Here is a 72,089-nt window from a genome sequence, read left to right on the forward strand (position 1 = left end):
TATGGATATTGAAGTTAGGGATCACGAACAAAAGCAAATAATCTCAAACTACAACTCTGCTGTGACTCAGTAATTGTCGCCTTTAGATATTCCATTTTCAAAGAGCCATCATGGAAGTGATGAATGAGACACAGTGACTCCAAAAGCAAATGTTGACAGCAGTAATAGAAAGTACAGATTTTGGTTGGCTTGTAGTACTTGCCCAGAGTTAGAAAATGAAGAAAAGTCCGGGGTCAGATTCGAACCTATGACCTCTGGTCTTGAGGCCCAGCTCTCTGTCCACTGAGCCACTCAGCTGAGCTGCAACTTCCTTTTACTGAACTACTCAAGGGTTTGCAACTTTCCCAGGGTTGGTTGGTTTCGGTTTTTGGTAGCTAGGAGCCTGACTACATGGCTTCAAGGCTAAATGGCCACAGGTCCCCAGGCTATTTGGCTTGCTGGAGGCTTCATTCATTAGGACACTCAAAAAGCCTGCTGATCTGAACCATGGACTTCAGGAGAAGCCTGAGCTTCACGAAGCTTCCTTTGACAAAGGGCACTCCATCAACAAGTGCCTTCTTCTTCTGGGACAAGCACAATGGAGAAGCTGGGGAAATGGCTAATCGGTGCACGTCCCAGCTGATTCAACCCTTTCTGCTGAGCCTCTCTTCCTTCCCTCCGTGGCCACAAAAAGCTCAGCTGAAAACAAGCCATAACCCTTCATGAGGAAGCTCTTCAGTGGGTTGATTTCCAAAGGTGCTGCCTGAGGATAGAAGGAAGGACTTCCCCAAAAGGTCCCCAGGGAGGTACCTGAACTAAAGAAAGAGTCCATGCTGTATCCACACCTGCTCTTACCCAGCTCTCTTTGTGGTCCCAGGATGGCTCTGATCTGAATAGAGCTCAACAGGTGGAACTGCATAAGGAGGATACCAGCAGAGACCAGCTTGACAATAGGAAAGAACTTCCTTGGGGAGCAAAATTGGAACTGCCACCTATGGTCATAGAGCCAGACATGTAGTGGAGAGATTTCTATCATTTCCATTGCCTGAGAGGGATGTCCAATAATAATTCCTTTCTTGGCTTCTATTTTTAAAATTAAAGGGATTTCTCAACCCCAGGACGAATATTTTTTTCTTTTAGATGTTAATTATATTGTTTTAAAATGTTAATTCTATTCATCGATGCCAGTCAAGTTATTTCTTTTTTTAAAACCCTTATATATATACTGTATATTATATATATGTATATGTATATGTATATATATGTATATGTATATATATGTATATATATATACTGTGTATTGGCTCCAAGGCAGAAGAGTGGTAAGGACTAGGCAATGGGGGTCAAGTGACTTGCCCAGGTTCTCACAGCTGGGAAGTGGCTGAAGCCGGATTCGAACCTAGGACCTCCCACCTCTAGGCTTGGCTCTCAATCCACTGAGCTACCCAGCCGCTCAATCCACTGAGCAACCCAGCCGCCCACCCACCCCCTTAGGATTCTTTACAATATCTAATGATAAATGGTTCTCACGATCAATTTAAGTGTTCATTGAGGAACTTTGTATGGAAATTGAAGTTATGTATCACGAACAAAAGCAAATAATCTCAAACTACAACTCTGCTGTGACTCAGTAATAGTCGCCTTTAGATATTCCATTTTCAAAGAGCCATCATGGAAGTGATGAATGAGACACAGTGACTCCAAAAGCAAATGTTGACAGCAGTAATAGAAAGTACAGATTTTGGTTGGCTTGTAGTACTTGCCCAGAGTTAGAAAATGAAGAAAAGTCTGGGGTCAGATTCGACCTACGACCTCTGGTCTTGAGGCCCAGCTCTCTGTCGACTGAGCCACTCAGCTGCGCTCCAACTTCCTTTTCCTGAACTACTCAAGGGTTTTCAACTTTCCCAGGGTTGGTTGGTTTCGTTGTTTGGTAGCTAGGAGCCTGACTACATGGCTTCAAGGCTAAATGGCCACAGGTGCCCAGGCTATTTGGCTTGCTGGAGGCTTCATTCATTAGGACACTCAAAAAGCCTGCTGATCTGAACCATGGACTTCAGGAGAAGCCTGAGCTTCACGAAGCTTCCTTTGACAAAGGGCACTCCATCAACAAGTGCCTTCTTCTTCTGGGACAAGCACAATGGAGAAGCTGGGGAAATGGCTAATCGGTGCAAGTCCCAGCTGATTCAACCCTTTCTGCTGAGCCTCTCTTCCTTCCCTCCGTGGCCACAAAAAGCTCAACTGAAAACAAGCCATAACCCTTCATGAGGAAGCTCTTCAGTGGGTTGATTTCCAAAGGTGCTGCCTGAGGATAGAAGGAAGGACTTCCCCAAAAGGTCCCCAGGGAGGTACCTGAACTAAAGAAAGAGTCCATGCTGTATCCACACCTGCTCTTACCCAGCTCTCTTTGTGGTCCCAGGATGGCTCTGATCTGAATAGAGCTCAACAGGTGGAACTGCATAAGGAGGATACCAGCAGAGACCAGCTTGACAATAGGAAAGAACTTCCTTGGGGAGCAAAATTGGAACTGCCACCTATGGTCATAGAGCCAGACATGTAGTGGAGAGATTTCTATCATTTCCATTGCCTGAGAGGGATGTCCAATAATAATTCCTTTCTTGGCTCCTATTTTTAAAATTAAAGGGATTTCTCAACCCCAGGACGAATATATTTTTTCTTTTAGATGTTAATTATATTGTTTTAAAATGTTAATTCTATTCATCGATGCCAGTCAAGTTATTTCTTTTTTTAAAACCCTTATATATATACTGTATATTATATGTATATGTATATGTATATGTATATATATGTATATGTATATATATGTATATATATATACTGTGTATTGGCTCCAAGGCAGAAGAGTGGTAAGGGCTAGGCAATGGGGGTCAAGTGACTTGCCCAGGTTCACACAGCTGGGAAGTGGCTGAAGCCGGATTCGAACCTAGGACCTCCCACCTCTAGGCTTGGCTCTCAATCCACTGAGCTACCCAGCCGCTCAATCCACTGAGCTACCCAGACGCCCACCCACCCCCTTAGGATTCTTTACAATATCTCATGATAAATGGTTCTCACGATCAATTTAAGTGTTCATTGAGGAACTTTGTATGGATATTGAAGTTATGGATCACGAACAAAAGCAAATAATCTCAAACTACAACTCTGCTGTGACTCAGTAATAGTCGCCTTTAGATATTCCATTTTCAAAGAGCCATCATGGAAGTGATGAATGAGACACAGTGACTCCAAAAGCAAATGTTGACAGCAGTAATAGAAAGTACAGATTTTGGTTGGCTTGTAGTACTTGCCCAGAGTTAGAAAATGAAGAAAAGTCTGGGGTCAGATTCGAACCTACGACCTCTGGTCTTTAGGCCCAGCTCTCTGTCCACTGAGCCACTCAGCTGCGCTCCAACTTCCTTTTCCTGAACTACTCAAGGGTTTTCAACTTTCCCAGGGTTGGTTGGTTTCGTTGTTTGGTAGCTAGGAGCCTGACTACATGGCTTCAAGGCTAAATGGCCACAGGTGCCCAGGCTATTTGGCTTGCTGGAGGCTTCATTCATTAGGACACTCAAAAAGCCTGCTGATCTGAACCATGGACTTCAGGAGAAGCCTGAGCTTCACGAAGCTTCCTTTGACAAAGGGCACTCCATCAACAAGTGCCTTCTTCTTCTGGGACAAGCACAATGGAGAAGCTGGGGAAATGGCTAATCGGTGCACGTCCCAGCTGATTCAACCCTTTCTGCTGAGCCTCTCTTCCTTCCCTCCGTGGCCACAAAAAGCTCAGCTGAAAACAAGCCATAACCCTTCATGAGGAAGCTCTTCAGTGGGTTGATTTCCAAAGGTGCTGCCTGAGGATAGAAGGAAGGACTTCCCCAAAAGGTCCCCAGGGAGGTACCTGAACTAAAGAAAGAGTCCATGCTGTATCCACACCTGCTCTTACCCAGCTCTCTTTGTGGTCCCAGGATGGCTCTGATCTGAATAGAGCTCAACAGGTGGAACTGCATAAGGAGGATACCAGCAGAGACCAGCTTGACAATAGGAAAGAACTTCCTTGGGGAGCAAAATTGGAACTGCCACCTATGGTCATAGAGCCAGACATGTAGTGGAGAGATTTCTATCATTTCCATTGCCTGAGAGGGATGTCCAATAATAATTCCTTTCTTGGCTTCTATTTTTAAAATTAAAGGGATTTCTCAACCCCAGGACGAATATTTTTTACTTTTAGATGTTAATTATATTGTTTTAAAATGTTAATTCTATTCATCGATGCCAGTCAAGTTATTTCTTTTTTTAAAACCCTTATATATATACTGTATATTATATATATGTATATGTATATGTATATATATGTATATGTATATATATGTATATATATATACTGTGTATTGGCTCCAAGGCAGAAGAGTGGTAAGGACTAGGCAATGGGGGTCAAGTGACTTGCCCAGGTTCAAACAGCTGGGAAGTGGCTGAAGCCGGATTCGAACCTAGGACCTCCCACCTCTAGGCTTGGCTCTCAATCCACTGAGCTACCCAGCCGCTCAATCCACTGAGCAACCCAGCCGCCCACCCACCCCCTTAGGATTCTTTACAATATCTAATGATAAATGGTTCTCACGATCAATTTAAGTGTTCATTGAGGAACTTTGTATGGAAATTGAAGATATGTATCACGAACAAAAGCAAATAATCTCAAACTACAACTATGCTGTGACTCAGTAATAGTCGCCTTTAGATATTCCATTTTCATAGAGCCATCATGGAAGTGATGAATGAGACACAGTGACTCCAAAAGGAAATGTTGACAGCAGTAATAGAAAGTACAGATTTTGGTTGGCTTGTAGTACTTGCCCAGAGTTAGAAAATGAAGAAAAGTCCGGGGTCAGATTCGAACCTACGACCTCTGGTCTTGAGGCCCAGCTCTCTGTCGACTGAGCCACGCAGCTGCGCTCCAACTTCCTTTTCCTGAACTACTCAAGGGTTTTCAACTTTCCCAGGGTTGGTTGGTTTCGTTGTTTTGTAGCTAGGAGCCTGACTACATGGCTTCAAGGCTAAATGGCCACAGGTGCCCAGGCTATTTGGCTTGCTGGAGGCTTCATTCATTAGGACACTCAAAAAGCCTGCTGATCTGAACCATGGACTTCAGGAGAAGCCTGAGCTTCACGAAGCTTCCTTTGACAAAGGGCACTCCATCAACAAGTGCCTTCTTCTTCTGGGACAAGCACAATGGAGAAGCTGGGGAAATGGCTAATCGGTGCAAGTCCCAGCTGATTCAACCCTTTCTGCTGAGCCTCTCTTCCTTCCCTCCGTGGCCACAAAAAGCTCTGCTGAAAACAAGCCATAACCCTTCATGAGGCAGCTCTTCAGTGGGTTGATTTCCAAAGGTACTGCCTGAGGATAGAAGGAAGAACTTCCCCAAAAGGTCCCCAGGGAGGTACCTGAACTAAAGAAAGCGTCCATACTGTATCCATACCTGCTATTACCAAGCTCTCTTTGTGGTCCCAGGATGGCTCCGATCTGAATAGAGCTCAACAGGTGGAACTGCATAAGGAGGATACCAGCAGAGACCAGCTTGACAATAGGAAAGAACTTCCTTGGGGAGCAAAATTGGAACTGCCACCTATGGTCATAGAGCCAGACAGGTAGTGGAGAGATTTCTATCATTTCCATTGCCTGAGAGGGATGTCCAATAATAATTCCTTTCTTGGCTTCTATTTTTAATATTGAAGGGATTTCTCAACCCCAGGACGAATATTTTTTTCTTTTAGATGTTAATTATATTGTTTTAAAATGTTAATTCTATTCATCGATGCCAGTCAAGTTATTTCTTTTTTTTAAACCCTTATATATATACTGTATATTATATATATATGTATATGTATATGTATATATAAGTATATGTATATGTATATATATGTGTATATATATACTGTGTATTGGCTCCAAGGCAGAAGAGTGGTAAGGGCTAGGCAATGGGGGTCAAGTGACTTGCCCAGATTCACACAGCTGGGAAGTGGCTGAAGCCGGATTCGAACCTAGGACCTCCCACCTCTAGGCTTGGCTCTCAATCCACTGAGCTACCCAGCCGCTCAATCCACTGAGCAACCCAGCCGCCCACCCACCCCCTTAGGATTCTTTACAATATCTAATGATAAATGGTTCTCACGATCAATTTAAGTGTTCATTGAGGAACTTTGTATGGATATTGAAGTTAGGGATCACGAACAAAAGCAAATAATCTCAAACTACAACTCTGCTGTGACTCAGTAATTGTCGCCTTTAGATATTCCATTTTCAAAGAGCCATCATGGAAGTGATTAATGAGACACAGTGACTCCAAAAGCAAATGTTGACAGCAGTAATAGAAAGTACAGATTTTGGTTGGCTTGTAGTACTTGCCCAGAGTTAGAAAATGAAGAAAAGTCCGGGGTCAGATTCGAACCTACGACCTCTGGTCTTGAGGCCCAGCTCTCTGTCCACTGAGCCACTCAGCTGAGCTGCAACTTCCTTTTACTGAACTACTCAAGGGTTTGCAACTTTCCCAGGGTTGGTTGGTTTCGGTTTTTGGTAGCTAGGAGCCTGACTACATGGCTTCAAGGCTAAATGGCCACAGGTCCCCAGGCTATTTGGCTTGCTGGAGGCTTCATTCATTAGGACACTCAAAAAGCCTGCTGATCTGAACCATGGACTTCAGGAGAAGCCTGAGCTTCACGAAGCTTCCTTTGACAAAGGGCACTCCATCAACAAGTGCCTTCTTCTTCTGGGACAAGCACAATGGAGAAGCTGGGGAAATGGCTAATCGGTGCACGTCCCAGCTGATTCAACCCTTTCTGCTGAGCCTCTCTTCCTTCCCTCCGTGGCCACAAAAAGCTCAGCTGAAAACAAGCCATAACCCTTCATGAGGAAGCTCTTCAGTGGGTTGATTTCCAAAGGTGCTGCCTGAGGATAGAAGGAAGGACTTCCCCAAAAGGTCCCCAGGGAGGTACCTGAACTAAAGAAAGAGTCCATGCTGTATCCACACCTGCTCTTACCCAGCTCTCTTTGTGGTCCCAGGATGGCTCTGATCTGAATAGAGCTCAACAGGTCGAACTGCATAAGGAGGATACCAGCAGAGACCAGCTTGACAATAGGAAAGAACTTCCTTGGGGAGCAAAATTGGAACTGCCACCTATGGTCATAGAGCCAGACATGTAGTGGAGAGATTTCTATCATTTCCATTGCCTGAGAGGGATGTCCAATAATAATTCCTTTCTTGGCTTCTATTTTTAAAATTAAAGGGATTTCTCAACCCCAGGACGAATATTTTTTTCTTTTAGATGTTAATTATATTGTTTTAAAATGTTAATTCTATTCATCGATGCCAGTCAAGTTATTTCTTTTTTTAAAACCCTTATATATATACTGTATATTATATATATGTATATGTATATGTATATATATGTATATGTATATATATGTATATATATATACTGTGTATTGGCTCCAAGGCAGAAGAGTGGTAAGGACTAGGCAATGGGGGTCAAGTGACTTGCCCAGGTTCTCACAGCTGGGAAGTGGCTGAAGCCGGATTCGAACCTAGGACCTCCCACCTCTAGGCTTGGCTCTCAATCCTCTGAGCTACCCAGCCGCTCAATCCACTGAGCAACCCAGCCGCCCACCCACCCCCTTAGGATTCTTTACAATATCTAATGATAAATGGTTCTCACGATCAATTTAAGTGTTCATTGAGGAACTTTGTATGGAAATTGAAGTTATGTATCACGAACAAAAGCAAATAATCTCAAACTACAACTCTGCTGTGACTCAGTAATAGTCGCCTTTAGATATTCCATTTTCATAGAGCCATCATGGAAGTGATGAATGAGACACAGTGACTCCAAAAGCAAATGTTGACAGCAGTAATAGAAAGTACAGATTTTGGTTGGCTTGTAGTACTTGCCCAGAGTTAGAAAATGAAGAAAAGTCTGGGGTCAGATTCGACCTACGACCTCTGGTCTTGAGGCCCAGCTCTCTGTCCACTGAGCCACTCAGCTGCGCTCCAACTTCCTTTTCCTGAACTACTCAAGGGTTTTCAACTTTCCCAGGGTTGGTTGGTTTCGTTGTTTGGTAGCTAGGAGCCTGACTACATGGCTTCAAGGCTAAATGGCCACAGGTCCCCAGGCTATTTGGCTTGCTGGAGGCTTCATTCATTAGGACACTCAAAAAGCCTGCTGATCTGAACCATGGACTTCAGGAGAAGCCTGAGCTTCACGAAGCTTCCTTTGACAAAGGGCACTCCATCAACAAGTGCCTTCTTCTTCTGGGACAAGCACAATGGAGAAGCTGGGGAAATGGCTAATCGGTGCAAGTCCCAGCTGATTCAACCCTTTCTGCTGAGCCTCTCTTCCTTCCCTCCGTGGCCACAAAAAGCTCAACTGAAAACAAGCCATAACCCTTCATGAGGAAGCTCTTCAGTGGGTTGATTTCCAAAGGTGCTGCCTGAGGATAGAAGGAAGGACTTCCCCAAAAGGTCCCCAGGGAGGTACCTGAACTAAAGAAAGAGTCCATGCTGTATCCACACCTGCTCTTACCCAGCTCTCTTTGTGGTCCCAGGATGGCTCTGATCTGAATAGAGCTCAACAGGTGGAACTGCATAAGGAGGATACCAGCAGAGACCAGCTTGACAATAGGAAAGAACTTCCTTGGGGAGCAAAATTGGAACTGCCACCTATGGTCATAGAGCCAGACATGTAGTGGAGAGATTTCTATCATTTCCATTGCCTGAGAGGGATGTCCAATAATAATTCCTTTCTTGGCTCCTATTTTTAAAATTAAAGGGATTTCTCAACCCCAGGACGAATATTTTTTTCTTTTAGATGTTAATTATATTGTTTTAAAATGTTAATTCTATTCATCGATGCCAGTCAAGTTATTTCTTTTTTTAAAACCCTTATATATATACTGTATATTATATATATGTATATGTATATGTATATATATGTATATGTATATATATGTATATATATATACTGTGTATTGGCTCCAAGGCAGAAGAGTGGTAAGGGCTAGGCAATGGGGGTCAAGTGACTTGCCCAGGTTCACACAGCTGGGAAGTGGCTGAAGCCGGATTCGAACCTAGGACCTCCCACCTCTAGGCTTGGCTCTCAATCCACTGAGCTACCCAGCCGCTCAATCCACTGAGCTACCCAGCCGCCCACCCACCCCCTTAGGATTCTTTACAATATCTCATGATAAATGGTTCTCACGATCAATTTAAGTGTTCATTGAGGAACTTTGTATGGATATTGAAGTTATGGATCACGAACAAAAGCAAATAATCTCAAACTACAACTCTGCTGTGACTCAGTAATAGTCGCCTTTAGATATTCCATTTTCATAGAGCCATCATGGAAGTGATGAATGAGACACAGTGACTCCAAAAGCAAATGTTGACAGCAGTAATAGAAAGTACAGATTTTGGTTGGCTTGTAGTACTTGCCCAGAGTTAGAAAATGAAGAAAAGTCTGGGGTCAGATTCGAACCTACGACCTCTGGTCTTGAGGCCCAGCTCTCTGTCCACTGAGCCACTCAGCTGCGCTCCAACTTCCTTTTCCTGAACTACTCAAGGGTTTTCAACTTTCCCAGGGTTGGTTGGTTTCGTTGTTTGGTAGCTAGGAGCCTGACTACATGGCTTCAAGGCTAAATGGCCACAGGTGCCCAGGCTATTTGGCTTGCTGGAGGCTTCATTCATTAGGACACTCAAAAAGCCTGCTGATCTGAACCATGGACTTCAGGAGAAGCCTGAGCTTCACGAAGCTTCCTTTGACAAAGGGCACTCCATCAACAAGTGCCTTCTTCTTCTGGGACAAGCACAATGGAGAAGCTGGGGAAATGGCTAATCGGTGCAAGTCCCAGCTGATTCAACCCTTTCTGCTGAGCCTCTCTTCCTTCCCTCCGTGGCCACAAAAAGCTCTGCTGAAAACAAGCCATAACCCTTCATGAGGCAGCTCTTCAGTGGGTTGATTTCCAAAGGTACTGCCTGAGGATAGAAGGAAGGACTTCCCCAAAAGGTCCCCAGGGAGGTACCTGAACTAAAGAAAGCGTCCATACTGTATCCATACCTGCTATTACCAAGCTCTCTTTGTGGTCCCAGGATGGCTCCGATCTGAATAGAGCTCAACAGGTGGAACTGCATAAGGAGGATACCAGCAGAGACCAGCTTGACAATAGGAAAGAACTTCCTTGGGGAGCAAAATTGGAACTGCCACCTATGGTCATAGAGCCAGACAGGTAGTGGAGAGATTTCTATCATTTCCATTGCCTGAGAGGGATGTCCAATAATAATTCCTTTCTTGGCTTCTATTTTTAATATTAAAGGGATTTCTCAACCCCAGGACGAATATTTTTTTCTTTTAGATGTTAATTATATTGTTTTAAAATGTTAATTCTATTCATCGATGCCAGTCAAGTTATTTCTTTTTTTTAAACCCTTATATATATACTGTATATTATATATATATGTATATGTATATGTATATATAAGTATATGTATATGTATATATATGTGTATATATATACTGTGTATTGGCTCCAAGGCAGAAGAGTGGTAAGGGCTAGGCAATGGGGGTCAAGTGACTTGCCCAGGTTCACACAGCTGGGAAGTGGCTGAAGCCGGATTCGAACCTAGGACCTCCCACCTCTAGGCTTGGCTCTCAATCCACTGAGCTACCCAGCCGCTCAATCCACTGAGCTACCCAGCCGCTCACCCACCCCCTTAGGATTCTTTACAATATCTCATGATAAATGGTTCTCACGATCAATTTAAGTGTTCATTGAGGAACTTTGTATGGATATTGAAGTTATGGATCACGAACAAAAGCAAATAATCTCAAACTACAACTCTGCTGTGACTCAGTAATAGTCGCCTTTAGATATTCCATTTTCAAAGAGCCATCATGGAAGTGATGAATGAGACACAGTGACTCCAAAAGCAAATGTTGACAGCAGTAATAGAAAGTACAGATTTTGGTTGGCTTGTAGTACTTGCCCAGAGTTAGAAAATGAAGAAAAGTCTGGGGCCAGATTCGAACCTACGACCTCTGGTCTTGAGGCCCAGCTCTCTGTCCACTGAGCCACTCAGCTGCGCTGCAACTTCGTTTTCCTGAACTACTCAAGGGTTTTCAACTTTCCCAGGGTTGGTTGGTTTCGTTGTTTGGTAGCTAGGAGCCTGACTACATGGCTTCAAGGCTAAATGGCCACAGGTGCCCAGGCTATTTGGCTTGCTGGAGGCTTCATTCATTAGGACACTCAAAAAGCCTGCTGATCTGAACCATGGACTTCAGGAGAAGCCTGAGCTTCACGAAGCTTCCTTTGACAAAGGGCACTCCATCAACAAGTGCCTTCTTCTTCTGGGACAAGCACAATGGAGAAGCTGGGGAAATGGCTAATCGGTGCAAGTCCCAGCTGATTCAACCCTTTCTGCTGAGCCTCTCTTCCTTCCCTCCGTGGCCACAAAAAGCTCAGCTGAAAACAAGCCATAACCCTTCATGAGGCAGCTCTTCAGTGGGTTGATTTCCAAAGGTGCTGCCTGAGGATAGAAGGAAGGACTTCCCCAAAAGGTCCCCAGGGAGGTACCTGAACTAAAGAAAGAGTCCATGCTGTATCCACACCTGCTCTTACCCAGCTCTCTTTGTGGTCCCAGGATGGCTCCGATCTGAATAGAGCTCAACAGGTGGAACTGCATAAGGAGGATACCAGCAGAGACCAGCTTGACAATAGGAAAGAACTTCCTTGGGGAGCAAAATTGGAACTGCCACCTATGGTCATAGAGCCAGACAGGTAGTGGAGAGATTTCTATCATTTCCATTGCCTGAGAGGGATGTCCAATAATAATTCCTTTCTTGGCTTCTATTTTTAATATTAAAGGGATTTCTCAACCCCAGGACGAATATTTTTTTCTTTTAGATGTTAATTATATTGTTTTAAAATGTTAATTCTATTCATCGATGCCAGTCAAGTTATTTCTTTTTTTAAAACCCTTATATATATACTGTATATTATATATGTATATGTATATGTATATATATGTATATGTATATATATGTATATATATATACTGTGTATTGGCTCCAAGGCAGAAGAGTGGTAAGGGCTAGGCAATGGGGGTCAAGTGACTTGCCCAGGTTCACACAGCTGGGAAGTGGCTGAAGCCGGATTCGAACCTAGGACCTCCCACCTCTAGGCTTGGCTCTCAATCCACTGAGCTACCCAGCCGCTCAATCCACTGAGCTACCCAGACGCCCACCCACCCCCTTAGGATTCTTTACAATATCTCATGATAAATGGTTCTCACGATCAATTTAAGTGTTCATTGAGGAACTTTGTATGGAAATTGAAGTTATGGATCACGAACAAAAGCAAATAAACTCAAACTACAACTCTGCTGTGACTCAGTAATAGTCGCCTTTAGATATTCCATTTTCATAGAGCCATCATGGAAGTGATGAATGAGACACAGTGACTCCAAAAGCAAATGTTGACAGCAGTAATAGAAAGTACAGATTTTGGTTGGCTTGTAGTACTTGCCCAGAGTTAGAAAATGAAGAAAAGTCTGGGGTCAGATTCGAACCTACGACCTCTGGTCTTGAGGCCCAGCTCTCTGTCCACTGAGCCACTCAGCTGCGCTCCAACTTCCTTTTCCTGAACTACTCAAGGGTTTTCAACTTTCCCAGGGTTGGTTGGTTTCGTTGTTTGGTAGCTAGGAGCCTGACTACATGGCTTCAAGGCTAAATGGCCACAGGTGCCCAGGCTATTTGGCTTGCTGGAGGCTTCATTCATTAGGACACTCAAAAAGCCTGCTGATCTGAACCATGGACTTCAGGAGAAGCCTGAGCTTCACGAAGCTTCCTTTGACAAAGGGCACTCCATCAACAAGTGCCTTCTTCTTCTGGGACAAGCACAATGGAGAAGCTGGGGAAATGGCTAATCGGTGCAAGTCCCAGCTGATTCAACCCTTTCTGCTGAGCCTCTCTTCCTTCCCTCCGTGGCCACAAAAAGCTCAGCTGAAAACAAGCCATAACCCTTCATGAGGAAGCTCTTCAGTGGGTTGATTTCCAAAGGTGCTGCCTGAGGATAGAAGGAAGGACTTCCCCAAAAGGTCCCCAGGGAGGTACCTGAACTAAAGAAAGAGTCCATGCTGTATCCACACCTGCTCTTACCCAGCTCTCTTTGTGGTCCCAGGATGGCTCTGATCTGAATAGAGCTCAACAGGTGGAACTGCATAAGGAGGATACCAGCAGAGACCAGCTTGCCAATAGGAAAGAACTTCCTTGGGGAGCAAAATTGGAACTGCCACCTATGGTCATAGAGCCAGACATGTAGTGGAGAGATTTCTATCATTTCCATTGCCTGAGAGGGATGTCCAATAATAATTCCTTTCATGGCTTCTATTTTTAAAATTAAAGGGATTTCTCAACCCCAGGACGAATATTTTTTTCTTTTAGATGTTAATTATATTGTTTTAAAATGTTAATTCTATTCATCGATGCCAGTCAAGTTATTTCTTTTTTTAAAACCCTTATATATATACTGTATATTATATATATGTATATGTATATGTATATATATGTATATGTATATATATGTATATATATATACTGTGTATTGGCTCCAAGGCAGAAGAGTGGTAAGGACTAGGCAATGGGGGTCAAGTGACTTGCCCAGGTTCTCACAGCTGGGAAGTGGCTGAAGCCGGATTCGAACCTAGGACCTCCCACCTCTAGGCTTGGCTCTCAATCCACTGAGCTACCCAGCCGCTCAATCCACTGAGCAACCCAGCCGCCCACCCACCCCCTTAGGATTCTTTACAATATCTAATGATAAATGGTTCTCACGATCAATTTAAGTGTTCATTGAGGAACTTTGTATGGAAATTGAAGTTATGGATCACGAACAAAAGCAAATAATCTCAAACTACAACTCTGCTGTGACTCAGTAATAGTCGCCTTTAGATATTCCATTTTCATAGAGCCATCATGGAAGTGATGAATGAGACACAGTGACTCCAAAAGCAAATGTTGACAGCAGTAATAGAAAGTACAGATTTTGGTTGGCTTGTAGTACTTGCCCAGAGTTAGAAAATGAAGAAAAGTCTGGGGTCAGATTCGAACCTACGACCTCTGGTCTTGAGGCCCAGCTCTCTGTCCACTGAGCCACTCAGCTGCGCTCCAACTTCCTTTTCCTGAACTACTCAAGGGTTTTCAACTTTCCCAGGGTTGGTTGGTTTCGTTGTTTGGTAGCTAGGAGCCTGACTACATGGCTTCAAGGCTAAATGGCCACAGGTGCCCAGGCTATTTGGCTTGCTGGAGGCTTCATTCATTAGGACACTCAAAAAGCCTGCTGATCTGAACCATGGACTTCAGGAGAAGCCTGAGCTTCACGAAGCTTCCTTTGACAAAGGGCACTCCATCAACAAGTGCCTTCTTCTTCTGGGACAAGCACAATGGAGAAGCTGGGGAAATGGCTAATCGGTGCAAGTCCCAGCTGATTCAACCCTTTCTGCTGAGCCTCTCTTCCTTCCCTCCGTGGCCACAAAAAGCTCAACTGAAAACAAGCCATAACCCTTCATGAGGAAGCTCTTCAGTGGGTTGATTTCCAAAGGTGCTGCCTGAGGATAGAAGGAAGGACTTCCCCAAAAGGTCCCCAGGGAGGTACCTGAACTAAAGAAAGAGTCCATGCTGTATCCACACCTGCTCTTACCCAGCTCTCTTTGTGGTCCCAGGATGGCTCTGATCTGAATAGAGCTCAACAGGTGGAACTGCATAAGGAGGATACCAGCAGAGACCAGCTTGACAATAGGAAAGAACTTCCTTGGGGAGCAAAATTGGAACTGCCACCTATGGTCATAGAGCCAGACATGTAGTGGAGAGATTTCTATCATTTCCATTGCCTGAGAGGGATGTCCAATAATAATTCCTTTCTTGGCTCCAATTTTTAAAATTAAAGGGATTTCTCAACCCCAGGACGAATATATTTTTTCTTTTAGATGTTAATTATATTGTTTTAAAATGTTAATTCTATTCATCGATGCCAGTCAAGTTATTTCTTTTTTTAAAACCCTTATATATATACTGTATATTATATGTATATGTATATGTATATGTATATATATGTATATGTATATATATGTATATATATATACTGTGTATTGGCTCCAAGGCAGAAGAGTGGTAAGGGCTAGGCATTGGGGGTCAAGTGACTTGCCCAGGTTCACACAGCTGGGAAGTGGCTGAAGCCGGATTCGAACCTAGGACCTCCCACCTCTAGGCTTGGCTCTCAATCCACTGAGCTACCCAGCCGCTCAATCCACTGAGCTACCCAGACGCCCACCCACCCCCTTAGGATTCTTTACAATATCTCATGATAAATGGTTCTCACGATCAATTTAAGTGTTCATTGAGGAACTTTGTATGGATATTGAAGTTATGGATCACGAACAAAAGCAAATAATCTCAAACTACAACTCTGCTATGACTCAGTAATAGTCGCCTTTAGATATTCCATTTTCAAAGAGCCATCATGGAAGTGATGAATGAGACACAGTGACTCCAAAAGCAAATGTTGACAGCAGTAATAGAAAGTACAGATTTTGGTTGGCTTGTAGTACTTGCCCAGAGTTAGAAAATGAAGAAAAGTCTGGGGTCAGATTCGAACCTACGACCTCTGGTCTTGAGGCCCAGCTCTCTGTCCACTGAGCCACTCAGCTGCGCTCCAACTTCCTTTTCCTGAACTACTCAAGGGTTTTCAACTTTCCCAGGGTTGGTTGGTTTCGTTGTTTGGTAGCTAGGAGCCTGACTACATGGCTTCAAGGCTAAATGGCCACAGGTCCCCAGGCTATTTGGCTTGCTGGAGGCTTCATTCATTAGGCCACTCAAAAAGCCTGCTGATCTGAACCATGGACTTCAGGAGAAGCCTGAGCTTCACGAAGCTTCCTTTGACAAAGGGCACTCCATCAACAAGTGCCTTCTTCTTCTGGGACAAGCACAATGGAGAAGCTGGGGAAATGGCTAATCGGTGCAAGTCCCAGCTGATTCAACCCTTTCTGCTGAGCCTCTCTTCCTTCCCTCCGTGGCCACAAAAAGCTCAGCTGAAAACAAGACATAACCCTTCATGAGGAAGCTCTTCAGTGGGTTGATTTCCAAAGGTGCTGCCTGAGGATAGAAGGAAGGACTTCCCCAAAAGGTCCCCAGGGAGGTACCTGAACTAAAGAAAGAGTCCATGCTGTATCCACACCTGCTCTTACCCAGCTCTCTTTGTGGTCCCAGGATGGCTCTGATCTGAATAGAGCTCAACAGGTGGAACTGCATAAGGAGGATACCAGCAGAGACCAGCTTGACAATAGGAAAGAACTTCCTTGGGGAGCAAAATTGGAACTGCCACGTATGGTCATAGAGCCAGACATGTAGTGGAGAGATTTCTATCATTTCCATTGCCTGAGAGGGATGTCCAATAATAATTCCTTTCTTGGCTTCTATTTTTAAAATTAAAGGGATTTCTCAACCCCAGGACGAATATTTTTTTCTTTTAGATGTTAATTATATTGTTTTAAAATGTTAATTCTATTCATCGATGCCAGTCAAGTTATTTCTTTTTTTAAAACCCTTATATATATACTGTATATTATATATGTATATGTATATGTATATGTATATATATGTATATGTATATATATGTATATATATATACTGTGTATTGGCTCCAAGGCAGAAGAGTGGTAAGGACTAGGCAATGGGGGTCAAGTGACTTGCCCAGGTTCTCACAGCTGGGAAGTGGCTGAAGCCGGATTCGAACCTAGGACCTCCCACCTCTAGGCTTGGCTCTCAATCCACTGAGCTACCCAGCCGCTCAATCCATTGAGCAACCCAGCCGCCCACCCACCCCCTTAGGATTCTTTACAATATCTAATGATAAATGGTTCTCACGATCAATTTAAGTGTTCATTGAGGAACTTTGTATGGAAATTGAAGTTATGGATCACGAACAAAAGCAAATAATCTCAAACTACAACTCTGCTGTGACTCAGTTATAGTCGCCTTTAGATATTCCATTTTCATAGAGCCATCATGGAAGTGATGAATGAGACACAGTGACTCCAAAAGCAAATGTTGACAGCAGTAATAGAAAGTACAGATTTTGGTTGGCTTGTAGTACTTGCCCAGAGTTAGAAAATGAAGAAAAGTCCGGGGTCAGATTCGAACCTACGACCTCTGGTCTTGAGGCCCAGCTCTCTGTCGACTGAGCCACGCAGCTGCGCTCCAACTTCCTTTTCCTGAACTACTCAAGGGTTTTCAACTTTCCCAGGGTTGGTTGGTTTCGTTGTTTTGTAGCTAGGAGCCTGACTACATGGCTTCAAGGCTAAATGGCCACAGGTGCCCAGGCTATTTGGCTTGCTGGAGGCTTCATTCATTAGGACACTCAAAAAGCCTGCTGATCTGAACCATGGACTTCAGGAGAAGCCTGAGCTTCACAAAGCTTCCTTTGACAAAGGGCACTCCATCAACAAGTGCCTTCTTCTTCTGGGACAAGCACAATGGAGAAGCTGGGGAAATGGCTAATCGGTGCAAGTCCCAGCTGATTCAACCCTTTCTGCTGAGCCTCTCTTCCTTCCCTCCGTGGCCACAAAAAGCTCTGCTGAAAACAAGCCATAACCCTTCATGAGGCAGCTCTTCAGTGGGTTGATTTCCAAAGGTGCTGCCTGAGGATAGAAGGAAGGACTTCCCCAAAAGGTCCCCAGGGAGGTACCTGAACTAAAGAAAGAGTCCATGCTGTATCCACACCTGCTCTTACCCAGCTCTCTTTGTGGTCCCAGGATGGCTCTGATCTGAATAGAGCTCAACAGGTGGAACTGCATAAGGAGGATACCAGCAGAGACCAGCTTGACAATAGGAAAGAACTTCCTTGGGGAGCAAAATTGGAACTGCCACCTATGGTCATAGAGCCAGACATGTAGTGGAGAGATTTCTATCATTTCCATTGCCTGAGAGGGATGTCCAATAATAATTCCTTTCTTGGCTCCAATTTTTAAAATTAAAGGGATTTCTCAACCCCAGGACGAATATATTTTTTCTTTTAGATGTTAATTATATTGTTTTAAAATGTTAATTCTATTCATCGATGCCAGTCAAGTTATTTCTTTTTTTAAAACCCTTATATATATACTGTATATTATATGTATATGTATATGTATATGTATATATATGTATATGTATATATATGTATATATATATACTGTGTATTGGCTCCAAGGCAGAAGAGTGGTAAGGGCTAGGCATTGGGGGTCAAGTGACTTGCCCAGGTTCACACAGCTGGGAAGTGGCTGAAGCCGGATTCGAACCTAGGACCTCCCACCTCTAGGCTTGGCTCTCAATCCACTGAGCTACCCAGCCGCTCAATCCACTGAGCTACCCAGACGCCCACCCACCCCCTTAGGATTCTTTACAATATCTCATGATAAATGGTTCTCACGATCAATTTAAGTGTTCATTGAGGAACTTTGTATGGATATTGAAGTTATGGATCACGAACAAAAGCAAATAATCTCAAACTACAACTCTGCTATGACTCAGTAATAGTCGCCTTTAGATATTCCATTTTCAAAGAGCCATCATGGAAGTGATGAATGAGACACAGTGACTCCAAAAGCAAATGTTGACAGCAGTAATAGAAAGTACAGATTTTGGTTGGCTTGTAGTACTTGCCCAGAGTTAGAAAATGAAGAAAAGTCTGGGGTCAGATTCGAACCTACGACCTCTGGTCTTGAGGCCCAGCTCTCTGTCCACTGAGCCACTCAGCTGCGCTCCAACTTCCTTTTCCTGAACTACTCAAGGGTTTTCAACTTTCCCAGGGTTGGTTGGTTTCGTTGTTTGGTAGCTAGGAGCCTGACTACATGGCTTCAAGGCTAAATGGCCACAGGTCCCCAGGCTATTTGGCTTGCTGGAGGCTTCATTCATTAGGCCACTCAAAAAGCCTGCTGATCTGAACCATGGACTTCAGGAGAAGCCTGAGCTTCACGAAGCTTCCTTTGACAAAGGGCACTCCATCAACAAGTGCCTTCTTCTTCTGGGACAAGCACAATGGAGAAGCTGGGGAAATGGCTAATCGGTGCAAGTCCCAGCTGATTCAACCCTTTCTGCTGAGCCTCTCTTCCTTCCCTCCGTGGCCACAAAAAGCTCAGCTGAAAACAAGACATAACCCTTCATGAGGAAGCTCTTCAGTGGGTTGATTTCCAAAGGTGCTGCCTGAGGATAGAAGGAAGGACTTCCCCAAAAGGTCCCCAGGGAGGTACCTGAACTAAAGAAAGAGTCCATGCTGTATCCACACCTGCTCTTACCCAGCTCTCTTTGTGGTCCCAGGATGGCTCTGATCTGAATAGAGCTCAACAGGTGGAACTGCATAAGGAGGATACCAGCAGAGACCAGCTTGACAATAGGAAAGAACTTCCTTGGGGAGCAAAATTGGAACTGCCACGTATGGTCATAGAGCCAGACATGTAGTGGAGAGATTTCTATCATTTCCATTGCCTGAGAGGGATGTCCAATAATAATTCCTTTCTTGGCTTCTATTTTTAAAATTAAAGGGATTTCTCAACCCCAGGACGAATATTTTTTTCTTTTAGATGTTAATTATATTGTTTTAAAATGTTAATTCTATTCATCGATGCCAGTCAAGTTATTTCTTTTTTTAAAACCCTTATATATATACTGTATATTATATATGTATATGTATATGTATATGTATATATATGTATATGTATATATATGTATATATATATACTGTGTATTGGCTCCAAGGCAGAAGAGTGGTAAGGACTAGGCAATGGGGGTCAAGTGACTTGCCCAGGTTCTCACAGCTGGGAAGTGGCTGAAGCCGGATTCGAACCTAGGACCTCCCACCTCTAGGCTTGGCTCTCAATCCACTGAGCTACCCAGCCGCTCAATCCATTGAGCAACCCAGCCGCCCACCCACCCCCTTAGGATTCTTTACAATATCTAATGATAAATGGTTCTCACGATCAATTTAAGTGTTCATTGAGGAACTTTGTATGGAAATTGAAGTTATGGATCACGAACAAAAGCAAATAATCTCAAACTACAACTCTGCTGTGACTCAGTTATAGTCGCCTTTAGATATTCCATTTTCATAGAGCCATCATGGAAGTGATGAATGAGACACAGTGACTCCAAAAGCAAATGTTGACAGCAGTAATAGAAAGTACAGATTTTGGTTGGCTTGTAGTACTTGCCCAGAGTTAGAAAATGAAGAAAAGTCCGGGGTCAGATTCGAACCTACGACCTCTGGTCTTGAGGCCCAGCTCTCTGTCGACTGAGCCACGCAGCTGCGCTCCAACTTCCTTTTCCTGAACTACTCAAGGGTTTTCAACTTTCCCAGGGTTGGTTGGTTTCGTTGTTTTGTAGCTAGGAGCCTGACTACATGGCTTCAAGGCTAAATGGCCACAGGTGCCCAGGCTATTTGGCTTGCTGGAGGCTTCATTCATTAGGACACTCAAAAAGCCTGCTGATCTGAACCATGGACTTCAGGAGAAGCCTGAGCTTCACAAAGCTTCCTTTGACAAAGGGCACTCCATCAACAAGTGCCTTCTTCTTCTGGGACAAGCACAATGGAGAAGCTGGGGAAATGGCTAATCGGTGCAAGTCCCAGCTGATTCAACCCTTTCTGCTGAGCCTCTCTTCCTTCCCTCCGTGGCCACAAAAAGCTCTGCTGAAAACAAGCCATAACCCTTCATGAGGAAGCTCTTCAGTGGGTTGATTTCCAAAGGTACTGCCTGAGGATAGAAGGAAGAACTTCCCCAAAAGGTCCCCAGGGAGGTACCTGAACTAAAGAAAGCGTCCATACTGTATCCATACCTGCTATTACCAAGCTCTCTTTGTGGTCCCAGGATGGCTCCGATCTGAATAGAGCTCAACAGGTGGAACTGCATAAGGAGGATACCAGCAGAGACCAGCTTGACAATAGGAAAGAACTTCCTTGGGGAGCAAAATTGGAACTGCCACCTATGGTCATAGAGCCAGACAGGTAGTGGAGAGATTTCTATCATTTCCATTGCCTGAGAGGGATGTCCAATAATAATTCCTTTCTTGGCTTCTATTTTTAATATTAAAGGGATTTCTCAACCCCAGGACGAATATTTTTTTCTTTTAGATGTTAATTATATTGTTTTAAAATGTTAATTCTATTCATCGATGCCAGTCAAGTTATTTCTTTTTTTTAAACCCTTATATATATACTGTATATTATATATATGTATATGTATATGTATATATAAGTATATGTATATGTATATATATGTGTATATATATACTGTGTATTGGCTCCAAGGCAGAAGAGTGGTAAGGGCTAGGCAATGGGGGTCAAGTGACTTGCCCAGGTTCACACAGCTGGGAAGTGGCTGAAGCCGGATTCGAACCTAGGACCTCCCACCTCTAGGCTTGGCTCTCAATCCACTGAGCTACCCAGCCTCTCAATCCACTGAGCAACCCAGCCGCCCACCCACCCCCTTAGGATTCTTTACAATATCTAATGATAAATGGTTCTCACGATCAATTTAAGTGTTCATTGAGGAACTTTGTATGGATATTGAAGTTAGCGATCACGAACAAAAGCAAATAATCTCAAACTACAACTCTGCTGTGACTCAGTAATTGTCGCCTTTAGATATTCCATTTTCAAAGAGCCATCATGGAAGTGATGAATGAGACACAGTGACTCCAAAAGCAAATGTTGACAGCAGTAATAGAAAGTACAGATTTTGGTTGGCTTGTAGTACTTGCCCAGAGTTAGAAAATGAAGAAAAGTCCGGGGTCAGATTCGAACCTACGACCTCTGGTCTTGAGGCCCAGCTCTCTGTCCACTGAGCCACTCAGCTGAGCTGCAACTTCCTTTTACTGAACTACTCAAGGGTTTGCAACTTTCCCAGGGTTGGTTGGTTTCGTTGTTTGGTAGCTAGGAGCCTGACTACATGGCTTCAAGGCTAAATGGCCACAGGTGCCCAGGCTATTTGGCTTGCTGGAGGCTTCATTCATTAGGACACTCAAAAAGCCTGCTGATCTGAACCATGGACTTCAGGAGAAGCCTGAGCTTCACGAAGCTTCCTTTGACAAAGGGCACTCCATCAACAAGTGCCTTCTTCTTCTGGGACAAGCACAATGGAGAAGCTGGGGAAATGGCTAATCGGTGCACGTCCCAGCTGATTCAACCCTTTCTGCTGAGCCTCTCTTCCTTCCCTCCGTGGCCACAAAAAGCTCAGCTGAAAACAAGCCATAACCCTTCATGAGGAAGCTCTTCAGTGGGTTGATTTCCAAAGGTGCTGCCTGAGGATAGAAGGAAGGACTTCCCCAAAAGGTCCCCAGGGAGGTACCTGAACTAAAGAAAGAGTCCATGCTGTATCCACACCTGCTCTTACCCAGCTCTCTTTGTGGTCCCAGGATGGCTCTGATCTGAATAGAGCTCAACAGGTGGAACTGCATAAGGAGGATACCAGCAGAGACCAGCTTGACAATAGGAAAGAACTTCCTTGGGGAGCAAAATTGGAACTGCCACCTATGGTCATAGAGCCAGACATGTAGTGGAGAGATTTCTATCATTTCCATTGCCTGAGAGGGATGTCCAATAATAATTCCTTTCTTGGCTTCTATTTTTAAAATTAAAGGGATTTCTCAACCCCAGGACGAATATTTTTTTCTTTTAGATGTTAATTATATTGTTTTAAAATGTTAATTCTATTCATCGATGCCAGTCAAGTTATTTCTTTTTTTAAAACCCTTATATATATACTGTATATTATATATATGTATATGTATATGTATATATATGTATATGTATATATATGTATATATATATACTGTGTATTGGCTCCAAGGCAGAAGAGTGGTAAGGACTAGGCAATGGGGGTCAAGTGCCTTGCCCAGGTTCTCACAGCTGGGAAGTGGCTGAAGCCGGATTCGAACCTAGGACCTCCCACCTCTAGGCTTGGCTCTCAATCCACTGAGCTACCCAGCCGCTCAATCCACTGAGCAACCCAGCCGCCCACCCACCCCCTTAGGATTCTTTACAATATCTAATGATAAATGGTTCTCACGATCAATTTAAGTGTTCATTGAGGAACTTTGTATGGAAATTGAAGTTATGGATCACGAACAAAAGCAAATAATCTCAAACTACAACTCTGCTGTGACTCAGTTATAGTCGCCTTTAGATATTCCATTTTCATAGAGCCATCATGGAAGTGATGAATGAGACACAGTGACTCCAAAAGCAAATGTTGACAGCAGTAATAGAAAGTACAGATTTTGGTTGGCTTGTAGTACTTGCCCAGAGTTAGAAAATGAAGAAAAGTCCGGGGTCAGATTCGAACCTACGACCTCTGGTCTTTAGGCCCAGCTCTCTGTCGACTGAGCCACGCAGCTGCGCTCCAACTTCCTTTTCCTGAACTACTCAAGGGTTTTCAACTTTCCCAGGGTTGGTTGGTTTCGTTGTTTTGTAGCTAGGAGCCTGACTACATGGCTTCAAGGCTAAATGGCCACAGGTGCCCAGGCTATTTGGCTTGCTGGAGGCTTCATTCATTAGGACACTCAAAAAGCCTGCTGATCTGAACCATGGACTTCAGGAGAAGCCTGAGCTTCACAAAGCTTCCTTTGACAAAGGGCACTCCATCAACAAGTGCCTTCTTCTTCTGGGACAAGCACAATGGAGAAGCTGGGGAAATGGCTAATCGGTGCAAGTCCCAGCTGATTCAACCCTTTCTGCTGAGCCTCTCTTCCTTCCCTCCGTGGCCACAAAAAGCTCTGCTGAAAACAAGCCATAACCCTTCATGAGGCAGCTCTTCAGTGGGTTGATTTCCAAAGGTACTGCCTGAGGATAGAAGGAAGAACTTCCCCAAAAGGTCCCCAGGGAGGTACCTGAACTAAAGAAAGCGTCCATACTGTATCCATACCTGCTATTACCAAGCTCTCTTTGTGGTCCCAGGATGGCTCCGATCTGAATAGAGCTCAACAGGTGGAACTGCATAAGGAGGATACCAGCAGAGACCAGCTTGACAATAGGAAAGAACTTCCTTGGGGAGCAAAATTGGAACTGCCACCTATGGTCATAGAGCCAGACAGGTAGTGGAGAGATTTCTATCATTTCCATTGCCTGAGAGGGATGTCCAATAATAATTCCTTTCTTGGCTTCTATTTTTAATATTAAAGGGATTTCTCAACCCCAGGACGAATATTTTTTTCTTTTAGATGTTAATTATATTGTTTTAAAATGTTAATTCTATTCATCGATGCCAGTCAAGTTATTTCTTTTTTTTAAACCCTTATATATATACTGTATATTATATATATGTATATGTATATGTATATATAAGTATATGTATATATATATATATGTGTATATATATACTGTGTATTGGCTCCAAGGCAGAAGAGTGGTAAGGGCTAGGCAATGGGGGTCAAGTGACTTGCCCAGGTTCACACAGCTGGGAAGTGGCTGAAGCCGGATTCGAACCTAGGACCTCCCACCTCTAGGCTTGGCTCTCAATCCACTGAGCTACCCAGCCGCTCAATCCACTGAGCAACCCAGCCGCCCACCCACCCCCTTAGGATTCTTTACAATATCTAATGATAAATGGTTCTCACGATCAATTTAAGTGTTCATTGAGGAACTTTGTATGGATATTGAAGTTAGGGATCACGAACAAAAGCAAATAATCTCAAACTACAACTCTGCTGTGACTCAGTAATTGTCGCCTTTAGATATTCCATTTTCAAAGAGCCATCATGGAAGTGATGAATGAGACACAGTGACTCCAAAAGCAAATGTTGACAGCAGTAATAGAAAGTACAGATTTTGGTTGGCTTGTAGTACTTGCCCAGAGTTAGAAAATGAAGAAAAGTCCGGGGTCAGATTCGAACCTACGACCTCTGGTCTTGAGGCCCAGCTCTCTGTCCACTGAGCCACTCAGCTGAGCTGCAACTTCCTTTTACTGAACTACTCAAGGGTTTGCAACTTTCCCAGGGTTGGTTGGTTTCGGTTTTTGGTAGCTAGGAGCCTGACTACATGGCTTCAAGGCTAAATGGCCACAGGTGCCCAGGCTATTTGGCTTGCTGGAGGCTTCATTCATTAGGACACTCAAAAAGCCTGCTGATCTGAACCATGGACTTCAGGAGAAGCCTGAGCTTCACGAAGCTTCCTTTGACAAAGGGCACTCCATCAACAAGTGCCTTCTTCTTCTGGGACAAGCACAATGGAGAAGCTGGGGAAATGGCTAATCGGTGCACGTCCCAGCTGATTCAACCCTTTCTGCTGAGCCTCTCTTCCTTCCCTCCGTGGCCACAAAAAGCTCAGCTGATAACAAGCCATAACCCTTCATGAGGAAGCTCTTCAGTGGGTTGATTTCCAAAGGTGCTGCCTGAGGATAGAAGGAAGGACTTCCCCAAAAGGTCCCCAGGGAGGTACCTGAACTAAAGAAAGAGTCCATGCTGTATCCACACCTGCTCTTACCCAGCTCTCTTTGTGGTCCCAGGATGGCTCTGATCTGAATAGAGCTCAACAGGTGGAACTGCATAAGGAGGATACCAGCAGAGACCAGCTTGACAATAGGAAAGAACTTCCTTGGGGAGCAAAATTGGAACTGCCACCTATGGTCATAGAGCCAGACATGTAGTGGAGAGATTTCTATCATTTCCATTGCCTGAGAGGGATGTCCAATAATAATTCCTTTCTTGGCTTCTATTTTTAAAATTAAAGGGATTTCTCAACCCCAGGACGAATATTTTTTTCTTTTAGATGTTACTTATATTGTTTTAAAATGTTAATTCTATTCATCGATGCCAGTCAAGTTATTTCTTTTTTTAAAACCCTTATATATATACTGTATATTATATATATGTATATGTATATGTATATATATGTATATGTATATATATGTATATACATATACTGTGTATTGGCTCCAAGGCAGAAGAGTGGTAAGGACTAGGCAATGGGGGTCAAGTGACTTGCCCAGGTTCTCACAGCTGGGAAGTGGCTGAAGCCGGATTCGAACCTAGGACCTCCCACCTCTAGGCTTGGCTCTCAATCCACTGAGCTACCCAGCCGCTCAATCCACTGAGCAACCCAGCCGCCCACCCACCCCCTTAGGATTCTTTACAATATCTAATGATAAATGGTTCTCACGATCAATTTAAGTGTTCATTGAGGAACTTTGTATGGAAATTGAAGTTATGTATCACGAACAAAAGCAAATAATCTCAAACTACAACTCTGCTGTGACTCAGTAATAGTCGCCTTTAGATATTCCATTTTCATAGAGCCATCATGGAAGTGATGAATGAGACACAGTGACTCCAAAAGCAAATGTTGACAGCAGTAATAGAAAGTACAGATTTTGGTTGGCTTGTAGTACTTGCCCAGAGTTAGAAAATGAAGAAAAGTCTGGGGTCAGATTCGACCTACGACCTCTGGTCTTGAGGCCCAGCTCTCTGTCCACTGAGCCACTCAGCTGCGCTCCAACTTCCTTTTCCTGAACTACTCAAGGGTTTTCAACTTTCCCAGGGTTGGTTGGTTTCGTTGTTTGGTAGCTAGGAGCCTGACTACATGGCTTCAAGGCTAAATGGCCACAGGTGCCCAGGCTATTTGGCTTGCTGGAGGCTTCATTCATTAGGACACTCAAAAAGCCTGCTGATCTGAACCATGGACTTCAGGAGAAGCCTGAGCTTCACGAAGCTTCCTTTGACAAAGGGCACTCCATCAACAAGTGCCTTCTTCTTCTGGGACAAGCACAATGGAGAAGCTGGGGAAATGGCTAATCGGTGCAAGTCCCAGCTGATTCAACCCTTTCTGCTGAGCCTCTCTTCCTTCCCTCCGTGGCCACAAAAAGCTCAACTGAAAACAAGCCATAACCCTTCATGAGGAAGCTCTTCAGTGGGTTGATTTCCAAAGGTGCTGCCTGAGGATAGAAGGAAGGACTTCCCCAAAAGGTCCCCAGGGAGGTACCTGAACTAAAGAAAGAGTCCATGCTGTATCCACACCTGCTCTTACCCAGCTCTCTTTGTGGTCCCAGGATGGCTCCGATCTGAATAGAGCTCAACAGGTGGAACTGCATAAGGAGGATACCAGCAGAGACCAGCTTGACAATAGGAAAGAACTTCCTTGGGGAGCAAAATTGGAACTGCCACCTATGGTCATAGAGCCAGACATGTAGTGGAGAGATTTCTATCATTTCCATTGCCTGAGAGGGATGTCCAATAATAATTCCTTTCTTGGCTTCTATTTTTAAAATTAAAGGGATTTCTCAACCCCAGGACGAATATTTTTTTCTTTTAGATGTTAATTATATTGTTTTAAAATGTTAATTCTATTCATCGATGCCAGTCAAGTTATTTCTTTTTTTAAAACCCTTATATATATACTGTATATTATATATATGTATATGTATATATATGGATATGTATATATATGTATATATATATACTGTGTATTGGCTCCAAGGCAGAAGAGTGGTAAGGACTAGGCAATGGGGGTCAAGTGACTTGCCCAGGTTCTCACAGCTGGGAAGTGGCTGAAGCCGGATTCGAACCTAGGACCTCCCACCTCTAGGCTTGGCTCTCAATCCACTGAGCTACCCAGCCGCTCAATCCACTGAGCAACCCAGCCGCCCACCCACCCCCTTAGGATTCTTTACAATATCTAATGATAAATGGTTCTCACGATCAATTTAAGTGTTCATTGAGGAACTTTGTATGGAAATTGAAGTTATGTATCACGAACAAAAGCAAATAATCTCAAACTACAACTCTGCTGTGACTCAGTAATAGTCGCCTTTAGATATTCCATTTTCATAGAGCCATCATGGAAGTGATGAATGAGACACAGTGACTCCAAAAGCAAATGTTGACAGCAGTAATAGAAAGTACAGATTTTGGTTGGCTTGTAGTACTTGCCCAGAGTTAGAAAATGAAGAAAAGTCTGGGGTCAGATTCGACCTACGACCTCTGGTCTTGAGGCCCAGCTCTCTGTCCACTGAGCCACTCAGCTGCGCTCCAACTTCCTTTTCCTGAACTACTCAAGGGTTTTCAACTTTCCCAGGGTTGGTTGGTTTCGTTGTTTGGTAGCTAGGAGCCTGACTACATGGCTTCAAGGCTAAATGGCCACAGGTGCCCAGGCTATTTGGCTTGCTGGAGGCTTCATTCATTAGGACACTCAAAAAGCCTGCTGATCTGAACCATGGACTTCAGGAGAAGCCTGAGCTTCACGAAGCTTCCTTTGACAAAGGGCACTCCATCAACAAGTGCCTTCTTCTTCTGGGACAAGCACAATGGAGAAGCTGGGGAAATGGCTAATCGGTGCAAGTCCCAGCTGATTCAACCCTTTCTGCTGAGCCTCTCTTCCTTCCCTCCGTGGCCACAAAAAGCTCAACTGAAAACAAGCCATAACCCTTCATGAGGAAGCTCTTCAGTGGGTTGATTTCCAAAGGTGCTGCCTGAGGATAGAAGGAAGGACTTCCCCAAAAGGTCCCCAGGGAGGTACCTGAACTAAAGAAAGAGTCCATGCTGTATCCACACCTGCTCTTACCCAGCTCTCTTTGTGGTCCCAGGATGGCTCTGATCTGAATAGAGCTCAACAGGTGGAACTGCATAAGGAGGATACCAGCAGAGACCAGCTTGACAATAGGAAAGAACTTCCTTGGGGAGCAAAATTGGAACTGCCACCTATGGTCATAGAGCCAGACATGTAGTGGAGAGATTTCTATCATTTCCATTGCCTGAGAGGGATGTCCAATAATAATTCCTTTCTTGGCTCCTATTTTTAAAATTAAAGGGATTTCTCAACCCCAGGACGAATATATTTTTTCTTTTAGATGTTAATTATATTGTTTTAAAATGTTAATTCTATTCATCGATGCCAGTCAAGTTATTTCTTTTTTTAAAACCCTTATATATATACTGTATATTATATGTATATGTATATGTATATGTATATATATGTATATGTATATATATGTATATATATATACTGTGTATTGGCTCCAAGGCAGAAGAGTGGTAAGGGCTAGGCAATGGGGGTCAAGTGACTTGCCCAGGTTCACACAGCTGGGAAGTGGCTGAAGCCGGATTCGAACCTAGGACCTCCCACCTCTAGGCTTGGCTCTCAATCCACTGAGCTACCCAGCCGCTCAATCCACTGAGCTACCCAGACGCCCACCCACCCCCTTAGGATTCTTTACAATATCTCATGATAAATGGTTCTCACGATCAATTTAAGTGTTCATTGAGGAACTTTGTATGGATATTGAAGTTATGGATCACGAACAAAAGCAAATAATCTCAAACTACAACTCTGCTGTGACTCAGTAATAGTCGCCTTTAGATATTCCATTTTCAAAGAGCCATCATGGAAGTGATGAATGAGACACAGTGACTCCAAAAGCAAATGTTGACAGCAGTAATAGAAAGTACAGATTTTGGTTGGCTTGTAGTACTTGCCCAGAGTTAGAAAATGAAGAAAAGTCTGGGGTCAGATTCGAACCTACGACCTCTGGTCTTTAGGCCCAGCTCTCTGTCCACTGAGCCACTCAGCTGCGCTCCAACTTCCTTTTCCTGAACTACTCAAGGGTTTTCAACTTTCCCAGGGTTGGTTGGTTTCGTTGTTTGGTAGCTAGGAGCCTGACTACATGGCTTCAAGGCTAAATGGCCACAGGTGCCCAGGCTATTTGGCTTGCTGGAGGCTTCATTCATTAGGACACTCAAAAAGCCTGCTGATCTGAACCATGGACTTCAGGAGAAGCCTGAGCTTCACGAAGCTTCCTTTGACAAAGGGCACTCCATCAACAAGTGCCTTCTTCTTCTGGGACAAGCACAATGGAGAAGCTGGGGAAATGGCTAATCGGTGCACGTCCCAGCTGATTCAACCCTTTCTGCTGAGCCTCTCTTCCTTCCCTCCGTGGCCACAAAAAGCTCAGCTGAAAACAAGCCATAACCCTTCATGAGGAAGCTCTTCAGTGGGTTGATTTCCAAAGGTGCTGCCTGAGGATAGAAGGAAGGACTTCCCCAAAAGGTCCCCAGGGAGGTACCTGAACTAAAGAAAGAGTCCATGCTGTATCCACACCTGCTCTTACCCAGCTCTCTTTGTGGTCCCAGGATGGCTCTGATCTGAATAGAGCTCAACAGGTGGAACTGCATAAGGAGGATACCAGCAGAGACCAGCTTGACAATAGGAAAGAACTTCCTTGGGGAGCAAAATTGGAACTGCCACCTATGGTCATAGAGCCAGACATGTAGTGGAGAGATTTCTATCATTTCCATTGCCTGAGAGGGATGTCCAATAATAATTCCTTTCTTGGCTTCTATTTTTAAAATTAAAGGGATTTCTCAACCCCAGGACGAATATTTTTTTCTTTTAGATGTTAATTATATTGTTTTAAAATGTTAATTCTATTCATCGATGCCAGTCAAGTTATTTCTTTTTTTAAAACCCTTATATATATACTGTATATTATATATATGTATATGTATATGTATATATATGTATATGTATATATATGTATATATATATACTGTGTATTGGCTCCAAGGCAGAAGAGTGGTAAGGACTAGGCAATGGGGGTCAAGTGACTTGCCCAGGTTCTCACAGCTGGGAAGTGGCTGAAGCCGGATTCGAACCTAGGACCTCCCACCTCTAGGCTTGGCTCTCAATCCACTGAGCTACCCAGCCGCTCAATCCACTGAGCAACCCAGCCGCCCACCCACCCCCTTAGGATTCTTTACAATATCTAATGATAAATGGTTCTCACGATCAATTTAAGTGTTCATTGAGGAACTTTGTATGGAAATTGAAGTTATGTATCACGAACAAAAGCAAATAATCTCAAACTACAACTCTGCTGTGACTCAGTAATAGTCGCCTTTAGATATTCCATTTTCATAGAGCCATCATGGAAGTGATGAATGAGACACAGTGACTCCAAAAGCAAATGTTGACAGCAGTAATAGAAAGTACAGATTTTGGTTGGCTTGTAGTACTTGCCCAGAGTTAGAAAATGAAGAAAAGTCCGGGGTCAGATTCGAACCTACGACCTCTGGTCTTGAGGCCCAGCTCTCTGTCGACTGAGCCACGCAGCTGCGCTCCAACTTCCTTTTCCTGAACTACTCAAGGGTTTTCAACTTTCCCAGGGTTGGTTGGTTTCGTTGTTTTGTAGCTAGGAGCCTGACTACATGGCTTCAAGGCTAAATGGCCACAGGTGCCCAGGCTATTTGGCTTGCTGGAGGCTTCATTCATTAGGACACTCAAAAAGCCTGCTGATCTGAACCATGGACTTCAGGAGAAGCCTGAGCTTCACGAAGCTTCCTTTGACAAAGGGCACTCCATCAACAAGTGCCTTCTTCTTCTGGGACAAGCACAATGGAGAAGCTGGGGAAATGGCTAATCGGTGCAAGTCCCAGCTGATTCAACCCTTTCTGCTGAGCCTCTCTTCCTTCCCTCCGTGGCCACAAAAAGCTCTGCTGAAAACAAGCCATAACCCTTCATGAGGCAGCTCTTCAGTGGGTTGATTTCCAAAGGTACTGCCTGAGGATAGAAGGAAGAACTTCCCCAAAAGGTCCCCAGGGAGGTACCTGAACTAAAGAAAGCGTCCATACTGTATCCATACCTGCTATTACCAAGCTCTCTTTGTGGTCCCAGGATGGCTCCGATCTGAATAGAGCTCAACAGGTGGAACTGCATAAGGAGGATACCAGCAGAGACCAGCTTGACAATAGGAAAGAACTTCCTTGGGGAGCAAAATTGGAACTGCCACCTATGGTCATAGAGCCAGACAGGTAGTGGAGAGATTTCTATCATTTCCATTGCCTGAGAGGGATGTCCAATAATAATTCCTTTCTTGGCTTCTATTTTTAATATTGAAGGGATTTCTCAACCCCAGGACGAATATTTTTTTCTTTTAGATGTTAATTATATTGTTTTAAAATGTTAATTCTATTCATCGATGCCAGTCAAGTTATTTCTTTTTTTTAAACCCTTATATATATACTGTATATTATATATATATGTATATGTATATGTATATATAAGTATATGTATATGTATATATATGTGTATATATATACTGTGTATTGGCTCCAAGGCAGAAGAGTGGTAAGGGCTAGGCAATGGGGGTCAAGTGACTTGCCCAGATTCACACAGCTGGGAAGTGGCTGAAGCCGGATTCGAACCTAGGACCTCCCACCTCTAGGCTTGGCTCTCAATCCACTGAGCTACCCAGCCGCTCAATCCACTGAGCAACCCAGCCGCCCACCCACCCCCTTAGGATTCTTTACAATATCTAATGATAAATGGTTCTCACGATCAATTTAAGTGTTCATTGAGGAACTTTGTATGGATATTGAAGTTAGGGATCACGAACAAAAGCAAATAATCTCAAACTACAACTCTGCTGTGACTCAGTAATTGTCGCCTTTAGATATTCCATTTTCAAAGAGCCATCATGGAAGTGATTAATGAGACACAGTGACTCCAAAAGCAAATGTTGACAGCAGTAATAGAAAGTACAGATTTTGGTTGGCTTGTAGTACTTGCCCAGAGTTAGAAAATGAAGAAAAGTCCGGGGTCAGATTCGAACCTACGACCTCTGGTCTTGAGGCCCAGCTCTCTGTCCACTGAGCCACTCAGCTGAGCTGCAACTTCCTTTTACTGAACTACTCAAGGGTTTGCAACTTTCCCAGGGTTGGTTGGTTTCGGTTTTTGGTAGCTAGGAGCCTGACTACATGGCTTCAAGGCTAAATGGCCACAGGTCCCCAGGCTATTTGGCTTGCTGGAGGCTTCATTCATTAGGACACTCAAAAAGCCTGCTGATCTGAACCATGGACTTCAGGAGAAGCCTGAGCTTCACGAAGCTTCCTTTGACAAAGGGCACTCCATCAACAAGTGCCTTCTTCTTCTGGGACAAGCACAATGGAGAAGCTGGGGAAATGGCTAATTGGTGCACGTCCCAGCTGATTCAACCCTTTCTGCTGAGCCTCTCTTCCTTCCCTCCGTGGCCACAAAAAGCTCAGCTGAAAACAAGCCATAACCCTTCATGAGGAAGCTCTTCAGTGGGTTGATTTCCAAAGGTGCTGCCTGAGGATAGAAGGAAGGACTTCCCCAAAAGGTCCCCAGGGAGGTACCTGAACTAAAGAAAGAGTCCATGCTGTATCCACACCTGCTCTTACCCAGCTCTCTTTGTGGTCCCAGGATGGCTCTGATCTGAATAGAGCTCAACAGGTGGAACTGCATAAGGAGGATACCAGCAGAGACCAGCTTGACAATAGGAAAGAACTTCCTTGGGGAGCAAAATTGGAACTGCCACCTATGGTCATAGAGCCAGACATGTAGTGGAGAGATTTCTATCATTTCCATTGCCTGAGAGGGATGTCCAATAATAATTCCTTTCTTGGCTTCTATTTTTAAAATTAAAGGGATTTCTCAACCCCAGGACGAATATTTTTTTCTTTTAGATGTTAATTATATTGTTTTAAAATGTTAATTCTATTCATCGATGCCAGTCAAGTTATTTCTTTTTTTAAAACCCTTATATATATACTGTATATTATATATATGTATATGTATATGTATATATATGTATATGTATATATATGTATATATATATACTGTGTATTGGCTCCAAGGCAGAAGAGTGGTAAGGACTAGGCAATGGGGGTCAAGTGACTTGCCCAGGTTCTCACAGCTGGGAAGTGGCTGAAGCCGGATTCGAACCTAGGACCTCCCACCTCTAGGCTTGGCTCTCAATCCTCTGAGCTACCCAGCCGCTCAATCCACTGAGCAACCCAGCCGCCCACCCACCCCCTTAGGATTCTTTACAATATCTAATGATAAATGGTTCTCACGATCAATTTAAGTGTTCATTGAGGAACTTTGTATGGAAATTGAAGTTATGTATCACGAACAAAAGCAAATAATCTCAAACTACAACTCTGCTGTGACTCAGTAATAGTCGCCTTTAGATATTCCATTTTCATAGAGCCATCATGGAAGTGATGAATGAGACACAGTGACTCCAAAAGCAAATGTTGACAGCAGTAATAGAAAGTACAGATTTTGGTTGGCTTGTAGTACTTGCCCAGAGTTAGAAAATGAAGAAAAGTCTGGGGTCAGATTCGACCTACGACCTCTGGTCTTGAGGCCCAGCTCTCTGTCCACTGAGCCACTCAGCTGCGCTCCAACTTCCTTTTCCTGAACTACTCAAGGGTTTTCAACTTTCCCAGGGTTGGTTGGTTTCGTTGTTTGGTAGCTAGGAGCCTGACTACATGGCTTCAAGGCTAAATGGCCACAGGTGCCCAGGCTATTTGGCTTGCTGGAGGCTTCATTCATTAGGACACTCAAAAAGCCTGCTGATCTGAACCATGGACTTCAGGAGAAGCCTGAGCTTCACGAAGCTTCCTTTGACAAAGGGCACTCCATCAACAAGTGCCTTCTTCTTCTGGGACAAGCACAATGGAGAAGCTGGGGAAATGGCTAATCGGTGCAAGTCCCAGCTGATTCAACCCTTTCTGCTGAGCCTCTCTTCCTTCCCTCCGTGGCCACAAAAAGCTCAACTGAAAACAAGCCATAACCCTTCATGAGGAAGCTCTTCAGTGGGTTGATTTCCAAAGGTGCTGCCTGAGGATAGAAGGAAGGACTTCCCCAAAAGGTCCCCAGGGAGGTACCTGAACTAAAGAAAGAGTCCATGCTGTATCCACACCTGCTCTTACCCAGCTCTCTTTGTGGTCCCAGGATGGCTCTGATCTGAATAGAGCTCAACAGGTGGAACTGCATAAGGAGGATACCAGCAGAGACCAGCTTGACAATAGGAAAGAACTTCCTTGGGGAGCAAAATTGGAACTGCCACCTATGGTCATAGAGCCAGACATGTAGTGGAGAGATTTCTATCATTTCCATTGCCTGAGAGGGATGTCCAATAATAATTCCTTTCTTGGCTTCTATTTTTAAAATTAAAGGGATTTCTCAACCCCAGGACGAATATTTTTTTCTTTTAGATGTTAATTATATTGTTTTAAAATGTTAATTCTATTCATCGATGCCAGTCAAGTTATTTCTTTTTTTTAAACCCTAATATATATACTGTATATTATATATATATGTATATGTATATGTATATATAAGTATATGTATATGTATATATATGTGTATATATATACTGTGTATTGGCTCCAAGGCAGAAGAGTGGTAAGGGCTAGGCAATGGGGGTCAAGTGACTTGCCCAGGTTCACACAGCTGGGAAGTGGCTGAAGCCGGATTCGAACCTAGGACCTCCCACCTCTAGGCTTGGCTCTCAATCCACTGAGCTACCCAGCCGCTCAATCCACTGAGCAACCCAGCCGCCCACCCACCCCCTTAGGATTCTTTACAATATCTAATGATAAATGGTTCTCACGATCAATTTAAGTGTTCATTGAGGAACTTTGTATGGATATTGAAGTTAGGGATCACGAACAAAAGCAAATAATCTCAAACTACAACTCTGCTGTGACTCAGTAATTGTCGCCTTTAGATATTCCATTTTCAAAGAGCCATCATGGAAGTGATGAATGAGACACAGTGACTCCAAAAGCAAATGTTGACAGCAGTAATAGAAAGTACAGATTTTGGTTGGCTTGTAGTACTTGCCCAGAGTTAGAAAATGAAGAAAAGTCCGGGGTCAGATTCGAACCTACGACCTCTGGTCTTGAGGCCCAGCTCTCTGTCCACTGAGCCACTCAGCTGAGCTGCAACTTCCTTTTACTGAACTACTCAAGGGTTTGCAACTTTCCCAGGGTTGGTTGGTTTCGGTTTTTGGTAGCTAGGAGCCTGACTACATGGCTTCAAGGCTAAATGGCCACAGGTCCCCAGGCTATTTGGCTTGCTGGAGGCTTCATTCATTAGGACACTCAAAAAGCCTGCTGATCTGAACCATGGACTTCAGGAGAAGCCTGAGCTTCACGAAGCTTCCTTTGACAAAGGGCACGCCATCAACAAGTGCCTTCTTCTTCTGGGACAAGCACAATGGAGAAGCTGGGGAAATGGCTAATCGGTGCACGTCCCAGCTGATTCAACCCTTTCTGCTGAGCCTCTCTTCCTTCCCTCCGTGGCCACAAAAAGCTCAGCTGAAAACAAGCCATAACCCTTCATGAGGAAGCTCTTCAGTGGGTTGATTTCCAAAGGTGCTGCCTGAGGATAGAAGGAAGGACTTCCCCAAAAGGTCCCCAGGGAGGTACCTGAACTAAAGAAAGAGTCCATGCTGTATCCACACCTGCTCTTACCCAGCTCTCTTTGTGGTCCCAGGATGGCTCCGATCTGAATAGAGCTCAACAGGTGGAACTGCATAAGGAGGATACCAGCAGAGACCAGCTTGACAATAGGAAAGAACTTCCTTGGGGAGCAAAATTGGAACTGCCACCTATGGTCATAGAGCCAGACAGGTAGTGGAGAGATTTCTATCATTTCCATTGCCTGAGAGGGATGTCCAATAATAATTCCTTTCTTGGCTTCTATTTTTAAAATTAAAGGGATTTCTCAACCCCAGGACGAATATTTTTTTCTTTTAGATGTTAATTATATTGTTTTAAAATGTTAATTCTATTCATCGATGCCAGTCAAGTTATTTCTTTTTTTAAAACCCTTATATATATACTGTATATTATATATATATGTATATGTATATGTATATATATGTATATGTATATATATGTATATATATATACTGTGTATTGGCTCCAAGGCAGAAGAGTGGTAAGGACTAGGCAATGGGGGTCAAGTGACTTGCCCAGGTTCTCACAGCTGGGAAGTGGCTGAAGCCGGATTCGAACCTAGGACCTCCCACCTCTAGGCTTGGCTCTCAATCCACTGAGCTACCCAGCCGCTCAATCCACTGAGCTACCCAGCCGCCCACCCACCCCCTTAGGATTCTTTACAATATCTAATGATAAATGGTTCTCACGATCAATTTAAGTGTTCATTGAGGAACTTTGTATGGAAATTGAAGTTATGGATCACGAACAAAAGCAAATAATCTCAAACTACAACTCTGCTGTGACTCAGTAATAGTCGCCTTTAGATATTCCATTTTCATAGAGCCATCATGGAAGTGATGAATGAGACACAGTGACTCCAAAAGCAAATGTTGACAGCAGTAATAGAAAGTACAGATTTTGGTTGGCTTGTAGTACTTGCCCAGAGTTAGAAAATGAAGAAAAGTCTGGGGTCAGATTCGAACCTACGACCTCTGGTCTTGAGGCCCAGCTCTCTGTCCACTGAGCCACGCAGCTGCGCTCCAACTTCCTTTTCCTGAACTACTCAAGGGTTTTCAACTTTCCCAGGGTTGGTTGGTTTCGTTGTTTTGTAGCTAGGAGCCTGACTACATGGCTTCAAGGCTAAATGGCCACAGGTGCCCAGGCTATTTGGCTTTCTGGAGGCTTCATTCATTAGGACACTCAAAAAGCCTGCTGATCTGAACCATGGACTTCAGGAGAAGCCTGAGCTTCACGAAGCTTCCTTTGACAAAGGGCACTCCATCAACAAGTGCCTTCTTCTTCTGGGACAAGCACAATGGAGAAGCTGGGGAAATGGCTAATCGGTGCAAGTCCCAGCTGATTCAACCCTTTCTGCTGAGCCTCTCTTCCTTCCCTCCGTGGCCACAAAAAGCTCAGCTGAAAACAAGCCATAACCCTTCATGAGGAAGCTCTTCAGTGGGTTGATTTCCAAAGGTGCTGCCTGAGGATAGAAGGAAGGACTTCCCCAAAAGGTCCCCAGGGAGGTACCTGAACTAAAGAAAGAGTCCATGCTGTATCCACACCTGCTCTTACCCAGCTCTCTTTGTGGTCCCAGGATGGCTCCGATCTGAATAGAGCTCAACAGGTGGAACTGCATAAGGAGGATACCAGCAGAGACCAGCTTGACAATAGGAAAGAACTTCCTTGGGGAGCAAAATTGGAACTGCCACCTATGGTCATAGAGCCAGACAGGTAGTGGAGAGATTTCTATCATTTCCATTGCCTGAGAGGGATGTCCAATAATAATTCCTTTCTTGGCTTCTATTTTTAATATTAAAGGGATTTCTCAACCCCAGGACGAATATTTTTTTCTTTTAGATGTTAATTATATTGTTTTAAATGTTAATTCTATTCATCGATGCCAGTCAAGTTATTTCTTTTTTTAAAACCCTTATATATATACTGTATATTATATATATGTATATGTATATGTATATATATGTATATGTATATATATGTATATATATATACTGTGTATTGGCTCCAAGGCAGAAGAGTGGTAAGGGCTAGGCAATGGGGGTCAAGTGACTTGCCCAGGTTCACACAGCTGGGAAGTGGCTGAAGCCGGATTCGAACCTAGGACCTCCCACCTCTAGGCTTGGCTCTCAATCCACCGAGCTACCCAGCCGCTCAATCCACTGAGCTACCCAGACGCCCACCCACCCCCTTAGGATTCTTTACAATATCTAATGATAAATGGTTCTCACGATCAATTTAAGTGTTCATTGAGGAACTTTGTATGGAAATTGAAGTTATGGATCACGAACAAAAGCAAATAATCTCAAACTACAACTCTGCTGTGACTCAGTAATAGTCGCCTTTAGATATTCCATTTTCATAGAGCCATCATGGAAGTGATGAATGAGACACAGTGACTCCAAAAGCAAATGTTGACAGCAGTAATAGAAAGTACAGATTTTGGTTGGCTTGTAGTACTTGCCCAGAGTTAGAAAATGAAGAAAAGTCTGGGGTCAGATTCGAACCTACGACCTCTGGTCTTGAGGCCCAGCTCTCTGTCCACTGAGCCACTCAGCTGCGCTCCAACTTCCTTTTCCTGAACTACTCAAGGGTTTTCAACTTTCCCAGGGTTGGTTGGTTTCGTTGTTTGGTAGCTAGGAGCCTGACTACATGGCTTCAAGACTAAATGGCCACAGGTGCCCAGGCTATTTGGCTTGCTGGAGGCTTCATTCATTAGGACACTCAAAAAGCCTGCTGATCTGAACCATGGACTTCAGGAGAAGCCTGAGCTTCACGAAGCTTCCTTTGACAAAGGGCACTCCATCAACAAGTGCCTTCTTCTTCTGGGACAAGCACAATGGAGAAGCTGGGGAAATGGCTAATCGGTGCAAGTCCCAGCTGATTCAACCCTTTCTGCTGAGCCTCTCTTCCTTCCCTCCGTGGCCACAAAAAGCTCAACTGAAAACAAGCCATAACCCTTCATGAGGAAGCTCTTCAGTGGGTTGATTTCCAAAGGTGCTGCCTGAGGATAGAAGGAAGGACTTCCCCAAAAGGTCCCCAGGGAGGTACCTGAACTAAAGAAAGAGTCCATGCTGTATCCACACCTGCTCTTACCCAGCTCTCTTTGTGGTCCCAGGATGGCTCTGATCTGAATAGAGCTCAACAGGTGGAACTGCATAAGGAGGATACCAGCAGAGACCAGCTTGACAATAGGAAAGAACTTCCTTGGGGAGCAAAATTGGAACTGCCACCTATGGTCATAGAGCCAGACATGTAGTGGAGAGATTTCTATCATTTCCATTGCCTGAGAGGGATGTCCAATAATAATTCCTTTCTTGGCTCCTATTTTTAAAATTAAAGGGATTTCTCAACCCCAGGACGAATATATTTTTTCTTTTAGATGTTAATTATATTGTTTTAAAATGTTAATTCTATTCATCGATGCCAGTCAAGTTATTTCTTTTTTTAAAACCCTTATATATATACTGTATATTATATGTATATGTATATATATGTATATGTATATATATGTATATATATATACTGTGTATTGGCTCCAAGGCAGAAGAGTGGTAAGGGCTAGGCAATGGGGGTCAAGTGACTTGCCCAGGTTCACACAGCTGGGAAGTGGCTGAAGCCGGATTCGAACCTAGGACCTCCCACCTCTAGGCTTGGCTCTCAATCCACTGAGCTACCCAGCCGCTCAATCCACTGAGCAACCCAGCCGCCCACCCACCCCCTTAGGATTCTTTACAATATCTAATGATAAATGGTTCTCACGATCAATTTAAGTGTTCATTGAGGAACTTTGTATGGATATTGAAGTTAGGGATCACGAACAAAAGCAAATAATCTCAAACTACAACTCTGCTGTGACTCAGTAATTGTCGCCTTTAGATATTCCATTTTCAAAGAGCCATCATGGAAGTGATGAATGAGACACAGTGACTCCAAAAGCAAATGTTGACAGCAGTAATAGAAAGTACAGATTTTGGTTGGCTTGTAGTACTTGCCCAGAGTTAGAAAATGAAGAAAAGTCCGGGGTCAGATTCGAACCTACGACCTCTGGTCTTGAGGCCCAGCTCTCTGTCCACTGAGCCACTCAGCTGAGCTGCAACTTCCTTTTACTGAACTACTCAAGGGTTTGCAACTTTCCCAGGGTTGGTTGGTTTCGGTTTTTGGTAGCTAGGAGCCTGACTACATGGCTTCAAGGCTAAATGGCCACAGGTCCCCAGGCTATTTGGCTTGCTGGAGGCTTCATTCATTAGGACACTCAAAAAGCCTGCTGATCTGAACCATGGACTTCAGGAGAAGCCTGAGCTTCACGAAGCTTCCTTTGACAAACGGCACTCCATCAACAAGTGCCTTCTTCTTCTGGGACAAGCACAATGGAGAAGCTGGGGAAATGGCTAATCGGTGCACGTCCCAGCTGATTCAACCCTTTCTGCTGAGCCTCTCTTCCTTCCCTCCGTGGCCACAAAAAGCTCAGCTGAAAACAAGCCATAACCCTTCATGAGGAAGCTCTTCAGTGGGTTGATTTCCAAAGGTGCTGCCTGAGGATAGAAGGAAGGACTTCCCCAAAAGGTCCCCAGGGAGGTACCTGAACTAAAGAAAGAGTCCATGCTGTATCCACACCTGCTCTTACCCAGCTCTCTTTGTGGTCCCAGGATGGCTCTGATCTGAATAGAGCTCAACAGGTGGAACTGCATAAGGAGGATACCAGCAGAGACCAGCTTGACAATAGGAAAGAACTTCCTTGGGGAGCAAAATTGGAACTGCCACCTATGGTCATAGAGCCAGACAGGTAGTGGAGAGATTTCTATCATTTCCATTGCCTGAGAGGGATGTCCAATAATAATTCCTTTCTTGGCTTCTATTTTTAAAATTAAAGGGATTTCTCAACCCCAGGACGAATATTTTTTTCTTTTAGATGTTAATTATATTGTTTTAAAATGTTAATTCTATTCATCGATGCCAGTCAAGTTATTTCTTTTTTTAAAACCCTTATATATATACTGTATATTATATATATATGTATATGTATATGTATATATATGTATATGTATATATATGTATATATATATACTGTGTATTGGCTCCAAGGCAGAAGAGTGGTAAGGACTAGGCAATGGGGGTCAAGTGACTTGCCCAGGTTCTCACAGCTGGGAAGTGGCTGAAGCCGGATTCGAACCTAGGACCTCCCACCTCTAGGCTTGGCTCTCAATCCACTGAGCTACCCAGCCGCTCAATCCACTGAGCTACCCAGCCGCCCACCCACCCCCTTAGGATTCTTTACAATATCTAATGATAAATGGTTCTCACGATCAATTTAAGTGTTCATTGAGGAACTTTGTATGGAAATTGAAGTTATGGATCACGAACAAAAGCAAATAATCTCAAACTACAACTCTGCTGTGACTCAGTAATAGTCGCCTTTAGATATTCCATTTTCATAGAGCCATCATGGAAGTGATGAATGAGACACAGTGACTCCAAAAGCAAATGTTGACAGCAGTAATAGAAAGTACAGATTTTGGTTGGCTTGTAGTACTTGCCCAGAGTTAGAAAATGAAGAAAAGTCCGGTGTCAGATTCGAACCTACGACCTCTGGTCTTGAGGCCCAGCTCTCTGTCCACTGAGCCACGCAGCTGCGCTCCAACTTCCTTTTCCTGAACTACTCAAGGGTTTTCAACTTTCCCAGGGTTGGTTGGTTTCGTTGTTTGGTAGCTAGGAGCCTGACTACATGGCTTCAAGACTAAATGGCCACAGGTGCCCAGGCTATTTGGCTTGCTGGAGGCTTCATTCATTAGGACACTCAAAAAGCCTGCTGATCTGAACCATGGACTTCAGGAGAAGCCTGAGCTTCACGAAGCTTCCTTTGACAAAGGGCACTCCATCAACAAGTGCCTTCTTCTTCTGGGACAAGCACAATGGAGAAGCTGGGGAAATGGCTAATCGGTGCAAGTCCCAGCTGATTCAACCCTTTCTGCTGAGCCTCTCTTCCTTCCCTCCGTGGCCACAAAAAGCTCAACTGAAAACAAGCCATAACCCTTCATGAGGAAGCTCTTCAGTGGGTTGATTTCCAAAGGTGCTGCCTGAGGATAGAAGGAAGGACTTCCCCAAAAGGTCCCCAGGGAGGTACCTGAACTAAAGAAAGAGTCCATGCTGTATCCACACCTGCTCTTACCCAGCTCTCTTTGTGGTCCCAGGATGGCTCTGATCTGAATAGAGCTCAACAGGTGGAACTGCATAAGGAGGATACCAGCAGAGACCAGCTTGACAATAGGAAAGAACTTCCTTGGGGAGCAAAATTGGAACTGCCACCTATGGTCATAGAGCCAGACATGTAGTGGAGAGATTTCTATCATTTCCATTGCCTGAGAGGGATGTCCAATAATAATTCCTTTCTTGGCTCCTATTTTTAAAATTAAAGGGATTTCTCAACCCCAGGACGAATATATTTTTTCTTTTAGATGTTAATTATATTGTTTTAAAATGTTAATTCTATTCATCGATGCCAGTCAAGTTATTTCTTTTTTTAAAACCCTTATATATATACTGTATATTATATGTATATGTATATGTATATGTATATATATGTATATGTATATATATGTATATATATATACTGTGTATTGGCTCCAAGGCAGAAGAGTGGTAAGGGCTAGGCAATGGGGGTCAAGTGACTTGCCCAGGTTCACACAGCTGGGAAGTGGCTGAAGCCGGATTCGAACCTAGGACCTCCCACCTCTAGGCTTGGCTCTCAATCCACTGAGCTACCCAGCCGCTCAATCCACTGAGCAACCCAGCCGCCCACCCACCCCCTTAGGATTCTTTACAATATCTAATGATAAATGGTTCTCACGATCAATTTAAGTGTTCATTGAGGAACTTTGTATGGATATTGAAGTTAGGGATCACGAACAAAAGCAAATAATCTCAAACTACAACTCTGCTGTGACTCAGTAATTGTCGCCTTTAGATATTCCATTTTCAAAGAGCCATCATGGAAGTGATGAATGAGACACAGTGACTCCAAAAGCAAATGTTGACAGCAGTAATAGAAAGTACAGATTTTGGTTGGCTTGTAGTACTTGCCCAGAGTTAGAAAATGAAGAAAAGTCCGGGGTCAGATTCGAACCTACGACCTCTGGTCTTGAGGCCCAGCTCTCTGTCCACTGAGCCACTCAGCTGAGCTGCAACTTCCTTTTACTGAACTACTCAAGGGTTTGCAACTTTCCCAGGGTTGGTTGGTTTCGGTTTTTGGTAGCTAGGAGCCTGACTACATGGCTTCAAGGCTAAATGGCCACAGGTCCCCAGGCTATTTGGCTTGCTGGAGGCTTCATTCATTAGGACACTCAAAAAGCCTGCTGATCTGAACCATGGACTTCAGGAGAAGCCTGAGCTTCACGAAGCTTCCTTTGACAAACGGCACTCCATCAACAAGTGCCTTCTTCTTCTGGGACAAGCACAATGGAGAAGCTGGGGAAATGGCTAATCGGTGCACGTCCCAGCTGATTCAACCCTTTCTGCTGAGCCTCTCTTCCTTCCCTCCGTGGCCACAAAAAGCTCAGCTGAAAACAAGCCATAACCCTTCATGAGGAAGCTCTTCAGTGGGTTGATTTCCAAAGGTGCTGCCTGAGGATAGAAGGAAGGACTTCCCCAAAAGGTCCCCAGGGAGGTACCTGAACTAAAGAAAGAGTCCATGCTGTATCCACACCTGCTCTTACCCAGCTCTCTTTGTGGTCCCAGGATGGCTCTGATCTGAATAGAGCTCAACAGGTGGAACTGCATAAGGAGGATACCAGCAGAGACCAGCTTGACAATAGGAAAGAACTTCCTTGGGGAGCAAAATTGGAACTGCCACCTATGGTCATACAGCCAGACAGGTAGTGGAGAGATTTCTATCATTTCCATTGCCTGAGAGGGATGTCCAATAATAATTCCTTTCTTGGCTTCTATTTTTAAAATTAAAGGGATTTCTCAACCCCAGGACGAATATTTTTTTCTTTTAGATGTTAATTATATTGTTTTAAAATGTTAATTCTATTCATCGATGCCAGTCAAGTTATTTCTTTTTTTAAAACCCTTATATATATACTGTATATTATATATATATGTATATGTATATGTATATATATGTATATGTATATATATGTATATATATATACTGTGTATTGGCTCCAAGGCAGAAGAGTGGTAAGGACTAGGCAATGGGGGTCAAGTGACTTGCCCAGGTTCTCACAGCTGGGAAGTGGCTGAAGCCGGATTCGAACCTAGGACCTCCCACCTCTAGGCTTGGCTCTCAATCCACTGAGCTACCCAGCCGCTCAATCCACTGAGCTACCCAGCCGCCCACCCACCCCCTTAGGATTCTTTACAATATCTAATGATAAATGGTTCTCACGATCAATTTAAGTGTTCATTGAGGAACTTTGTATGGAAATTGAAGTTATGGATCACGAACAAAAGCAAATAATCTCAAACTACAACTCTGCTGTGACTCAGTAATAGTCGCCTTTAGATATTCCATTTTCAAAGAGCCATCATGGAAGTGATGAATGAGACACAGTGACTCCAAAAGCAAATGTTGACAGCAGTAATAGAAAGTACAGATTTTGGTTGGCTTGTAGTACTTGCCCAGAGTTAGAAAATGAAGAAAAGTCCGGGGTCAGATTCGAACCTACGACCTCTGGTCTTGAGGCCCAGCTCTCTGTCCACTGAGCCACTCAGCTGCGCTCCAACTTCCTTTTCCTGAACTACTCAAGGGTTTTCAACTTTCCCAGGGTTGGTTGGTTTCGTTGTTTGGTAGCTAGGAGCCTGACTACATGGCTTCAAGGCTAAATGGCCACAGGTGCCCAGGCTATTTGGCTTGCTGGAGGCTTCATTCATTAGGACACTCAAAAAGCCTGCTGATCTGAACCATGGACTTCAGGAGAAGCCTGAGCTTCACAAAGCTTCCTTTGACAAAGGGCACTCCATCAACAAGTGCCTTCTTCTTCTGGGACAAGCACAATGGAGAAGCTGGGGAAATGGCTAATCGGTGCAAGTCCCAGCTGATTCAACCCTTTCTGCTGAGCCTCTCTTCCTTCCCTCCGTGGCCACAAAAAGCTCAGCTGAAAACAAGCCATAACCCTTCATGAGGAAGCTCTTCAGTGGGTTGATTTCCAAAGGTGCTGCCTGAGGATAGAAGGAAGGACTTCCCCAAAAGGTCCCCAGGGAGGTACCTGAACTAAAGAAAGAGTCCATGCTGTATCCACACCTGCTCTTACCCAGCTCTCTTTGTGGTCCCAGGATGGCTCCGATCTGAATAGAGCTCAACAGGTGGAACTGCATAAGGAGGATACCAGCAGAGACCAGCTTGACAATAGGAAAGAACTTCCTTGGGGAGCAAAATTGGAACTGCCACCTATGGTCATAGAGCCAGACAGGTAGTGGAGAGATTTCTATCATTTCCATTGCCTGAGAGGGATGTCCAATAATAATTCCTTTCTTGGCTTCTATTTTTAAAATTAAAGGGATTTCTCAACCCCAGGACGAATATTTTTTTCTTTTAGATGTTAATTATATTGTTTTAAAATGTTAATTCTATTCATCGATGCCAGTCAAGTTATTTCTTTTTTTAAAACCGTTATATATATACTGTATATTATATATATATGTATATGTATATGTATATATATGTATATGTATATATATGTATATATATATACTGTGTATTGGCTCCAAGGCAGAAGAGTGGTAAGGGCTAGGCAATGGGGGTCAAGTGACTTGCCCAGGTTCACAAGGCTGGGAAGTGGCTGAAGCCGGATTCGAACCTAGGACCTCCCACCTCTAGGCTTGGCTCTCAATCCACTGAGCTTCCCAGCCGCTCAATCCACTGAGCTACCCAGCCGCCCACCCACCCCCTTAGGATTCTTTACAATATCTAATGATAAATAGTTCTCACGATCAATTAAGTGTTCATTGAGGAACTTTGTATGGATATTGAAGTTATGGATCACGAACAAAAGCAAATAATCTCAAACTACAACTCTGCTGTGACTCAGTAATAGTCGCCTTTAGATATTCCATTTTCAAACAGCCATCATGGAAGTGATGAATGAGACACAGTGACTCCAAAAGCAAATGTTGACAGCAGTAATAGAAAGTACAGATTTTGGTTGGCTTGTAGTACTTGCCCAGAGTTAGAAAATGAAGAAAAGTCCGGGGTCAGATTCGAACCTACGACCTCTGGTCTTGAGGCCCAGCTCTCTGTCCACTGAGCCACTCAGCTGCGCTCCAACTTCCTTTTCCTGAACTACTCAAGGGTTTTCAACTTTCCCAGGGTTGGTTGGTTTCGTTGTTTGGTAGCTAGGAGCCTGACTACATGGCTTCAAGGCTAAATGGCCACAGGTGCCCAGGCTATTTGGCTTGCTGGAGGCTTCATTCATTAGGACACTCAAAAAGCCTGCTGATCTGAACCATGGACTTCAGGAGAAGCCTGAGCTTCCGAAAGCTTCCTTTGACAAAGGGCACTCCATCAACAAGTGCCTTCTTCTTCTGGGACAAGCACAATGGAGAAGCTGGGGAAATGGCTAATCGGTGCAAGTCCCAGCTGATTCAACCCTTTCTGCTGAGCCTGTCTTCCTTCCCTCCGTGGCCACAAAAAGCTCAGCTGAAAACAAGCCATAACCCATCATGAGGAAGCTCTTCAGTGGGTTGATTTCCAAAGGTGCTGCCTGAGGATAGAAGGAAGGACTTCCCCAAAAGGTCCCCAGGGAGGTACCTGAACTAAAGAAAGAGTCCATGCTGTATCCACACCTGCTCTTACCCAGCTCTCTTTGTGTTCCCAGGATGGCTCCGATCTGAATAGAGCTCAACAGGTGGAACTGCATAAGGAGGATACCAGCAGAGACCAGCTTGACAATAGGAAAGAACTTCCTTGGGTTGCAAAATTGGAACTGCCACCTATGGTCATAGAGCCAGACAGGTAGTGGAGAGATTTCTATCATTTCCATTGCCTCAGAGGGATGTCCAATAATAATTCCTTTCTTGGCTTCTATTTTTAATATTAAAGGGATTTCTCAACCCCAGGACGAATATTTTTTTCTTTTAGATGTTAATTATATTGTTTTAAAATGTTAATTCTATTCATCGATGCCAGTCAAGTTATTTCTTTTTTTTAAACCCTTATATATATACTGTATATTATATATATGTATATGTATATATATGTATATGTATATATATGTATATAAATATGCTGTGTATTGGCTCCAAGGCAGAAGAGTGGTAAGGGCTAGGCAATGGGGGTCAAGTGACTTGCCCAGGTTCACACAGCTGGGAAATGGCTGAAGCCGGATTCGAACCTAGGACCTCCCACCTCTAGGCTTGGCTCTCAATCCACTGAGCTACCCAGCCGCTCAATCCACTGAGCTACCCAGACTCCCACCCACCCCCTTAGGATTCTTTACAATATCTAATGATAAATGGTTCTCACGATCAATTTAAGTGTTCATTGAGGAACTTTGTATGGAAATTGAAGTTATGGATCACGAACAAAAGCAAATAATCTCAAACTACAACTCTGCTGTGACTCAGTAATAGTCGCCTTTAGATATTCCATTTTCAAAGAGCCATCATGGAAGTGATGAATGAGACACAGTGACTCCAAAAGCAAATGTTGACAGCAGTAATAGAAAGTACAGATTTTGGTTGGCTTGTAGTACTTGCCCAGAGTTAGAAAATGAAGAAAAGTCCGGGGTCAGATTCGAACCTACGACCTCTGGTCTTGAGGCCCAGCTCTCTGTCCACTGAGCCACTCAGCTGCGCTCCAACTTCCTTTTCCTGAACTACTCAAGGGTTTTCAACTTTCCCAGGGTTGGTTGGTTTCGTTGTTTGGTAGCTAGGAGCCTGACTACATGGCTTCAAGGCTAAATGGCCACAGGTGCCCAGGCTATTTGGCTTGCTGGAGGCTTCATTCATTAGGACACTCAAAAAGCCTGCTGATCTGAACCATGGACTTCAGGAGAAGCCTGAGCTTCACGAAGCTTCCTTTGACAAAGGGCACTCCATCAACAAGTGCCTTCTTCTTCTGGGACAAGCACAATGGAGAAGCTGGGGAAATGGCTAATCGGTGCAAGTCCCAGCTGATTCAACCCTTTCTGCTGAGCCTCTCTTCCTTCCCTCCGTGGCCACAAAAAGCTCAGCTGAAAACAAGCCATAACCCTTCATGAGGAAGCTCTTCAGTGGGTTGATTTCCAAAGGTGCTGCCTGAGGATAGAAGGAAGGACTTCCCCAAAAGGTCCCCAGGGAGGTACCTGAACTAAAGAAAGAGTCCATGCTGTATCCACACCTGCTCTTACCCAGCTCTCTTTGTGGTCCCAGGATGGCTCCGATCTGAATAGAGCTCAACAGGTGGAACTGCATAAGGAGGATACCAGCAGAGACCAGCTTGACAATAGGAAAGAACTTCCTTGGGGAGCAAAATTGGAACTGCCACCTATGGTCATAGAGCCAGACAGGTAGTGGAGAGATTTCTATCATTTCCATTGCCTGAGAGGGATTTCCAATAATAATTCCTTTCTTGGCTTCTATTTTTAAAATTAAAGGGATTTCTCAACCCCAGGACGAATATTTTTTTCTTTTAGATGTTAATTATATTGTTTTAAAATGTTAATTCTATTCATCGATGCCAGTCAAGTTATTTCTTTTTTTAAAACCCTTATATATATACTGTATATTATATATATATGTATATGTATATGTATATATATGTATATGTATATATATGTATATATATATACTGTGTATTGGCTCCAAGGCAGAAGAGTGGTAAGGGCTAGGCAATGGGGGTCAAGTGACTTGCCCAGGTTCAAACAGCTGGGAAGTGGCTGAAGCCGGATTCGAACCTAGGACCTCCCACCTCTAGGCTTGGCTCTCAATCCACTGAGCTACCCAGCCGCTCAATCCACTGAGCTACCCAGCCGCCCACCCACCCCCTTAGGATTCTTTACAATATCTAATGATAAATGGTTCTCACGATCAATTTAAGTGTTCATTGAGGAACTTTGTATGGAAATTGAAGTTATGGATCACGAACAAAAGCAAATAATCTCAAACTACAACTCTGCTGTGACTCAGTAATAGTCGCCTTTAGATATTCCATTTTCATAGAGCCATCATGGAAGTGATGAATGAGACACAGTGACTCCAAAAGCAAATGTTGACAGCAGTAATAGAAAGTACAGATTTTGGTTGGCTTGTAGTACTTGCCCAGAGTTAGAAAATGAAGAAAAGTCCGGGGTCAGATTCGAACCTACGACCTCTGGTCTTGAGGCCCAGCTCTCTGTCCACTGAGCCACTCAGCTGCGCTCCAACTTCCTTTTCCTGAACTACTCAAGGGTTTTCAACTTTCCCAGGGTTGGTTGGTTTCGTTGTTTGGTAGCTAGGAGCCTGACTACATGGCTTCAAGGCTAAATGGCCACAGGTGCCCAGGCTATTTGGCTTGCTGGAGGCTTCATTCATTAGGACACTCAAAACGCCTGCTGATCTGAACCATGGACTTCAGGAGAAGCCTGAGCTTCACAAAGCTTCCTTTGACAAAGGGCACTCCATCAACAAGTGCCTTCTTCTTCTGGGACAAGCACAATGGAGAAGCTGGGGAAATAGCTAATCGGTGCAAGTCCCAGCTGATTCAACCCTTTCTGCTGAGCCTCTCTTCCTTCCCTCCGTGGCCACAAAAAGCTCTGCTGAAAACAAGCCATAACCCTTCATGAGGAAGCTCTTCAGTGGGTTGATTTCCAAAGGTGCTGCCTGAGGGTAGAAGGAAGGACTTCCCCAAAAGGTCCCCAGGGAGGTACCTGAACTAAAGAAAGAGTCCATACTGTATCCATACCTGCTATTACCAAGCTCTCTTTGTGGTCCCAGGATGGCTCCGATCTGAATAGAGCTCAACAGGTGGAACTGCATAAGGAGGATACCAGCAGAGACCAGCTTGATAATAGGAAAGAACTTCCTTGGGGAGCAAAATTGGAACTGCCACCTATGGTCATAGAGCCAGACAGGTAGTGGAGAGATTTCTATCATTTCCATTGCCTGAGAGGGATGTCCAATAATAATTCCTTTCTTGGCTTCTATTTTTAATATTAAAGGGATTTCTCAACCCCAGGACGAATATTTTTTTCTTTTAGATGTTAATTATATTGTTTTAAAATGTTAATTCTATTCATCGATGCCAGTCAAGTTATTTCTTTTTTTTAAACCCTTATATATATACTGTATATTATATATATATGTATATGTATATGTATATATATGTATATGTATATGTATATATATGTGTATATATATATACTGTGTATTGGCTCCAAGGCAGAAGAATGGTAAGGGCTAGGCAATGGGGGTCAAGTGACTTGCCCAGGTTCACAAGGCTGGGAAGTGGCTGAAGCCGGATTCGAACCTAGGACCTCCCACCTCTAGGCTTGGCTCTCAATCCACTGAGCTTCCCAGCCGCTCAATCCACTGAGCTACCCAGCCGGCCACCCACCCCCTTAGGATTCTTTACAATATCTAATGATAAATGGTTCTCACAATCAATTAAGTGTTCATTGAGGAACTTTGTATGGATATTGAAGTTATGGATCACGAACAAAAGCAAATAATCTCAAACTACAACTCTGCTGTGACTCAGTAATAGTCGCCTTTAGATATTCCATTTTCAAAGAGCCATCATGGAAGTGATGAATGAGACACAGTGACTCCAAAAGCAAATGTTGACAGCAGTAATAGAAAGTACAGATTTTGGTTGGCTTGTAGTACTTGCCCAGAGTTAGAAAATGAAGAAAAGTCCGGGGTCAGATTCGAACCTACGACCTCTGGTCTTGAGGCCCAGCTCTCTGTCCACTGAGCCACTCAGCTGCGCTCCAACTTCCTTTTCCTGAACTACTCAAGGGTTTTCAACTTTCCCAGGGTTGGTTGGTTTCGTTGTTTGGTAGCTAGGAGCCTGACTACATGGCTTCAAGTCTAAATGGCCACAGGTGCCCAGGCTATTTGGCTTGCTGGAGGCTTCATTCATTAGGACACTCAAAAAGCCTGCTGATCTGAACCATGGACTTCAGGAGAAGCCTGAGCTTCCGAAAGCTTCCTTTGACAAAGGGCACTCCATCAACAAGTGCCTTCTTCTTCTGGGACAAGCACAATGGAGAAGCTGGGGAAATGGCTAATCGGTGCAAGTCCCAGCTGATTCAACCCTTTCTGCTGAGCCTCTCTTCCTTCCCTCCGTGGCCACAAAAAGCTCAGCTGAAAACAAGCCATAACCCTTCATGAGGAAGCTCTTCAGTGGGTTGATTTCCAAAGGTGCTGCCTGAGGATAGAAGGAAGGACTTCCCCAAAAGGTCCCCAGGGAGGTACCTGAACTAAAGAAAGAGTCCATGCTGTATCCACACCTGCTCTTACCCAGCTCTCTTTGTGTTCCCAGGATGGCTCCGATCTGAATAGAGCTCAACAGGTGGAACTGCATAAGGAGGATACCAGCAGAGACCAGCTTGACAATAGGAAAGAACTTCCTTGGGTTGCAAAATTGGAACTGCCACCTATGGTCATAGAGCCAGACAGGTAGTGGAGAGATTTCTATCATTTCCATTGCCTCAGAGGGATGTCCAATAATAATTCCTTTCTTGGCTTCTATTTTTAATATTAAAGGGATTTCTCAACCCCAGGACGAATATTTTTTTCTTTTAGATGTTAATTATATTGTTTTAAAATTTTAATTCTATTCATCGATGCCAGTCAAGTTATTTCTTTTTTTTAAACCCTTATATATATACTGTATATTATATATATGTATATGTATATATATGTATATGTATATATATGTATATAAATATACTGTGTATTGGTTCCAAGGCAGAAGAGTGGTAAGGGCTAGGCAATGGGGGTCAAGTGACTTGCCCAGGTTAACACAGCTGGGAAATGGCTGAAGCCGGATTCGAACCTAGGACCTCCCACCTCTACGCTTGGCTCTCAATCCACTGAGCTACCCAGCCGCTCAATCCACTGAGCTACCCAGACTCCCACCCACCCCCTTAGGATTCTTTACAATATCTAATGATAAATGGTTCTCACGATCAATTTAAGTGTTCATTGAGGAACTTTGTATGGAAATTGAAGTTATGGATCACGAACAAAAGCAAATAATCTCAAACTACAACTCTGCTGTGACTCAGTAATAGTCGCCTTTAGATATTCCATTTTCAAAGAGCCATCATGGAAGTGATGAATGAGACACAGTGACTCCAAAAGCAAATGTTGACAGCAGTAATAGAAAGTACAGATTTTGGTTGGCTTGTAGTACTTGCCCAGAGTTAGAAAATGAAGAAAAGTCCGGGGTCAGATTCGAAGCTAGGACCTCTGGTCTTGAGGCCCAGCTCTCTGTCCACTGAGCCACTCAGCTGCGCTCCAACTTCCTTTTCCTGAACTACTCAAGGGTTTTCAACTTTCCCAGGGTTGGTTGGTTTCGTTGTTTGGTAGCTAGGAGCCTGACTACATGGCTTCAAGGCTAAATGGCCACAGGTGCCCAGGCTATTTGGCTTGCTGGAGGCTTCATTCATTAGGACACTCAAAAAGCCTGCTGATCTGAACCATGGACTTCAGGAGAAGCCTGAGCTTCACGAAGCTTCCTTTGACAAAGGGCACTCCATCAACAAGTGCCTTCTTCTTCTGGGACAAGCACAATGGAGAAGCTGGGGAAATGGCTAATCGGTGCAAGTCCCAGCTGATTCAACCCTTTCTGCTGAGCCTCTCTTCCTTCCCTCCGTGGCCACAAAAAGCTCAGCTGAAAACAAGCCATAACCCTTCATGAGGAAGCTCTTCAGTGGGTTGATTTCCAAAGGTGCTGCCTGAGGATAGAAGGAAGGACTTCCCCAAAAGGTCCCCAGGGAGGTACCTGAACTAAAGAAAGAGTCCATGCTGTATCCACACCTGCTCTTACCCAGCTCTCTTTGTGGTCCCAGGATGGCTCCGATCTGAATAGAGCTCAACAGGTGGAACTGCATAAGGAGGATACCAGCAGAGACCAGCTTGACAATAGGAAAGAACTTCCTTGGGGAGCAAAATTGGAACTGCCACCTATGGTCATAGAGCCAGACAGGTAGTGGAGAGATTTCTATCATTTCCATTGCCTGAGAGGGATGTCCAATAATAATTCCTTTCTTGGCTTCTATTTTTAAAATTAAAGGGATTTCTCAACCCCAGGACGAATATATTTTTCTTTTAGATGTTAATTATATTGTTTTAAAATGTTAATTCTATTCATCGATGCCAGTCAAGTTATTTCTTTTTTTAAAACCCTTATATATATACTGTATATTATATATATATGTATATGTATATGTATATATATGTATATGTATATATATGTATATATATATACTGTGTATTGGCTCCAAGGCAGAAGAGTGGTAAGGGCTAGGCAATGGGGGACAAGTGACTTGCCCAGGTTCAAACAGCTGGGAAGTGGCTGAAGCCGGATTCGAACCTAGGACCTCCCACCTCTAGGCTTGGCTCTCAATCCACTGAGCTACCCAGCCGCTCAATCCACTGAGCTACCCAGCCGCCCACCCACCCCCTTAGGATTCTTTACAATATCTAATGATAAATGGTTCTCACGATCAATTTAAGTGTTCATTGAGGAACTTTGTATGGAAATTGAAGTTATGGATCACGAACAAAAGCAAATAATCTCAAACTACAACTCTGCTGTGACTCAGTAATAGTCGCCTTTAGATATTCCATTTTCAAAGAGCCATCATGGAAGTGATGAATGAGACACAGTGACTCCAAAAGCAAATGTTGACAGCAGTAATAGAAAGTACAGATTTTGGTTGGCTTGTAGTACTTGCCCAGAGTTAGAAAATGAAGAAAAGTCCGGGGTCAGATTCGAACCTACGACCTCTGGTCTTGAGGCCCAGCTCTCTGTCCACTGAGCCACTCAGCTGCGCTGCAACTTCCTTTTACTGAACTACTCAAGGGTTTGCAACTTTCCCAGGGTTGGTTGGTTTCGGTTTTTGGTAGCTAGGAGCCTGACTACATGGCTTCAAGGCTAAATGGCCACAGGTCCCCAGGCTATTTGGCTTGCTGGAGGCTTCATTCATTAGGACACTCAAAACGCCTGCTGATCTGAACCATGGACTTCAGGAGAAGCCTGAGCTTCACAAAGCTTCCTTTGACAAAGGGCACTCCATCAACAAGTGCCTTCTTCTTCTGGGACAAGCACAATGGAGAAGCTGGGGAAATAGCTAATCGGTGCAAGTCCCAGCTGATTCAACCCTTTCTGCTGAGCCTCTCTTCCTTCCCTCCGTGGCCACAAAAAGCTCTGCTGAAAACAAGCCATAACCCTTCATGAGGAAGCTCTTCAGTGGGTTGATTTCCAAAGGTGCTGCCTGAGGGTAGAAGGAAGGACTTCCCCAAAAGGTCCCCAGGGAGGTACCTGAACTAAAGAAAGAGTCCATACTGTATCCATACCTGCTATTACCCAGCTCTCCTTGTGGTCCCAGGATGGCTCCGATCTGAATAGAGCTCAACAGGTGGAACTGCATAAGGAGGATACCAGCAGAGACCAGCTTGATAATAGGAAAGAACTTCCTTGGGGAGCAAAATTGGAACTGCCACCTATGGTCATAGAGCCAGACAGGTAGTGGAGAGATTTCTATCATTTCCATTGCCTGAGAGGGATGTCCAATAATAATTCCTTTCTTGGCTTCTATTTTTAATATTAAAGGGATTTCTCAACCCCAGGACGAATATTTTTTTCTTTTAGATGTTAATTATATTGTTTTAAAATGTTAATTCTATTCATCGATGCCAGTCAAGTTATTTCTTTTTTTTAAACCCTTATATATATACTGTATATTATATATATATGTATATGTATATGTATATATATGTATATGTATATGTATATATATGTGTATATATATACTGTGTATTGGCTCCAAGGCAGAAGAGTGGTAAGGGCTAGGCAATGGGGGTCAAGTGACTTGCCCAGGTTCAAACAGCTGGGAAGTGGCTGAAGCCGGATTCGAACCTAGGACCTCCCACCTCTAGGCTTGGCTCTCAATCCACTGAGCTACCCAGCCGCTCAATCCACTGAGCAACCCAGACGCCCACCCACCCCCTTAGGATTCTTTACAATATCTAATGATAAATGGTTCTCACGATCAATTTAAGTGTTCATTGAGGAACTTTGTATGGATATTGAAGTTATGGATCACGAACAAAAGCAAATAATCTCAAACTACAACTCTGCTGTGACTCAGTAATAGTCGCCTTTAGATATTCCATTTTCAAAGAGCCATCATGGAAGTGATGAATGAGACACAGTGACTCCAAAAGCAAATGTTGACAGCAGTAATAGAAAGTACAGATTTTGGTTGGCTTGTAGTACTTGCCCAGAGTTAGAAAATGAAAAAAAGTCCGGGGTCAGATTCGAACCTACGACCTCTGGTCTTGAGGCTCAGCTCTCTGTCCACTGAGCCACTCAGCTGCGCTCCAACTTCCTTTTCCTGAACTACTCAAGGGTTTTCAACTTTCCCAGGGTTGGTTGGTTTCGGTGTTTGGTAGCTAGGAGCCTGACTACATGGCTTCAAGGCTAAATGGCCACAGGTGCCCAGGCTATTTGGCTTGCTGGAGGCTTCATTCATTAGGACACTCAAAAAGCCTGCTGATCTGAACCATGGACTTCAGGAGAAGCCTGAGCTTCACGAAGCTTCCTTTGACAAAGGGCACTCCATCAACAAGTGCCTTCTTCTTCTGGGACAAGCACAATGGAGAAGCTGGGGAAATGGCTAATCGGTGCAAGTCCCAGCTGATTCAACCCTTTCTGCTGAGCCTCTCTTCCTTCCCTCCGTGGCCACAAAAAGCTCAGCTGAAAACAAGCCATAACCCTTCATGAGGAAGCTCTTCAGTGGGTTGATTTCCAAAGGTGCTGCCTGAGGATAGAAGGAAGGACTTCCCCAAAAGGTCCCCAGGGAGGTACCTGAACTAAAGAAAGAGTCCATGCTGTATCCACACCTGCTCTTACCCAGCTCTCTTTGTGGTCCCAGGATGGCTCCGGTCTGAATAGAGCTCAACAGGTGGAACTGCATAAGGAGGATACCAGCAGAGACCAGCTTGACAATAGGAAAGAACTTCCTTGGGGAGCAAAATTGGAACTGCCACCTATGGTCATAGAGCCAGACAGGTAGTGGAGAGATTTCTATCATTTCCATTGCCTGAGAGGGATGTCCAATAATAATTCCTTTCTTGGCTTCTATTTTTAAAATTAAAGGGATTTCTCAACCCCAGGACGAATATTTTTTTCTTTTAGATGTTAATTATATTGTTTTAAAATGTTAATTCTATTCATCGATGCCAGTCAAGTTATTTCTTTTTTTTAAACCCTTATATATATACTGTATATTATATATATGTATATGTATATATATGTATATGTATATATATGTATATAAATATACTGTGTATTGGCTCCAAGGCAGAAGAGTGGTAAGGGCTAGGCAATGGGGGTCAAGTGACTTGCCCAGGTTCACACAGCTGGGAAGTGGCTGAAGCCGGATTCGAACCTAGGACCTCCCACCTCTAGGCTTGGCTCTCAATCCACTGAGCTACCCAGCCGCTCAATCCACTGAGCTACCCAGACGCCCACCCACCCCCTTAGGATTCTTTACAATATCTAATGATAAATGGTTCTCACGATCAATTTAAGTGTTCATTGAGGAACTTTGTATGGAAATTGAAGTTATGGATCACGAACAAAAGCAAATAATCTCAAACTACAACTCTGCTGTGACTCAGTAATAGTCGCCTTTAGATATTCCATTTTCAAAGAGCCATCATGGAAGTGATGAATGAGACACAGTGACTCCAAAAGCAAATGTTGACAGCAGTAATAGAAAGTACAGATTTTGGTTGGCTTGTAGTACTTGCCCAGAGTTAGAAAATGAAGAAAAGTCCGGGGTCAGATTCGAACCTACGACCTCTGGTCTTGAGGCCCAGCTCTCTGTCCACTGAGCCACTCAGCTGCGCTCCAACTTCCTTTTCCTGAACTACTCAAGGGTTTTCAACTTTCCCAGGGTTGGTTGGTTTTGTTGTTTGGTAGCTAGGAGCCTGACTACATGGCTTCAAGGCTAAATGGCCACAGGTGCCCAGGCTATTTGGCTTGCTGGAGGCTTCATTCATTAGGACACTCAAAAAGCCTGCTGATCTGAACCATGGACTTCAGGAGAAGCCTGAGCTTCACGAAGCTTCCTTTGACAAAGGGCACTCCATCAACAAGTGCCTTCTTCTTCTGGGACAAGCACAATGGAGAAGATGGGGAAGTGGCTAATCGGTGCAAGTCCCAGCTGATTCAACCCTTTCTGCTGAGCCTCTCTTCCTTCCCTCCGTGGCCACAAAAAGCTCAGCTGAAAACAAGCCATAACCCTTCATGAGGAAGCTCTTCAGTGGGTTGATTTCCAAAGGTGCTGCCTGAGGATAGAAGGAAGGACTTCCCCAAAAGGTCCCCAGGGAGGTACCTGAACTAAAGAAAGAGTCCATGCTGTATCCACACCTGCTCTTACCCAGCTCTCTTTGTGGTCCCAGGATGGCTCCGATCTGAATAGAGCTCAACAGGTGGAACTGCATAAGGGGGATACCAGCAGAAACCAGCTTGACAATAGGAAAGAACTTCCTTGGGGAGCAAAATTGGAACTGCCACCTATGGTCATAGAGCCAGACAGGTAGTGGAGAGATTTCTATCATTGCCATTGCCTGAGAGGGATGTCCAATAATAATTCCTTTCTTGGCTTCTATTTTTAAAATTAAAGGGATTTCTCAACCCCAGGACGAATATTTTTTTCTTTTAGATGTTAATTATATTGTTTTAAAATGTTAATTCTATTCATCGATGCCAGTCAAGTTATTTCTTTTTTTTAAACCCTTATATATATACTGTATATTATATATATATGTATATGTATATGTATATATATGTATATGTATATGTATATATGTGTATATATATACTGTGTATTGGCTCCAAGGCAGAAGAGTGGTAAGGGCTAGGCAATGGGGGTCAAGTGACTTGCCCAGGTTGACACAGCTGGGAAGTGGCTGAAGCCGGATTCGAACCTAGGACCTCCCACCTCTAGGCTTGGCTCTCAATCCACTGAGCTACCCAGCCGCTCAATCCACTGAGCTACCCAGCCGCCCACCCACCCCCTTAGGATTCTTTACAATATCTAATGGTAAATGGTTCTCACGATCAATTTAAGTGTTCATTGAGGAACTTTGTATGGATATTGAAGTTATGGATCACGAACAAAAGCAAATAATCTCAAACTACAACTCTGCTGTGACTCAGTAATAGTCGCCTTTAGATATTCCATTTTCAAAGAGCCATCATGGAAGTGATGAATGAGACACAGTGACTCCAAAAGCAAATGTTGACAGCAGTAATAGAAAGTACAGATTTTGGTTGGCTTGTAGTACTTGCCCAGAGTTAGAAAATGAAGAAAAGTCCGGGGTCAGATTCGAACCTACGACCTCTGGTCTTGAGGCCCAGCTCTCTGTCCACTGAGCCACTCAGCTGCGCTCCAACTTCCTTTTCCTGAACTACTCAAGGGTTTTCAACTTTCCCAGGGTTGGTTGGTTTCGTTGTTTGGTAGCTAGGAGCCTGACTACATGGCTTCAAGGCTAAATGGCCACAGGTGCCCAGGCTATTTGGCTTGCTGGAGGCTTCATTCATTAGGACACTCAAAAAGCCTGCTGATCTGAACCATGGACTTCAGGAGAAGCCTGAGTTTCACAAAGCTTCCTTTGACAAAGGGCACTCCATCAACAAGTGCCTTCTTCTTCTGGGACAAGCACAATGGAGAAGCTGGGGAAATGGCTAATCGGTGCAAGTCCCAGCTGATTGAACCCTTTCTGCTGAGCCTCTCTTCCTTCCCTCCGTGGCCACAAAAAGCTCAGCTGAAAACAAGCCATAACCCTTCATGAGGAAGCTCTTCAGTGGGTTGATTTCCAAAGGTGCTGCCTGAGGATAGAAGGAAGGACTTCCCCAAAAGGTCCCCAGGGAGGTACCTGAACTAAAGAAAGAGTCCATGCTGTATCCACACCTGCTCTTACCCAGCTCTCTTTGTGGTCCCAGGATGGCTCCGATCTGAATAGAGCTCAACAGGTGGAACTGCATAAGGAGGATACCAGCAGAGACCAGCTTGACAATAGGAAAGAACTTCCTTGGGGAGCAAAATTGGAACTGCCACCTATGGTCATAGAGCCAGACAGGTAGTGGAGAGATTTCTATCATTGCCATTGCCTGAGAGGGATGTCCAATAATAATTCCTTTCTTGGCTTCTATTTTTAAAATTAAAGGGATTTCTCAACCCCAGGACGAATATTTTTTTCTTTTAGATGTTAATTATATTGTTTTAAAATGTTAATTCTATTCATCGATGCCAGTCAAGTTATTTCTTTTTTTTAAACCCTTATATATATACTGTATATTATATATATGTATATGTATATGTATATATATGTATATGTATATGTATATATGTGTATATATATACTGTGTATTGGCTCCAAGGCAGAAGAGTGGTAAGGGCTAGGCAATGGGGGTCAAGTGACTTGCCCAGGTTGACACAGCTGGGAAGTGGCTGAAGCCGGATTCGAACCTAGGACCTCCCACCTCTAGGCTTGGCTCTCAATCCACTGAGCTACCCAGCCGCTCAATCCACTGAGCTACCCAGCCGCCCACCCACCCCCTTAGGATTCTTTACAATATCTAATGGTAAATGGTTCTCACGATCAATTTAAGTGTTCATTGAGGAACTTTGTATGGATATTGAAGTTATGGATCACGAACAAAAGCAAATAATCTCAAACTACAACTCTGCTGTGACTCAGTAATAGTCGCCTTTAGATATTCCATTTTCAAAGAGCCATCATGGAAGTGATGAATGAGACACAGTGACTCCAAAAGCAAATGTTGACAGCAGTAATAGAAAGTACAGATTTTGGTTGGCTTGTAGTACTTGCCCAGAGTTAGAAAATGAAGAAAAGTCCGGGGTCAGATTCGAACCTACGACCTCTGGTCTTGAGGCCCAGCTCTCTGTCCACTGAGCCACTCAGCTGCGCTCCAACTTCCTTTTCCTGAACTACTCAAGGGTTTTCAACTTTCCCAGGGTTGGTTGGTTTCGTTGTTTGGTAGCTAGGAGCCTGACTACATGGCTTCAAGGCTAAATGGCCACAGGTGCCCAGGCTATTTGGCTTGCTGGAGGCTTCATTCATTAGGACACTCAAAAAGCCTGCTGATCTGAACCATGGACTTCAGGAGAAGCCTGAGCTTCACGAAGCTTCCTTTGACAAAGGGCACTCCATCAACAAGTGCCTTCTTCTTCTGGGACAAGCACAATGGAGAAGCTGGGGAAATGGCTAATCGGTGCAAGTCCCAGCTGATTGAACCCTTTCTACTGAGCCTCTCTTCCTTCCCTCCGTGGCCACAAAAAGCTCAGCTGAAAACAAGCCATAACCCTTCATGAGGAAGCTCTTCAGTGGGTTGATTTCCAAAGGTGCTGCCTGAGGATAGAAGGAAGGACTTCCCCAAAAGGTCCCCAGGGAGGTACCTGAACTAAAGAAAGAGTCCATGCTGTATCCACACCTGCTCTTACCCAGCTCTCTTTGTGGTCCCAGGATGGCTCCGATCTGAATAGAGCTCAACAGGTGGAACTGCATAAGGAGGATACCAGCAGAGACCAGCTTGACAATAGGAAAGAACTTCCTTGGGGAGCAAAATTGGAACTGCCACCTATGGTCATAGAGCCAGACAGGTAGTGGAGAGATTTCTATCATTGCCATTGCCTGAGAGGGATGTCCAATAATAATTCCTTTCTTGGCTTCTATTTTTAAAATTAAAGGGATTTCTCAACCCCAGGACGAATATTTTTTTCTTTTAGATGTTAATTATATTGTTTTAAAATGTTAATTCTATTCATCGATGCCAGTCAAGTTATTTCTTTTTTTTAAACCCTTATATATATACTGTATATTATATATATATGTATATGTATATGTATATATATGTATATGTATATGTATATATGTGTATATATATACTGTGTATTGGCTCCAAGGCAGAAGAGTGGTAAGGGCTAGGCAATGGGGGTCAAGTGACTTGCCCAGGTTGACACAGCTGGGAAGTGGCTGAAGCCGGATTCGAACCTAGGACCTCCCACCTCTAGGCTTGGCTCTCAATCCACTGAGCTACCCAGCCGCCCACCCACCCCCTTAGGATTCTTTACAATATCTAATGGTAAATGGTTCTCACGATCAATTTAAGTGTTCATTGAGGAACTTTGTATGGATATTGAAGTTATGGATCACGAACAAAAGCAAATAATCTCAAACTACAACTCTGCTGTGACTCAGTAATAGTCGCCTTTAGATATTCCATTTTCAAAGAGCCATCATGGAAGTGATGAATGAGACACAGTGACTCCAAAAGCAAATGTTGACAGCAGTAATAGAAAGTACAGATTTTGGTTGGCTTGTAGTACTTGCCCAGAGTTAGAAAATGAAGAAAAGTCCGGGGTCAGATTCGAACCTACGACCTCTGGTCTTGAGGCTCAGCTCTCTGTCCACTGAGCCACTCAGCTGCGCTCCAACTTCCTTTTCCTGAACTACTCAAGGGTTTTCAACTTTCCCAGGGTTGGTTGGTTTCGGTGTTTGGTAGCTAGGAGCCTGACTACATGGCTTCAAGGCTAAATGGCCACAGGTGCCCAGGCTATTTGGCTTGCTGGAGGCTTCATTCATTAGGACACTCAAAAAGCCTGCTGATCTGAACCATGGACTTCAGGAGAAGCCTGAGCTTCACGAAGCTTCCTTTGACAAAGGGCACTCCATCAACAAGTGCCATCTTCTTCTGGGACAAGCACAATGGAGAAGCTGGGGAAATGGCTAATCGGTGCAAGTCCCAGCTGATTGAACCCTTTCTGCTGAGCCTCTCTTCCTTCCCTCCGTGGCCACAAAAAGCTCAGCTGAAAACAAGCCATAACCCTTCATGAGGAAGCTCTTCAGTGGGTTGATTTCCAAAGGTGCTGCCTGAGGATAGAAGGAAGGACTTCCCCAAAAGGTCCCCAGGGAGGTACCTGAACTAAAGAAAGAGTCCATGCTGTATCCACACCTGCTCTTACCCAGCTCTCTTTGTGGTCCCAGGATGGCTCCGATCTGAATAGAGCTCAACAGGTGGAACTGCATAAGGAGGATACCAGCAGAGACCAGCTTGACAATAGGAAAGAACTTCCTTGGGGAGCAAAATTGGAACTGCCACCTATGGTCATAGAGCCAGACAGGTAGTGGAGAGATTTCTATCATTGCCATTGCCTGAGAGGGATGTCCAATAATAATTCCTTTCTTGGCTTCTATTTTTAAAATTAAAGGGATTTCTCAACCCCAGGACGAATATTTTTTTCTTTTAGATGTTAATTATATTGTTTTAAAATGTTAATTCTATTCATCGATGCCAGTCAAGTTATTTCTTTTTTTTAAACCCTTATATATATACTGTATATTATATATATATGTATATGTATATGTATATATATGTATATGTATATGTATATATGTGTATATATATACTGTGTATTGGCTCCAAGGCAGAAGAGTGGTAAGGGCTAGGCAATGGGGGTCAAGTGACTTGCCCAGGTTGACACAGCTGGGAAGTGGCTGAAGCCGGATTCGAACCTAGGACCTCCCACCTCTAGGCTTGGCTCTCAATCCACTGAGCTACCCAGCCGCTCAATCCACTGAGCTACCCAGACGCCCACCCACCCCCTTAGGATTCTTTACAATATCTAATGGTAAATGGTTCTCACGATCAATTTAAGTGTTCATTGAGGAACTTTGTATGGATATTGAAGTTATGGATCACGAACAAAAGCAAATAATCTCAAACTACAACTCTGCTGTGACTCAGTAATAGTCGCCTTTAGATATTCCATTTTCAAAGAGCCATCATGGAAGTGATGAATGAGACACAGTGACTCCAAAAGCAAATGTTGACAGCAGTAATAGAAAGTACAGATTTTGGTTGGCTTGTAGTACTTGCCCAGAGTTAGAAAATGAAGAAAAGTCCGTGGTCAGATTCGAACCTACGACCTCTGGTCTTGAGGCCCAGCTCTCTGTCCACTGAGCCACTCAGCTGCGCTCCAACTTCCTTTTCCTGAACTACTCAAGGGTTTTCAACTTTCCCAGGGTTGGTTGGTTTCGTTGTTTGGTAGCTAGGAGCCTGACTACATGGCTTCAAGGCTAAATGGCCACAGGTGCCCAGGCTATTTGGCTTGCTGGAGGCTTCATTCATTAGGACACTCAAAAAGCCTGCTGATCTGAACCATGGACTTCAGGAGAAGCCTGAGCTTCACGAAGCTTCCTTTGACAAAGGGCACTCCATCAACAAGTGCCTTCTTCTTCTGGGACAAGCACAATGGAGAAGCTGGGGAAATGGCTAATCGGTGCAAGTCCCAGCTGATTGAACCCTTTCTACTGAGCCTCTCTTCCTTCCCTCCGTGGCCACAAAAAGCTCAGCTGAAAACAAGCCATAACCCTTCATGAGGAAGCTCTTCAGTGGGTTGATTTCCAAAGGTGCTGCCTGAGGATAGAAGGAAGGACTTCCCCAAAAGGTCCCCAGGGAGGTACCTGAACTAAAGAAAGAGTCCATGCTGTATCCACACCTGCTCTTACCCAGCTCTCTTTGTGGTCCCAGGATGGCTCCGATCTGAATAGAGCTCAACAGGTGGAACTGCATAAGGAGGATACCAGCAGAGACCAGCTTGACAATAGGAAAGAACTTCCTTGGGGAGCAAAATTGGAACTGCCACCTATGGTCATAGAGCCAGACAGGTAGTGGAGAGATTTCTATCATTGCCATTGCCTGAGAGGGATGTCCAATAATAATTCCTTTCTTGGCTTCTATTTTTAAAATTAAAGGGATTTCTCAACCCCAGGACGAATATTTTTTTCTTTTAGATGTTAATTATATTGTTTTAAAATGTTAATTCTATTCATCGATGCCAGTCAAGTTATTTCTTTTTTTTAAACCCTTATATATATACTGTATATTATATATATATGTATATGTATATGTATATATATGTATATGTATATGTATATATGTGTATATATATACTGTGTATTGGCTCCAAGGCAGAAGAGTGGTAAGGGCTAGGCAATGGGGGTCAAGTGACTTGCCCAGGTTCACACAGCTGGGAAGTGGCTGAAGCCGGATTCGAACCTAGGACCTCCCACCTCTAGGCTTGGCTCTCAATCCACTGAGCTACCCAGCCGCTCAATCCACTGAGCTACCCAGACGCCCACCCACCCCCTTAGGATTCTTTACAATATCTAATGGTAAATGGTTCTCACGATCAATTTAAGTGTTCATTGAGGAACTTTGTATGGATATTGAAGTTATGGATCATGAACAAAAGCAAATAATCTCAAACTACAACTCTGCTGTGACTCAGTAATAGTCGCCTTTAGATATTCCATTTTCAAAGAGCCATCATGGAAGTGATGAATGAGACACAGTGACTCCAAAAGCAAATGTTGACAGCAGTAATAGAAAGTACAGATTTTGGTTGGCTTGTAGTACTTGCCCAGAGTTAGAAAATGAAGAAAAGTCCGGGGTCAGATTCGAACCTACGACCTCTGGTCTTGAGGCCCAGCTCTCTGTCCACTGAGCCACTCAGCTGCGCTCCAACTTCCTTTTCCTGAACTACTCAAGGGTTTTCAACTTTCCCAGGGTTGGTTGGTTTCGTTGTTTGGTAGCTAGGAGCCTGACTACATGGCTTCAAGGCTAAATGGCCACAGGTGCCCAGGCTATTTGGCTTGCTGGAGGCTTCATTCATTAGGACACTCAAAAAGCCTGCTGATCTGAACCATGGACTTCAGGAGAAGCCTGAGTTTCACAAAGCTTCCTTTGACAAAGGGCACTCCATCAACAAGTGCCTTCTTCTTCTGGGACAAGCACAATGGAGAAGCTGGGGAAATGGCTAATCGGTGCAAGTCCCAGCTGATTGAACCCTTTCTGCTGAGCCTCTCTTCCTTCCCTCCGTGGCCACAAAAAGCTCAGCTGAAAACAAGCCATAACCCTTCATGAGGAAGCTCTTCAGTGGGTTGATTTCCAAAGGTGCTGCCTGAGGATAGAAGGAAGGACTTCCCCAAAAGGTCCCCAGGGAGGTACCTGAACTAAAGAAAGAGTCCATGCTGTATCCACACCTGCTCTTACCCAGCTCTCTTTGTGGTCCCAGGATGGCTCCGATCTGAATAGAGCTCAACAGGTGGAACTGCATAAGGAGGATACCAGCAGAGACCAGCTTGACAATAGGAAAGAACTTCCTTGGGGAGCAAAATTGGAACTGCCACCTATGGTCATAGAGCCAGACAGGTAGTGGAGAGATTTCTATCATTGCCATTGCCTGAGAGGGATGTCCAATAATAATTCCTTTCTTGGCTTCTATTTTTAAAATTAAAGGGATTTCTCAACCCCAGGACGAATATTTTTTTCTTTTAGATGTTAATTATATTGTTTTAAATTGTTAATTCTATTCATCGATGCCAGTCAAGTTATTTCTTTTTTTTAAACCCTTATATATATACTGTATATTATATATATATGTATATGTATATGTATATATATGTATATGTATATGTATATATGTGTATATATATACTGTGTATTGGCTCCAAGGCAGAAGAGTGGTAAGGGCTAGGCAATGGGGGTCAAGTGACTTGCCCAGGTTGACACAGCTGGGAAGTGGCTGAAGCCGGATTCGAACCTAGGACCTCCCACCTCTAGGCTTGGCTCTCAATCCACTGAGCTACCAAGCCACTCAATCCACTGAGCTACCCAGACGCCCACCCACCCCCTTAGGATTCTTTACAATATCTAATGGTAAATGGTTCTCACGATCAATTTAAGTGTTCATTGAGGAACTTTGTATGGATATTGAAGTTATGGATCATGAACAAAAGCAAATAATCTCAAACTACAACTCTGCTGTGACTCAGTAATAGTCGCCTTTAGATATTCCATTTTCAAAGAGCCATCATGGAAGTGATGAATGAGACACAGTGACTCCAAAAGCAAATGTTGACAGCAGTAATAGAAAGTACAGATTTTGGTTGGCTTGTAGTACTTGCCCAGAGTTAGAAAATGAAGAAAAGTCCGGGGTCAGATTCGAACCTACGACCTCTGGTCTTGAGGCCCAGCTCTCTGTCCACTGAGCCACTCAGCTGCGCTCCAACTTCCTTTTCCTGAACTACTCAAGGGTTTTCAACTTTCCCAGGGTTGGTTGGTTTCGTTGTTTGGTAGCTAGGAGCCTGACTACATGGCTTCAAGGCTAAATGGCCACAGGTGCCCAGGCTATTTGGCTTGCTGGAGGCTTCATTCATTAGGACACTCAAAAAGCCTGCTGATCTGAACCATGGACTTCAGGAGAAGCCTGAGTTTCACAAAGCTTCCTTTGACAAAGGGCACTCCATCAACAAGTGCCTTCTTCTTCTGGGACAAGCACAATGGAGAAGCTGGGGAAATGGCTAATCGGTGCAAGTCCCAGCTGATTCAACCCTTTCTGCTGAGCCTCTCTTCCTTCCCTCCGTGGCCACAAAAAGCTCAGCTGAAAACAAGCCATAACCCTTCATGAGGAAGCTCTTCAGTGGGTTGATTTCCAAAGGTGCTGCCTGAGGATAGAAGGAAGGACTTCCCCAAAAGGTCCCCAGGGAGGTACCTGAACTAAAGAAAGAGTCCATGCTGTATCCACACCTGCTCTTACCCAGCTCTCTTTGTGGTCCCAGGATGGCTCCGATCTGAATAGAGCTCAACAGGTGGAACTGCATAAGGAGGATACCAGCAGAGACCAGCTTGACAATAGGAAAGAACTTCCTTGGGGAGCAAAATTGGAACTGCCACCTATGGTCATAGAGCCAGACAGGTAGTGGAGAGATTTCTATCATTGCCATTGCCTGAGAGGGATGTCCAATAATAATTCCTTTCTTGGCTTCTATTTTTAAAATTAAAGGGATTTCTAAACCCCAGGACGAATATTTTTTTCTTTTACATGTTAATTATATTGTTTTAAAATGTTAATTCTATTCATCGATGCCAGTCAAGTTATTTCTTTTTTTAAAACCCTTATATATATACTGTATATTATATATATATGTATATGTATATGTATATATATGTATATGTATATATATATGTATATATATATATACTGTGTATTGGCTCCAAGGCAGAAGAGTGGTAAGGGCTAGGCAATGGGGGTCAAGTGACTTGCCCAGGTTCAAACAGCTGGGAAGTGGCTGAAGCCGGATTCGAACCTAGGACCTCCCACCTCTAGGCTTGGCTCTCAATCCACTGAGCTACCCAGCCGCTCAATCCACTGAGCTACCCAGACGCCCACCCACCCCCTTAGGATTCTTTACAATATCTAATGGTAAATGGTTCTCACGATCAATTTAAGTGTTCATTGAGGAACTTTGTATGGAAATTGAAGTTATGGATCACGAACAAAAGCAAATAATCTCAAACTACAACTCTGCTGTGACTCAGTAATAGTCGCCTTTAGATATTCCATTTTCAAAGAGCCATCATGGAAGTGATGAATGAGACACAGTGACTCCAAAAGCAAATGTTGACAGCAGTAATAGAAAGTACAGATTTTGGTTGGCTTGTAGTACTTGCCCAGAGTTAGAAAATGAAGAAAAGTCCGGGGTCAGATTCGAACCTACGACCTCTGGTCTTGAGGCCCAGCTCTCTGTCCACTGAGCCACTCAGCTGCGCTGCAACTTCCTTTTCCTGAACTACTCAAGGGTTTGCAACTTTCCCAGGGTTGGTTGGTTTCGGTTTTTGGTAGCTAGGAGCCTGACTACATGGCTTCAAGGCTAAATGGCCACAGGTCCCCAGGCTATTTGGCTTGCTGGAGGCTTCATTCATTAGGACACTCAAAACGCCTGCTGATCTGAACCATGGACTTCAGGAGAAGCCTGAGCTTCACAAAGCTTCCTTTGACAAAGGGCACTCCATCAACAAGTGCCTTCTTCTTCTGGGACAAGCACAATGGAGAAGCTGGGGAAATAGCTAATCGGTGCAAGTCCCAGCTGATTCAACCCTTTCTGCTGAGCCTCTCTTCCTTCCCTCCGTGGCCACAAAAAGCTCTGCTGAAAACAAGCCATAACCCTTCATGAGGAAGCTCTTCAGTGGGTTGATTTCCAAAGGTGCTGCCTGAGGATAGAAGGAAGGACTTCCCCAAAAGGTCCCCAGGGAGGTACCTGAACTAAAGAAAGAGTCCATACTGTATCCATACCTGCTATTACCCAGCTCTCTTTGTGGTCCCAGGATGGCTACGATCTGAATAGAGCTCAACAGGTGGAACTGCATAAGGAGGATACCAGCAGAGACCAGCTTGATAATAGGAAAGAACTTCCTTGGGGAGCAAAATTGGAACTGCCACCTATGGTCATAGAGCCAGACAGGTAGTGGAGAGATTTCTATCATTTCCATTGCCTGAGAGGGATGTCCAATAATAATTCCTTTCTTGGCTTCTATTTTTAATATTAAAGGGATTTCTCAACCCCAGGACGAATATTTTTTTCTTTTAGATGTTAATTATATTGTTTTAAAATGTTAATTCTATTCATCGATGCCAGTCAAGTTATTTCTTTTTTTTAAACCCTTATATATATACTGTATATTATATATATGTATATGTATATGTATATATATGTATATGTATATGTATATATGTGTATATATATACTGTGTATTGGCTCCAAGACAGAAGAGTGGTAAGGGCTAGGCAATGGGGGTCAAGTGACTTGCCCAGGTTCAAACAGCTGGGAAGTGCCTGAAGCCGGATTCGAACCTAGGACCTCCCACCTCTAGGCTTGGCTCTTAATCCACTGAGCTACCCAGCCGCTCAATCCACTGAGCTACCCAGACGCCCACCCACCCCCTTAGGATTCTTTACAATATCTAATGATAAATGGTTCTCACGATCAATTTAAGTGTTCATTGAGGAACTTTGTATGGATATTGAAGTTATGGATCACGAACAAAAGCAAATAATCTCAAACTACAACTCTGCTGTGACTCAGTAATAGTCGCCTTTAGATATTCCATTTTCAAAGAGCCATCATGGAAGTGATGAATGAGACACAGTGACTCCAAAAGCAAATGTTGACAGCAGTAATAGAAAGTACAGATTTTGGTTGGCTTGTAGTACTTGCCCAGAGTTAGAAAATGAAGAAAAGTCCGGGGTCAGATTCGAACCTACGACCTCTGGTCTTGAGGCTCAGCTCTCTGTCCACTAAGCCACTCAGCTGCGCTCCAACTTCCTTTTCCTGAACTACTCAAGGGTTTTCAACTTTCCCAGGGTTGGTTGGTTTCGTTGTTTGGTAGCTAGGAGCCTGACTACATGGCTTCAAGGCTAAATGGCCACAGGTGCCCAGGCTATTTGGCTTGCTGGAGGCTTCATTCATTAGGACACTCAAAAAGCCTGCTGATCTGAACCATGGACTTCAGGAGAAGCCTGAGCTTCACGAAGCTTCCTTTGACAAAGGGCACTCCATCAACAAGTGCCTTCTTCTTCTGGGACAAGCACAATGGAGAAGCTGGGGAAATGGCTAATCGGTGCAAGTCCCAGCTGATTCAACCCTTTCTGCTGAGCCTCTCTTCCTTCCCTCCGTGGCCACAAAAAGCTCAGCTGAAAACAAGCCATAACCCTTCATGAGGAAGCTCTTCAGTGGGTTGATTTCCAAAGGTGCTGCCTGAGGATAGAAGGAAGGACTTCCCCAAAAGGTCCCCAGGGAGGTACCTGAACTAAAGAAAGAGTCCATGCTGTATCCACACCTGCTCTTACCCAGCTCTCTTTGTGGTCCCAGGATGGCTCCGATCTGAATAGAGCTCAACAGGTGGAACTGCATAAGGAGGATACCAGCAGAGACCAGCTTGACAATAGGAAAGAACTTCCTTGGGGAGCAAAATTGGAACTGCCACCTATGGTCATAGAGCCAGACAGGTAGTGGAGAGATTTCTATCATTTCCATTGCCTGAGAGGGATGTCCAATAATAATTCCTTTCTTGGCTTCTATTTTTAAAATTAAAGGGATTTCTCAACCCCAGGACGAATATTTTTTTCTTTTAGATGTTAATTATATTGTTTTAAAATGTTAATTCTATTCATCGATGCCAGTCAAGTTATTTCTTTTTTTTAAACCCTTATATATATACTGTATATTATATATATGTATATGTATATATATGTATATGTATATATATGTATATAAATATACTGTGTATTGGCTCCAAGGCAGAAGAGTGGTAAGGGCTAGGCAATGGGGGTCAAGTGACTTGCCCAGGTTCACACAGCTGGGAAGTGGCTGAAGCCGGATTCGAACCTAGGACCTCCCACCTCTAGGCTTGGCTCTCAATCCACTGAGCTACCCAGCCGCTCAATCCACTGAGCTACCCAGACGCCCACCCACCCCCTTAGGATTCTTTACAATATCTAATGATAAATGGTTCTCACGATCAATTTAAGTGTTCATTGAGGAACTTTGTATGGAAATTGAAGTTATGGATCACGAACAAAAGCAAATAATCTCAAACTACAACTCTGCTGTGACTCAGTAATAGTCGCCTTTAGATATTCCATTTTCAAAGAGCCATCATGGAAGTGATGAATGAGACACAGTGACTCCAAAAGCAAATGTTGACAGCAGTAATAGAAAGTACAGATTTTGGTTGGCTTGTAGTACTTGCCCAGAGTTAGAAAATGAAGAAAAGTCCGGGGTCAGATTCGAAGCTACGACCTCTGGTCTTGAGGCCCAGCTCTCTGTCCACTGAGCCACTCAGCTGCGCTCCAACTTCCTTTTCCTGAACTACTCAAGGGTTTTCAACTTTCCCAGGGTTGGTTGGTTTTGTTGTTTGGTAGCTAGGAGCCTGACTACATGGCTTCAAGGCTAAATGGCCACAGGTGCCCAGGCTATTTGGCTTGCTGGAGGCTTCATTCATTAGGACACTCAAAAAGCCTGCTGATCTGAACCATGGACTTCAGGAGAAGCCTGAGCTTCACGAAGCTTCCTTTGACAAAGGGCACTCCATCAACAAGTGCCTTCTTCTTCTGGGACAAGCACAATGGAGAAGATGGGGAAGTGGCTAATCGGTGCAAGTCCCAGCTGATTCAACCCTTTCTGCTGAGCCTCTCTTCCTTCCCTCCGTGGCCACAAAAAGCTCAGCTGAAAACAAGCCATAACCCTTCATGAGGAAGCTCTTCAGTGGGTTGATTTCCAAAGGTGCTGCCTGAGGATAGAAGGAAGGACTTCCCCAAAAGGTCCCCAGGGAGGTACCTGAACTAAAGAAAGAGTCCATGCTGTATCCACACCTGCTCTTACCCAGCTCTCTTTGTGGTCCCAGGATGGCTCCGATCTGAATAGAGCTCAACAGGTGGAACTGCATAAGGGGGATACCAGCAGAAACCAGCTTGACAATAGGAAAGAACTTCCTTGGGGAGCAAAATTGGAACTGCCACCTATGGTCATAGAGCCAGACAGGTAGTGGAGAGATTTCTATCATTTCCATTGCCTCAGAGGGATGTCCAATAATAATTCCTTTCTTGGCTTCTATTTTTAAAATTAAAGGGATTTCTCAACCCCAGGACGAATATTTTTTTCTTTTAGATGTTAATTATATTGTTTTAAAATGTTAATTCTATTCATCGATGCCAGTCAAGTTATTTCTTT

Source organism: Monodelphis domestica, chromosome 5 (assembly GCF_027887165.1).
Source record: "Monodelphis domestica isolate mMonDom1 chromosome 5, mMonDom1.pri, whole genome shotgun sequence".
In the NCBI taxonomy this organism is placed as follows: Eukaryota; Metazoa; Chordata; class Mammalia; order Didelphimorphia; family Didelphidae; genus Monodelphis; species Monodelphis domestica.